Genomic DNA, 72,089 nt, shown 5'->3' with positions numbered 1-72,089 from the left:
GCTCCTAATTCACTTATGTGCTTTTGCAAGATTCACCATATGTGACCCGTTTCCTTCTGAAAGAGCTGATCGACCCTGTATAGGCAGAAACTTTGACAGACTGGGTTATGCTTGAAAGATATGACAGACTCCCTCCTTCTGGTACTTAAATTACCATCTCTTGTGGAATGAGAAAGAGTGTGGGATTTGCACCTGACTTCACTTTTGCCCAGCTGCCTACAAAAGGAATCCACAGAAAGCAATTTAAAAAGCAAAGTGGAAAAATATTCCCCACACAAAATAAAAAACATCCCCCAAATAACCTTCTCCTCCCCACAATGAGAGAGATTTTGTAATATAAATCCTCTTTTGTTGTGGAAAAAGCATATACGCACACACCACACACATGCAAATATATCCCACATACCGTATGATGCACCAATTCCCTTCTAAACATAGAGCATATTATCAGCGTGGCTGTACATATCAACAAATGAGTGACTGTTGAACACCATGTTTATCTAATGGACCATAATAGACAGAACGAAAGTGCACAACAGGAAACAGTGAACTGTAAAAGTATGTTTCAAGCTAGTACAATTCTTTTTTTTCCTTCTCCAAATGGAGAAAGGCGGGGGCGAGGGCATTACACAAGACTGATCACACGGCTGTCCAGCAACCACTGAACCATAGAACAAGGGCCTTGTTTAGATAAATAATGAATTCTTTGCTTTATTCTTAGAAGTGGAAATTGCCAGAGCTGAAACATAATGTCCCACAAATACTCGTAGCGTCTGTTTTTGAGAAAGTGGAGGAGGGCCGTTTTTAGGGCATCAGTTTTCATAGAATTCCACTGAGTTGAAAAGAGAATTCTTAGTTTCCTATCTATGGATCCCACCCTTTTACAAATGGAGCATTAAGACTGGGAACCAAGAGAGTTCTGGGTTCGAGCATGGGATTTGGGAAATTCACCACATGATCTTAAGCCTTGCCTACAATAGAAATGGTATGCCTGTAAGCCTATATCAGTATAGATCAATGGTCCCCAAACTTTTTAGGTCGTGTCCCCCCTTGTCCCTCTCTGTGCACTCCCTACCCCCATCAGCTAGGGCTGGGAGCGCAGCCACAGTCGGGATGGGGACTGCGTTTGAAAGCAGGGCCGCAGCAGCCAGAGGGTGAGTTGGGAACAGCACCTGGGGGCCAAAGCCAGGGACCAAGGTGAAGCCACAGCAGCTGGGGGTTCCAGCTGGTTGCCAAGGCTGCAGCCGGGTGCTGGGCGCCAGGCACCAGGGGCCTAGACTGTGGCAACCGAGGCTGGGAGCGGGGCCAGGAGCCAAGCCAGGGAACCATGGCTGGCAGCCAGGGCCAGAGCCACAGTTGGGGGGGCAGGACCAGAGCAGAGCTTGGGGCAGTGCTCCCTTCCTTTCCCCCCACCATGAGGACTGGCCCGGGCCCTGCCGCACCCCCCCCAATGTACCTCCATGTCCCACTAGGGGGCCTGCCCCACAGTATGAAGACCTCTGGTATACATATACTAGCAAACCATCCGAGTGGAGCCACAGTTTATACCAGCAAAATAATTCTTTTTCTGGTATAGCTTATACCAATTCTCCAAATGAAATAAGATATACTGGATGATCATGATGGTCCCTTCTGACTTTAGAGTCTATGAGTCTTGCATTTATAGTGGGGGGTAAGGAGAGATCCTTAAATTGATTGGATTTTTGCCTCTAAATGTTTACCTTATCAGTCCTATCTCAATGTTATGCCACCACAACACTGTAAACTTGAAACCAATCATTAAAAATATACTCTACTGGGCAATATTTATTATACCCAATTTTCAGAGAATTAAACTGAGACACAGACAAGCAAAAGTGATTTGCTTCATTTGTGGAAGTGGGTGATTGGCAGGAATGCCACAAAATGAAAGGATTTGGGAATAACAATTGAAGTCCTTTATAACCATGTAACAAAAGAAGTAAAAACGTTATAATGCTATTAATTGCTTTGGAGTGTGTCATGTCTATCGTGGTGTGTGATGAGCCAGCCCAAGTAGCAAATTGTTGCTCCAGGTAAGAAAACAAATCTAGTCAGCACTAAATGATGGATGGGTTAAAGATGAAACCAAAAGGATTTGAACTTCTAGCAGCTCACAATACATTAAGAGCCTCCATTAAGATATATATACACACTCAATCTGGCCTCCACTGTCTTCCAGGAACAGTCCCGTCCCTCTTCCTGCTGGGTGGATATCCCCACCTTCTGGGGACACGGTTTTCTACTAGTAATTACCCTTGATGAACCAGTAGGTATTTCCTCAGAAAAATGGCACACCTCCAGCTGACTGAGTGAGGATTTTAACTCCAAACATGCTGGGCTATCTGCGCTGTCTATTGACCTTGTTACAGGTGTTACAATGCATTTGTAGGAAAGAATTTCATGTAATTGGAAGATGTTCATGGGAGTGCCATGATGATAAGCTTTGTACCTCAAATCAATGTGACTTGTGCTACTAAGTCACCTACATGCTTTCAAAAAATCCAACCCTTAAACTTAAACTGAGATGGATTGAAAGCAGAACGTTCAGTCAATGCCAACCCTGAAAGTTGGTGGTTTGAATCCACCCCTGGCTTGGGGTTTGTAAAATTTTAAACTGACTGGTGAGATTTTGCAAACCCACATACACCCTTCTTCCATTTTGTCCAATTATAGATATAGGACAAAACCAGAACTTTTTAATGTAAATAACCTCCTCACACAAAGAAAAAATATTGGTGGTCGTGTGAATAAAATAAACCAGATTAATATCACCCTATGATTTTCAAAATTAAAACTTAGCTAATGATGGTCTCAAAACCAAGACATTGTACACTTGGCTTTCTTTGCCCAGTGCTACTTAATAGTAGCATAGAGTAAATTATTTAACAAAAGACAGGGATAAACAGCATTTTATTGGCTTCTGCTTATTGTTGTACATAAGAACACAAAAATGGCCATTCTGGGTCAGACCAATGGTCTATATAACCCAGTATCCTGTCTTCCGACAGCGGCCAGTGCCAGATGCTTCAGATGAATAAACAGAATAGGGCAATCATCGAGTGATCCATCCTGTCATCCACTCCCAGCTTCTGGCAGTCAGAAATTTAGGGACATATAGAGCATAGAGTTGCATTCCTGACTATCTTGGTTAATAGACATTTATGGACCTATCCTTATCTCATTATTTTTGAATCCAGATATACTTTCTACCTCCACAACATCTTCTGGAAATGAGTTCCACAGGTTGACTGCATGTTGTGTGAAGAAGTACTTCCGTAGATTTGTTTTAAACCTGCTGCCTTCCACTGGATCACCCTCAAGCATGTTCGTCGATACCCTTAGAATTTTAACAGTTTAGTGAGGCATGATTTCCCTTTACAAAAGCCATGTTAATTCTTCCCCAGCATACCATGTTCACATATGTGTCTGATAATCCTGTAAATCTACTTTAGTCTCCAGCTTCTTAGCTGCTGGCTCTGTTTACTTAAAAGTGTTTCAGAATGCTCTGCTAGAGACAAGGATTCCAATGCCATTACCAAATTAAAAATGTGTATAGCTTATTTTTTCCTTTAACATTGCAGACTCTGCACAAGAGCAGCATGTTTAGGATCCCAATTTGTAATTCCTCTGCATTCTCTCTTTTCCACAGGTTTTAATACTTTGCAGAACCTGTTCAATATGTTGTTTTGGATTAAATGTACTAGGAAACCTATACCGGTGTCTTGTAACTTTAGTGTTGAATTGTGTATTTACTAGTTCTCTAACAGTGCCCCAAATATGGATTAAAAGGTGAATTGGATGATATCCGCAGTGTCACAAAGGAGGCCTTATGGACCTTCAATTGCATCTATAGAATGTTGCTCTGCAGATGCCGTATGCAAGAGATTAGTAAAAGAGACACGGACACACATCAGAATGTCCAAATATTTGCTCCAAAGGTGTCTACAGAAGCAAAGTCTACCACTTTCAGAAAATGAGTCAAATATAATGATGGCTCATTTGATTAAATACAAATCTCATTATTAAACACTTAATCTCTTCACTGGGCTGCGCACAGGTAAAATGTGCATGCACACACACATGCATATGCATACACTCTGACTGCACATTAACATCTGAGGTGCTACAATCTGTTTTGATTTTCGTTATAAATTGGAGTTGTGAGAGGACTGCACATGCCAGCAAAACTTCACAGAACAGAGATGCTGAGGCTATCTAAGAATACATCTTGGATCTACCCGTTTCTGCAGAACGGGTAGACAGGGCTGCAGGGTCATTATCTTGGGGAGTTTCTGTACTAAACATTTTTATTATAATTAATTTTTACATAAGAACATAAGAATGGACATATTGGGTCAGACCAATGGTCGATCTAGCCTAGTATCCTGGCTTCCAACAGTGGCCAATGGCAGGTGCTTCAGAGGGAATGAACAGAACAGGCAATCATCGAGTGATCCATCCTGTCATCCACTCCCAGCTTCTGGCAAACAGAGACTAAAGATACTCAGAGCATGGTGTTGCATCCCCGCCAGTCCTGGCTAATAGCCATTGATGGACCTATCCTCCATTAATTTATCTAGTTCTTTTTTGAACCTGGTTATAGTTTTGGCCTTCACAATATCCTCTGGCAAAGTGTTTCATAGGTTGACTGTGCATTGTGTGAAGAAATACTTCCTTTTGTTTGTTTTAAATCTGTTGCCTATTAATTTCATTAAGTGACCCCTAGTTCTTGTGTTATGTGAAAGAATAAATAACATTTCCTTATTCACTTTCTCCACCCCATTCATGATTTTATAGATCTCTATCACATCCCCTATTAGTTGTCTCTTTTCCAAGCTGAAAGATCCCAGTCTTTTTAATCTCTCCTGATATGGAATCTGTTCCATACCCCTAATCATTTTAGTTGCTCTTCTCTGTACCTTTTCCAATTCCAATATATCTTTTTTGAGATGGGACTACCAGACTGCACACAGTATTCAAGATGTGGGTGTACCATGGATGTATATAGTAAAAGTGGAGGAGCTTGGTTTGCCAGACCAATCAGCAAAGCCAATGCTGACAACCTACGTGAAAAGGCTTCAAAATACCAAGCATCTAGACTGTATCAACATCAACAAAGCCAATTTTAGAAGGCTGTTAAGAATGTTGGAGACACCAAACAGTTCATGCAAACAAACATGGCTGTCACATCATACTTTCTGTTTAAGTAAGAGGTACCACACACTAGAAACTAGAGGCCAATGTTAAGTGCATTGTCTCTTATTAATTCTGAAGTTGAACACTGGTTCCAAACACAATGGGCAAATGCTCACTATCTTTCTGCAAGAAACTCAACTGACTGGTTAGAAGCATGCAGTGCAACAATGAAAGAATCAGCAATTGAAAAAGTGAAGAACTCTCTCACCACAGTCAAAAAATGTGCATACATGGTTGTTGAATGCACCGATGCTAATGGCCATCAAGTACTAAGTTACTGTGTACATTATCTTGATGTCAGTAGTAGACCAATAGATGCATTTCTAGATGTTCAGATTATAGAAGACACATTGGCTGCATCTGTGACAACCCACATTTTAGAAAGTTAAATGCTTATAAATTGAACCTCAAAGAGATGGCCACTTGTGCAAACTTCTCTTGAAGACATAATGGAGTACAAGTTTTGCTCCGAGAAAAATGTAACCCTAATCTCTCCTATACACTCTGCGGAGACCATCTACTCCACCTAGTACTAGTACAAACTGCAGAATCTTCAAAAGACATTTAAAAAGCCATAAATATAATGTCTTCATTGTATTCTTTTTTCGACAGGACTCCAAAAGGACTGATATCTTGGAAAAAATAGAAGATACACAGAGACTGAAGTTCAAATTAATCCAAACTGGGAAAACCTGCTGGCTTTCTCATAAGTGATCCTTGGCTGTTGTCTTAAAATTACTGCAACTGTTATTACTTGCTTTGGAAAGCATCTGCCGAGATGGGACAGATCTAAATAGTGAGGCTGGTGAACTACTTTTGCTACTAACTTCAGAGAAAATTATCGCCATTCTTCCTCTTGTAAGTCTACTGTTGAAACTACTTGGGTCATTAAACAATGCCATCCAGGCATCTGCTACAACATTAGTAGATCTTTGTCCAGCAATAGAAGCTACATTTGGATCAATCAGAGATACCCATTGAAAATCTACTGGAGGAAGCAAAGACTTCAGTCCAGAAGTTGACTAATGAAGGCACTTATATTGAATCCTTAAGTAGAGGACAAGAAATGTTTGTTAAGCCAGCTGAAAAAGTACACAGACTTGATTCTTACAAATCTACAACAGCACCTTCTGGATTCTTCTCAACCTCTACACAGCTTTTACAGATGCCCATCTTATAAACACTGACAGTTGAGTGGAATGAGGCACTACAAGCAATGAGGCTGCTATGTGATCAGGACAAAATAGAGAATTTGAACACAGAGTGGCATGTTATACGATGAATGAAGGAAGAGTTGATTTCCACTTCTTTATCATCACTCGTGGCTCGACCCATTCTTTATGATATGTTTCCTGGTATGAAAGAAGTATGAACTTTTCATCTCTTACTACTCCCAGTCACGACAGCTACAGCAGAGCATTCTTTTTCCTCATGGAAGAGAATTTTGTATTCTGAAAGAAGTCGCCTTCTGCCTGATCATGAGCATATCATGAAAGACTGGAAGTACCAGACGCACGAGAAGCCACCAAAGATGATCGGACTGCATTTGAGAAAGTTCATTAACAGAGTTGTGCAAAATTACTACAAGAAACCATGAAGGATGTAGATGTAGTGCTTCGTAGTAGGCTTGAGTAGCCAACATTAATTTGTGTGATGATTTTAAAACATGAGTTAAATCTAATAAAATGATTGTGAAACATGTTTCAGTTTTTACCACAGTGCAATACAGCCCACCTTTGCCTTCACAGTCTCACCCTTCATCAATCCTCACCACCCCTGTAAATTCGAACATCCCTCTTAATTTCACTGGAGAAAACATAGTGAGACAAGGTTTTGGGATGCACACGGAACTTATCTGATTCACTTAACATAAAATCTGTACGGGATCTTTGTGTTACTCCCAGCCTCCTGTTCGGAAACAGAGCCCAGCTGCTTTTTCCTTCCAACTCTAGCAATCATTTCACATCAGTTTCCAAGACTAATTTTGCAAGGAAAAGGGCTGGACATTTTAAGGAAAAAGAATAAGAGTTGAGTTCCTCTATACTTTTCTACCACAGATGAGATTCTCTGTACTTTTCTACCTCCTGCGTTAAACTTCCTGATCTTAAGTGTTGATAGAACTCAGATCCTCATCTCCAAAAAGGACAAGTCACAGTCACTTGTGCTAAAGAAAAATCTCCCTCAAATGTAGCAGTATTAGGGCTTGTGACACTCTGGAGCTGATCCAATGCCATCCAATAGAAAACTGGCTGTAGCACATATGTAGTATACACTACCCGATATACTACAGATTCTTCAGCAACTAAATCTGACCTTAAAGGAACCTCTTGCATAGAACTCAGCAGAAACATGGGGTATGCTTTTCTACAAAGGGCACCCAATAGGAAGGAACTTCATAACCAAGGAAAGAGCAGCTGAGGTCGATCTCCTTAAAGAAGCAACCACGGCACTCCATGTGTTATTCTAGCACTTCCTTTGGTCACTACCTATTTAAGTTCAACTAGAAATAAAGAAATCTGATGAAAGATGGTAAAGTCAAAAGAAAGAGGATTAGATAGAAATGAGCCTCAGGAGACAGAAGGAAAGAGGCTTTGAAATACATTTACATATATATACATGCATGATATAAAGACCTAGGCAGCAAACAAAATAACTACAAATTCTATAACTTGGTGCAGGACTAATACTACCAGTAAGAATTAAATGTCAGGTTGCCTAGGACAAACAGAGATGGGCACAGAAGGGAAGACTGACTAACAGTCATATACGGTTAGGAAAACATTAAACTCAGTGGTATTCACAACAGAAGTGGGTGGAATAGTCATTTATTACTGTAGCTGAGGAAAAATATCATGGTCTGTTCTGTTGTAGAGACTGGATTGGCTAGATCATGGAAGAGGAAAAGGGAAAATTATTTTGAAAATGGGAGCAATGTAAGAAAAGTGCTGTAATACAATTATTTTTTTTTAAAGAAAATGAAAAATTATAGAAATGTAAAATGTAGTTATTTACTCAAGAGTCAGGAAACACCAAAGTTAAGGTTCCATATGCAGCTTCAGCTCTGTTCCCTAGTATGTGCATTGCAATACAGTTATAAAATATAATTGCAACCTCTTCCCCCAACCTATGTCTCTTTTGTCTGTTTAGATTGTAAACTCTTCAGGGTAGGCACCATCTACTACTTTGTACAGTGCCTATGGGACCTGTGATGGTATATACAAATCTCACACTGAGGTGGAAGGGGTTAAAGGACTATATCTGGTCCAGCTAGCCCTGCCCCTCCAACCCTGTAGAGCATGCTCCAACTGCAGACAGGGTTAAAAAGGGAACAACCCAGCTCAGAAAGGGGAGGCTGGGGAGGAGTGCAAACCTACCCTGAAGGCTCCTGCCAAAATGGGCTGTAGAAGCCTCCCTGAAGGAACAGGACGATGTGGGGAGCCCAGCTGGGGTTGGCAGTTTTGTTTTTCTTTTCCCCTTATTGGGGAGCAGAAGCTAGGGGAAAGAAGCAATGGTAGGAAGCAACCCAGGGAAGGTAGCTCAGAGCTAGGGTGACTAGATGGCAAGCGTGAAAAATCAGGACAAGGGGTGGTGGATAATAGGTGGCTATATAAGACAAAGCCCCAAATATCAGGACTATCCCTATAAAATTGGGACATCTGGTCACCCTACTCAGAGGGCCCTGCCCAGAAGCCAAACATTGTTGACTTTCCTAGGGCCCTGGGTTGGAGCCCAGTGGAGTGGGCAGGCTGGGCTCCCCTAGTAGTGCCCCATGACTGAGTGGGTGCTAACTGCTAGGCTTCACAGCTCACCATAGACCCCATTACCTCATTCCCCATTGGCCTTTAGGCACTACTGCAATAAACCTAAATAATAATTTTAATTACTGGATCATGTACAATTTCTCAAAAACCATACTATAATATTATGCAGTTTATTTTTTCCTCTCCATCAAAGTTTTGACCCCCCTCCTCAGTGAAGGCTATTTTCATGCCAAACTTCCATTTAATCAGTTTTTTTTTTTTTAAAGACCCAAGGTTTTTTGTTTTTTTTTTAAGATAACGGGAAACATTTTCCCTCACTTGCTCAAAAATTGCTGATGTGTTGTTGTTGTCATTTAAACTTTAAATTAACAATAATATCACATTGGGGCAAAGACTAAACCAGTAGAATATAAGCCCAAATAGTTCTTATTTTAGACATTTTAAAACATCTGAAAGTAAACGGGTAATAATGAAAATTGCTTTACAGCCTTAACTGGTTGTTAGCAGGTGCCCTGCCTGCTATAATAAAAAGGATTTTAACTCTACACATAGATTGAAATGCACTAAGAGGAAGCAGCTGCTTGTAGATATGATAAAGGGTAATAACTTCCTGATACGCATGGGAGAAAAGGGACTAGTGGAGAAGCAATGCTCAATTTAACTGGCTTTAAATGGAGGATGAATCCCGCAGGGTGATTTCAACTCATCCAACTCACACTTATTGTGGGAAATCTCACCAGGTTCTCCCCATCTCCAGAATAGTACAAGTAGTATAATAGTCCCAGCTAGTTCACAGTTAAAACTTTCAGCCTGCTTCTGCGGCTGCCTGTGAGGAGTAACTTCCTGATTATTTAGAACAGTTGGTTCCTTCCCAACCCCCATATGATTCTGATGTGATGAAGTAACTTTGAGCTCTTGTGTGAATAACTTATTTTCTTCTGCAGGGAAAACATGAGTTGCTCATGGGGAAATCTTTTTCCTTCTTTTTTTAACTCACTACTTTTTTTGCTAGCTGGCATTAAAGGGAAACAAGACAGAGTTCATATCCCCATAGTCGGCCACACTCTCTCTCTCTTTCTTGCAAACCAGGTCGGTATTTGAATGATTGCTGCAGCATAAAATTAAATTGATTAAGATGGAAACTAAGTTTTAAGAAAATATAAGAAGTGTAAGAAAGCTAATGCAGATACAGGAGAATTATTAACCAAAAGGAGGATTGATAGGTGGCCAGAGCAAGCACTTTTAGCAGTATATTATCCTTAGTTTGGGCACCTTACAAATATTGGCAGGTAAGTTCATCTGAGAATTTCAAGAACCCATTACCTCTTTCCATAACATCCCCTAATCCACAAAATGAATTCAGAATTCAAGAGAGACACATTGGAGAATTCCAAGCAGAAATTAGTTATTCTGCTAGTGCACCAGACTGCAGGAAGTGTTTAATTACCAAGGACATGTTTATGAAGTCATGTTGCACCATGCATTATCCAGTCACCCCATCTTTATATGCAAGATCTTGATAAGTAGTGAGTGAAGACTTTTTTCTTGCAATTGAATATTTTTCATCTTTTAAATAATTAAATTCATTCTTCCATCATTTTCCTATACCTCTATCCTCTTTTTTTCCTGAATCTGACCTCCAATGTAAAAATTCTTTAAGATCTTCTAATGACAAGTGATATATAAAAGCTAGGTATTGTTATTATTCCTCTATCAATTTTCTTTGCTCTTTCCCCATCTAAACTTCCATTTCCTATTTTTGTTTTCTAGTCATCTTTCCTTTTCTTTTTAAATTTGGTCCTCCTTCCACTCCCTGTGACATCTACCAGCCCTTAAACTGTAGTTACAAACTGTGGCATTGAGCACTGATCTAGCTGGAAACCACAATTCTCAGTATAAATTCGGACAGTATTATTTTCACTGAGCATCAGTAAGCAGGTGAGAGTTCAGTGCCATAGTAATAAGCAAACCATTTCAGATAAAACAACTATGTATACAAAGTTTCTTTGCAACACTGAATTGAACCTGACCCAAACTTTTATGGTTCAAAATTTGAACGTAGTTATTTCTCGTTTTTCATGTGTGTATGTCTGCACTTCAAGTTCTGAGAGGGGCCAGAAGCAAATGTTCCAAAATACCTAAAGACAGACTGTTCTCAAAATACTCCAGTTCAGACAGATACGGAAAGTATCAGAAATCTCGAAAGCCTGTTCACATGAGATTTCCAGCCCGATATTTGCAAACCAAGATGTTTGGAAATAGTTCAGTTAAGCACACAAATCTTTTAGAAGATAATGAAATTGTCATGCAAAATTGTTTTGGATTCACCCAGGCACCAGCCAGAACCCTCCTTTATATTCACCTATTACTGATTATTGAGGATCAGGCATCAATAGGATACCTCATAGAGCACTCTAGCAATTTTACACCCAAGATATTAAATGAGATAGAATTGCAATGTCATTCTATCACAAATAAACTTGAGAAGCACGTATAATCTAAAATTCCTAACACAAAGGAATTTAGGAAAATGTTTACTTTCAACTATCCCCCTGGACTAAACCATGATATAAACCAACATAGGAGATTATATACTGTGTTTTATATTTTTATTTATAGAGTTCTGAAATAAAAGAATTTGTGGGTAGAGATAATTCCCCTTTGGTTCCCCTTTGGTAACTAATTTAATTGTTAATTTAATTTTATTGTTTAAATGCAATTGTGATCACAGACAATAACATAGATGCTCAAAGGTATTTAAATATCTAACTCCATTGATTTCAATAAGAGGTAGATGCCTAAATACCTTTGAAGATCTGGGCCAATATGTCTATAGCTTGTTAAGAAAGAAAAATATTATATGTAAATATGTTGCTTTATCACGAGTGCTGATCTCCTCCCTTCCCTTCATATCTGCAATAAAAGTATTCCGTGACTGCTGAAAATTCAAATAAATGTACAGAAAAACAATGGCTGCAATGCCAATCTTTTTATTTGTAAGGGTAGAGGTGGAGTAGGGATTGTATATTGATCTTTTAATGTCAGGGCAGCATGCAAATTAAACAGGTAACCTCTAAGCTCAATATTTTCTACAGTTTATGAAATCAAGCTTTGGAAATAAAGTGAAGGAATTTCCATCTGATATCCCTGGCCAAAACAACAAAAGAGAATTAAAGATTTAAAAACAAACAAAAGTTGCATATGGGTTTTTTGTCCAGTTATATACTAAAGCATAAATAGCATGGGAGGAGGGTATGCATACATATATGTATCTGTCAATGATAGCTTTCAGTCAAGGAAGTAGTAAACTTGCCCTTTTGTTTCTGTCCAGTCCCTCGCTGTTAATTAGTTTCTTTTATTATTCAAATTCTAGAGAGTGCTAAAAGCTCCCATTGAAGGACTTTGTTGGAAGAATTACCAAAACAGGTCCTTTTTCATCAATGTTTCTTTCAAGAACTTGTGAAATTCCCCACATCATTCCCTGTGGAGTTGGTTGTGAGGGAAGAGGATTCTACCAATTAATCAGTTGCTTTAGAACCACAAAAACATTTGACTATGGAAACCTTAAGATTGCAATCTATTATTTTATTGACATGATGGTCCCCCATAAGAATTTGCCCATGGTATCTTGCAGTTATGAAGCTATTTTCACTGATTCCTTGGACTTGTTTGATTTTCTTTTTAAGATGGGATCGTTCTTGTGTGAGTTTTTCTCTCGCCTGCATTTAAACTTCCTCCACCCACAAAGCACCAACTCCAAATGTAACATTCCCTCTTTCTGAGAAGTGTCACTCCTTTTAAAGCAAGCAGAGACTGGCTGATGAGGCAGCAGTCTCTCACTATGCAGAGATCATGTGTATCCAAGTCCAAAATAAACAAGATTTCTGTATGAAATTCAGAATGCTCTGTGGAAATCAGGAAGTCTGCTCTGTGGGAAGATGACCAGAGGAACACAAAATATTTTGTTTTGAGACCCACTGGATCAGCGGCCATTATTTGATTTTTAAATTTCCTGGTAAATTGAGTAACAAATTAAATCCATTTCAGTCAGTGGAAGCCCCACATGAACATTTAGGTACAAGACCTGTCTGTAAATAGATTAAATCAAAACCTAGACATTTAAGATAAACTACATTAAGTATATTTTTTAGTTCAGAATTGAAGAGAACTTTCATGAAAAACACAAAAGGAGATAAAATTTACACAAATATTAAAAATTTAGTATAATGTTCTTTATTTAGGTCAACTCTTCTGAGTGCCTGTTAGCCCCTTAATGATTTGTTAATATCTGTAGTTTTCCTTAAGGCTAAACAAATAAAGAAGCCATCTTGTTTTCTACATCAGTGGACCTAGCATGCTATAGCAAATTGCCATGGCAACAGGAGCTAGTATGCCTGGTGTGAAGACAACAGTGTAGGCCTCATTTCCTAAAAGCATGTTTCTACTAAAGTTGAATAACCAGTTAAAAGACTCTTTTCTCTCCTCAAGGGCTTCAGAGATGCAAATAGAGTTGTGAAGCCTGCCTGGTCAGCTGTTGTATCTAGTAACTCTTACTGATTGTCTAAAAATAGACTTGAATAGAGTAACTTTCAGTAAACAAGGAAAAGATGTTTCTAGAATTTCACTGAGTGCTGGATTAATCCGTAAAAATAAAAGGGTTGTTTGAAAGAGTGGACTGAGACAATTTTTGTTGTGACTTGTGATTATTGGGTAAGCAGTTTAAACAAGAGGGTGTTCTATATGTCTTGAAGAGTCTTACAGTGAAACTTCTATGATATCAACAATACCATGTTTTGTCATCATTCCTCTGTTAGCGTGTATGAGTCACACACATTTAGTGCAAGCGAGGATTAATTATAGATCTAATAAAAAATAGAAATGGAATTGTGGGATGACTGTAGCTTTTAGGCATCATTCATCCTTTTATAAATGCACCATTATTACATATTTCTCTTTCTATTTTAAAATAAGTAAAGATAAAATAAGATGCTTCCAAGCTGCCTTTATTAAAGCAGAATTAATCTAAATTATAACCAGGAAGCTAAGTTTTTAAAAGGTGCCAGCAATTAATTGATTATATTACCAAGAAATCATTTTGCCTAGCACACAATCATGGAGATGCTTAGTTCAAGCTAAAAATGGCCTGCAAGAACTATCACTCTATTTCAGTTATATCTTAAAATAAGTGAAGAGATGCTACAGAAAATTAACGTAGAAATCGTTTTTGTAGGACAATGAATATTAATGAGTTAAATTTTGCCCTCAGTTAAATTATTTGACTTGGTGAGTGGTCACTGCCCAAGTTTGTATCAAGCCTTGTACCAAACAGAAAGAGTTACTTATTGTGCATGAGGTATCAGATCTGTCCTGGCACAAGATTGCAGAAACTATTGTTGTGTACAGAGATATAGTGGATCTCTTTCATAAATCTCCAGAAGTGTTTGAACTGCTTGACAAAGTGGCTAGTACTGTCATCAATGCCAGAAAACAGATTTTTGCCTTCCATGCCATTCGTCCCCAAATAATCAGTGATCATATATTGTTTGCCAGCCATGAGTTCATGAATAAAGATAAGACTTAAAACTATCATGCAGGATTTTTTTTATCCACAGAGTGATGCTGAATCCAACAATAACTTTACCAGTACACCTATAGTTACCGTGAAGGGAGTAACTCCTGTTATGTGTAAGCCTCCCACTGAAATCAGTGTGGGATCCAGGGTAAATCTAACGTAATATATGAGCCTAACTTTTTTCCTGCTATGTCGGTTATGCGCAAAAGGGGCAGGTTTCTCATTGCAAAGCACTTTTACTAACTAAATCAGCACTGATAGTCCAAGCCCACTCAGGCTACTGGAAACGTCTAGATTTTTCAAGGTATTTAGATTTCTAAAAATGCAGATAAGCCCCTTGTGGGATTTTCAAAGGTTTAGGCCAGGTCTACACCTAAAAGTTAGGTCAAAAAATTCACACCTCAGAGATGTACTTACGTCAACCTAACCCCCAGTATAGCCCCTACTAAGTTGATGGAAAAGTTCTGTTGCTGTAGTGAGTGAGTATGCTGCAATAGCACTTGTAGACATCTCCTTAGGCACCTAACTCCCATTGAATTTAATGGAAGTTAGGAGTTTAGGCGCTTTTGAAAACTGTCAGTAGGGGGCTACATTTTTAGATGACTACGTGCCTTTACAAATCTGGCCCCCTAGTTCACAATAAGGGCTTATCTACACTTAAAATACTACAATGGCACAGCTGCACCACTGCAGCTGCACTGCTGTAGCACTTCAGTGTAGGCACCTCCCCAGGAGGCGGTAGCTAGGTTGATGGAAGAATTCTTCCATCGACCTAGCGCTGTTTATGGTTTACTGACATAAGTGGTAGTGTATACAAGCCCTCAGTGTGTTAAATTTATCTCTTAGGAACCAATAATTAGAGTTTATTCTGCATACTATTTGTCATAATATGAACATTCAGTGCAGGACATGTACGTGACTGTCTCTGTATCAGAATGGAAGGGTAAAATTTCAGAACAAAACAAGCAATTGGTTTAGTTTTACATTTATCACTTCCATTCTATTTTAAAAAACAAAACAAAAATATCTTTGACCCTTAAGGATACTTTCATCAGAGGATTTCTGCAAAAATTTCAAGAAGTTTATTTTAAAAAATAAAGTTGGCAACCATTATTTTTTCTCCCCACTAATCTCTGATTTCATCCCACCAAACTGGCCAAACCAGGTGATTTGTGAGACGCTGCACTGGGAGAAATCATTGATGTTTTCTATGGCATTGAGTTCACAATGTCTTGCTAATGCACCACACCTGATACAATCAGCCTGCTCTTTGCTCATGATAAGCCAAGCCTGAACTGTGAAATAACATCCTATAAAGCTGCAGGTATTCCATCAGAATTGCACTTCAGTGAGCATTTGCACTAATTTTTTGCTGAATTTGAGAATATTTATATGTTTTTCCTCTATAGAACAATTTCCGCACATTAGTCACAATAGAAAATGGAAGTGATAATTATGCAAAACTTGTAAACTGGGGCTTGATCACTCACTTTTGTAACTATCATTAGCAGGATACCACACCTGCTGGAAAAAATAAATAAAGAAGTGTTACCACAAGCAAGTGGCCAATGATGAGTTTTTACCAGAAACACTCAACCACCTGAAAATGGTATAAAAAGCAAAGGGTTTCCTGGGGATTTTATTAAGACTCTTAACAGATCCACAAAGGTTCTTAAACACCTAATTTAGATGCAGTTTTTGGCTCCACTGCCATCCAAAAAATTCCTGCTCATCTGCCACCTCTACCCTATACGTAGGCATGGATTGCTGTTTGCCAGAAGCAAATGGGATGGATCACTTGATGATGATCTGTTCTATTCATTTTCTCTGAAGCGCCTGGCATTGGCCACTGTTGGAAGACAGGATCCTGGGCTAGATGGACCAATGGTCTGACCCAGAATGGCCGTTCTTATGTTTTGCAGCTCCCTAGAACCGCTGAAGTTTCTACCTCTGACCATGAGCATGGCTGTCTCATTCTAGGCTCCCACATACCTATCTGCCACGTAAGTCCCAGAACAGGCCACAAGCCTGGGGAAGATAGGCCTGTGGCCACCTAACTCATGGGTGGAGCCCAATCCAGTAGGCGTGCTCCAAGGCCACCCAGCAGACTGGGGGGCTTGTCTATACTTGAAACGCTACTGTGGCACAGATGCAGCGCTGTAGCGCTTCAGTGTAGACACTACCTACATCAATGGGAGGGGTTCTCTTGCCTGCATAGGCAATCCACCTCTCTCAGAGATGGTAGCTAGTATTCTTCTATCGACCTAGCACTGTCTGCACTGGGGGTTAGGTTGGTATAGCTATGTCTGATTTTTCACACCCCAACAGATATAACTATGCTGATCTAAGTTCCCAGTGTAGACCAGGCCTAGATCCCATTCAAAATCTGCTGCTGGAGGAGGTAGTATCACCCCACTTGCAACCTTTAGCCCAATGGGTAAGGCAGTCATATGACAGACCCAAGTTCAATTCCTCACTCTGCCTGTGGAGAAGAAAGAATTTGGGTGGGAGTTTCTCATACCTCTCAAGAGAGTGCTCTAAACTATGGGATATCCTGTTGATAGTGAAGCCTCCCTCAGTCTCTCCTGTTGAAGTTGTTCCTCTCTGGCTAAATAATTAATGAGCCATTGGAGAAGGGGAACTATTCACTGGGTCTCCCATCTCCAAGGGAATGCCCTAACCACTTGACTACAGAATCGTTCTCTCTCGCTGACCCAATGATTCAATATTTATAAAGAGTGAAGCCGCTTCATCAAGAGAGACTGAGAGAACCTGACAACAGAATATCCCAGAGCTCATTGGTTAGAGCAGCCTGCTAAGAAGTGGGAGATCCCTGTTCAAATTCTCTCCCCTCCTGAGGTAGAGAGGAAATTGAACCTGGGTCTCCCATATCACAGGCAATTGATTTACCCAATGGGCTAAAAGTTATAAGGTCACTGTCTCCTCCTCTGGCTATCACAAGAAACAACCTAGGCACCTAAATTCCCTGAGCAGGGATCCTGGTTGTGGATTGCAAGAGGATAAGAGCCTATCTCTGTGAGAGGGGTGGGAGCTAAGACATATCCCTCTCATTATCAGCATCTCCCATTGCTTAGCTTAGGTGGCTCAATGCAGAGCATGTTAGCTTTTGTGGATGGCATTTTAAGGTGCCTCTCTCTCCCCAGTCATTGTATAGGGCAGCGGTTCTCAACCGGTGGTACGCGGAAGATGGCTCGGTGGTACGCGAGGCGTACCCTGCTGCCGATTCTATCGCTGAATCCCCCCCCTCGCCGCCGCCGCGGAAGCTCCCCACCGCCGAATCCTTCTCCCTGCCGCCGCCGAATCCCCCCCCCCGCTGCCACCAAAAAGCTCACGGCCGCCGAAAACGGTCAAACGGCGTCAGGGTTTCGGTGGCGGGCATTGATCCCTCCACGCAACCCCGCCGCCGCCGAAAGTGTTCCCCCCGCTTATTTACCAAGTTCCATTCAGGCCAGGTACAGTCAGGTCAAGCGGTACTTGACCTGACTGTACCTGACCTGAGTGGTACTCGGGAAAAAAAGGTTGAGAACCGCTGGTATAGGGAACCTAGGGACCTAACTCGGGCTTTGTGGTTCACACAGTTGTTCCAGTCATTTTCTATGTGCCTAAAAGCTAGGCATTGTGACACTCATAGTCACACTTCTGATGTCCCTTTGTGACTCCAGGCCTAGTGTCTGTCTGCCATTTGTGCCTTTAAAAATCTCCCCCACCTACTACAAAGCTCCATAAATGCAACCCTCCCCCTCTGAAGGGATACCCCTAATTTCAGTGCTGCTTCTCATTTTTGTACTCTTCCTTTCCTTTACACCCCCATTCTTTGGGGAAAAATCCTTCAGTTCTGATTCATTTAAAAAGATCTCTGATGAGCTTTCCCAGCCTCCATTAACTGTTCTTTGAAGGGGTGTGTGGACGTGCCCCTGGAACCGGGGAGCAGCGTCCGGGTCTGGCTCCCTCTCTGGGTCCTCCTCAGAGGGGGACCAGCCCTCCCGGCTACCTCTCACTGGGAGCCGTCTTGCGCCTTTCTTAAGGTACGCAGTCTAGTGGCCAGGCCCTCAGGCAGGGCTGGCGAGGCAAGCAGTCTAGTGGCCAGGCCCTCAGGCAGGGCTGGCAAGTGAGCAAGCCGCTCCTGGGAACGGCACGGCGGGGGAGGCTTCCTCACGGAGGATAGGGAAGGGGGAGGGGGACGCAGGCCCGCCCGTCTCCACTGCGTCCCAGCCCAGGGCCCTGGCAGTGGCAACAGTGTTTGCCACCGGGTCGGCGGGGATCCGGCCACAACACGCCGCCCGGGTTGCCTCTGACTCAGCCACCAACGTGCGGCTATCCCTGGGCTTCTTCCTCCCCGAAACCCCCGGTACCTGCCTCCTCTGGGTCGCTGGGGTTCAGTAGACCGGCTAGGCCCTCCTCGTCCACCAGCGGCAGCTTGGGCAGCTCCATGGGCTCATCCTCGAAGGGTAGCTCCTCCAGGTCCTGCGGTCCCCAGGCCTCAGGCAGGGCCGGTAGGTCCTCGGGGTCCCAGGCTCGGCACGGCTCGGGCAGATCTGCCTCCAGCTCCCAGGCTCCGGGTGTTTCCGGGGGTGCTCTTCAGGCACGTAGTCCTCAGGGAGCCCTGACGGGCCCTCTTCTGGTTCCCAGACCGTGGGGGTCTCCGATGGTCCCTCCGACTCCCAGGCTGTAGGGTACCTGGGGAAGGCCTCGGTCGATCCCCGGGCTGGGTTTAAGGCCGGCCACTCCCTCTCAGCCTGGCTCCCCGGCCCGGCCTTGGCTAGGAGCTTCGGAGGAGGCACATCCTTCCCCTTCAGCCGCCTCCCACTAACTGAGCTCCCCAGCCTGGTTCTTAAAGGCCTAGCTCCACCCCCCTGCTTCCGGTCAGGTGGGGCCACTGGGGCCTTTAAAGGCCCGGACCCGCCCCCTTGCTTCCGATCAGGTGCTTCCCTGGGGCAGGCCTCTGTCAGCCAGGGTGGGTCTGGCACCCTCTCTGGGTCCTCCTCAGAGGGGGACCAGCCCTCCCGGCTACAGGGTGGGCTCTCAGAACTTTAGTAATTAGAGTCAAACCTAGTGTGCTGATTAGAAAGTTTTAGCAATATTCTGGAATCATTTATGCAAGTGGAATCAGTTTATATGAACTTATTTCACTTTACAAGGGAAAAACTGGCAGCTCCACACACCACTGATAAATACCACAGTGGTTACATATTTCAATTTGATTTTCTTATATGCTGTTGAGGTCTTTATTTAGAATTATTAAATATCTTAAATGTTGATTCTAGAGTTACTTACTATCTATTCTTAATTCAACTTTCAACTAACCTGAATCTTAACTCAGTATGGTGCCTCTTCCCTTTCCACTCTTCCCTTCTCACTTAGCTACTGGAGCCCTTTTCCATGTAATTTCCCAGCTCAGGTAAACATATGCGCACTAGCTTTGGCTGAGTGAAGACACCAAAATAGGAGTGTAGTCATGGTAGTATGGGCGGTGAGACAGGCTAGCTGCCCCAAGTACAATTCCACCTGGGACCCAGATAGCAGTTTGGTAGCCTACATGAAGTGAGTTGGTAGGCTTATTCCAGTTGTCTACCTCTTAACTCCCTTCCCTTACAGTTGTCGCTAATAGGTACCAACATCATCAGTACTCATCAGGCCATGTAGTAAATGGGCCTGAAGACTGAGGTAACCTTTACTCACAGGTCCCACCTACACAACCTCTTTTGATTCAGGGAACCATGTTACAGTGTGATCCTGACCCAATTACAACACAATTGAAAACTGTAATTAAATGGGATCTGACCATGTCCTCTCAACCAATCCTAAATCTTTGATTGTCCAGGGTTTTATTCCATTGTAGGGTATACTCTTAGGCCATATCTACATACATTTCCTCTTTGAATTGTATTTTAATCAGGTTAGGAGACAACCATGTAATAATTTAGGTACCATGGCTTGATTATAGTTGTAGTATAGACAGGGCCTCATAAACACTTCCTCTTGGTTCACATGTAGGGGAAGCATGCATTGCTTATTCCTACATTGTTCCTCTTTTGGACATAGGTAGACAACTTTAATCCCCAGGACTGTCCACCACATTTATTTTTTTTAAAAAAAAGGAAAGAATCCAGGAGTAAAATCTCATTTGGAGATTACAAAGAGTAATAATACAGTAGATGTTCCTCTGTAAAGAAGTTTTATTCATATACTGCTGAACATCTATTTTTAAACATGATTGGTGTTGAATTTTATGGGAGCATTATAACTAAATAAAGCTGCCTGGTCTTAGAACTGAGTTTCTCTGAGACAAGGACAACAATAATTAGTAATCAGGGCAGGAGACTGAGCGTGACAATTTCTACCCCAGAGCAAAATCATTAGTAACAATGTAAGACAGCAATAATTTAAAATATTTTAAATACTGTACAATTATAATGTTATACTACAGGCAAGATAATTTCCACGATGTGTCTCCTACACCCTCTTTTTTTTTTTTTAAACCCCACTTGAAGATTGTGATTTGAATATTTTCCAAAGGAAAAAATTCTTTTGAGGTTCTATTTGTGGTCAAAATGCTCATGCTGACATTCTAAGTCTAGCTTGAAGGGAACAGAGTTTGAGTAACAGGCATTAACTCAAGCTTTATCTACACTAGGATTTAAAAAGCTATGTTGCTAGAACGTGTTTACTAAAACAATCTAATGCCTAATCTACACCCAAAACTTAGATCAACCTAACTACATTGCTCAAGGGTGTGAAAAACTCTGACTCCTGAGAGATGTAGGTAAGCCGATCTAAGCCACAATAGAGAGTCTACTAGGTCAACAGAAAAATTCTTCTGTTAACCTAGCTACCACCTCTTGATCAGGTGGATTGACTATAGCAATGGAAAAACCCTTGTCATCGCTGCAGCAAGTGTCTATACAACAAGTGCTACAGTGGCATAGCTGCAGCACTGCAGATGTACCACGGTAACACTAGGAGGTTAGATATTGCCTAACTAACATGTTGTAAAAGTCTAGAGCTTGGTCTACATTAGCAACTTATGTTGGAAAATCCACACCCTCTGAGACACGCAGTTATACCGACCTAACTCCCAATGCTGACATCACTGTCAATTGGAGGGCTTCTCCAGTCAACACAGCGGCCACCTCTTGAGGAGGTGGATTACCTACACAGATTGGAGATGCCCTCACATCAGCAAGGGTAGAGTCTTCACTGAAGCACTACAGTGGCGCCACTGCAGACTTCTAAGTGTAGACAAGCCAACATATACTTTAACTCAACCAAATTAGTACATATTAGGTATGTCTACACTGCACTTCAAAAGCCATGGTTGGCCCGGTCTCCTGGGGCTCACCTAAGGGGTTATTTAGTTGCAGCATAGATGTTTGGCTTGGGCTGGAACCTGGGCTCTAGGAATCTCTGAGATGAGAGGGTTCCAGAGCTTGGGCTTCAGCCCAAACCCAAATATCTACACCGCAATTAAACAGCCCCTTAGCCGGAGCCTGACTCAGCTGGCACAGCCAGTCTAATTGTAGCGTAGACATCCCTGTTAAGGCCTAAGCAGAACCCAGGCATTAACTAAACCAACTTAGCTTGTGCTAAAGAACAACTTGCCTTGTCTTGATTAGAATTTCAGAAGGTGTCAGTTAGATCAAGTTAGTTAGCATGACCTAACATTATACCTTTAAATCGCAGTCAAGACAAGGCCTCGGCTTCTCTAAAAGTCAATCTGATTGACAAAAGCAAAGGATGACTCAGAAAAAGGAGAAAATTGCAGACATATTCTATTGATTATTGGACCAGCAATTGAGCAGCAATGGTTCAGCAGAAGAGTAGGACAATAGGACAGGTAGTTTTGAAGGAAAGAAGTCTCCAGGAGAGGGAACAAAGAGAGAAACGGCACTTTGCTCACTGAATTTCTTCTGATAATTTATTTGTCTCCACAGAACAGTCAGTGTTGTTACTTCACACAAATGAAGGAAAAGTAGCAGCAAACAGAAAGGAAAAGACAGGAAGTAGAAAAGGTTGTGCTATCTCATATTCGCAGTTTAAAGACGGCAAGTTGGGGTTGAATTCTAGGGCCTGGCAGAGTTTAACAGTGGGCAAAAGTCACCTCATTTTTGTTTTTATCTAAATTAAAATTATTACATTAGTTTTTAAATAGAAGGAAAAGCAATGATTTGAACAAAAGCAGTAGAGTTGCTTTTATATTTTGTATGCACAGACCTGATAAGGTGATTAAGGTGGGTGAGGTAATAAATTTTATTGGACCAACTTCTGTTGGTGAAACAGACAAGCTTATGATAGACAAACTACAGCACAAAAGCTTATCTCTCTCATCTACAGAATTTGGTCCAATAAAAGATATTACCTCATCCACTTTATCTCTCTAATATCCTGGGACCAACACATCTACAACAACATTGCAAACACAGGTGATTATGTGGCATCTTAAATTAATGAACAAAAAAAAAAAAGAGTGTGTGAACAGCAAACTCAGGTTTGCAAAGCTATACACAGCAGTAGAAACAACAAAAATATCATAGATAGACCAACAAAGAACTAGAAAAGACCTACTGGACAATCCAATCTGGGTATCTAGTTGTGAGATGCATTTAAAATATTCTTCACCTTATCTTTGTTAGTGTATATTCTCATCCATTTTTGGTAGCAGTGAGGAAGACTACTTTCTTTATAAAAGTGAATCTTTATAAAACTTATATTGAAATTTGTCTCAGTCTGAAATTTAACACTGCCTAAATCACAGCAGTTCTTTGCACCTGTCAGTTTGCTTCCTACATTTGAGAACATTTCCTCAAGATGCTGGGTGTTCCTGGAGGTAGCAGTTTGAAAAATGGAAATAAATTTCCATATCTAGAGAACATTAGATAAAACATTCTCTGCTCATCTTGAAAACTCAACATCACTTTTCAGTCAATTGCATCATTGGCAGTGAAGGAGCATGGGAGTGATGGATTTTTCACTGAGGTTATCCACATTTAACCAAGTTTTCCACAGCAGTAGAGTGGCTAGAGAATGGAACTATGGCAATAGTATTAAATATTTCTTAAAATGGTGATTACGAGTCTCCCAAATAGTCATTAGCCACTCAGCAAAATATCATGTATGTGGAGGGAATTTCTAGAATGGTATGCAAAGGCCATGGCTAAAGCAAAATGTTCCATCTGTCCTTTCATAATACTACAGAACTGTCAGTTAGCTTCATCTGTCCCTTTTTATTCCAGGTCATAACCATAACACACAGTTTGGATTAGAGGAAGAGATATATGTTCACACAGTGTCCTTAACACTAATTCAACTCTCCCTCTACTACATACTCAGGGTGAAATCTGCTATGGTGCAGAGTCAGCCTATGCACCACTTGAGGTCTGACTACATTGGAACGTTGCACAACTTTATCTGTACTGGTATAGTTAAAGTGGTACTACTTGTGTGTGTAGACAATGCTGAGATTATGAAACAAAACACTTTCCAAAGGCAGTAACAGAGACCCTATTACTTGAGACCTTTAAGACTCATCTGGATAAAGTTTTACAAAATAAACTGTATAGAACAATTCTGCAGCAACAGTGGGATAGATTAAATAACCCAATGGGTGTTTTATTATTAAATATTATTTGTAATAACAGTAGTGAAAAAAGGTGTAGGTAAGATTGGACTTCCTTTGCTTCTTTAGGTCTTGTCTACACAGGGAAATTTTTCACTATAATTATACAGGTATAACTCCACATATGGACACTCCTATTCCAGAATAAAAACATCCACACAGGGAGTTATATTGGTATAACTATAATGGTATAAAGATATGAATATGCTGGCAAACTTCCCCAGGTAGAGAAGCTCTACTCCTAACTATGTCCCCTTGATTCACCAAAAATAATACTTCTTCCTTCAGTAAGGTTTACAGCCCTCTCAACACTTGTAGACACGTGTGTGCACTCCCAATCCAAAGAGTAGTTGTTTATCCAAGCTAAACTTATTTAATTATTCTGATCTGAAAACAGTCCCTTCAGCCCTGTAGCTCTTTGTGACTTTCTAAGAATGGTAACATTTGCTCTGCCTCTCTTGGCTTTGAACATAGGGCTTCAAAGCAGGTCAGGCGTGCCAAAAACCTGTTAAATAGTTGTAAATTTGATCAACCAGCTAGTGGGGACAAGATGAAGAATTTCTTCCTAGTCATTGACCATTCCTGTTTGGGGGTGGGGGAGAAGGGGGAGAATCAGCTTTGTTCATGCAAAAATGGAACAGGATTTCTTCTGCACTTTCTCAAATATCTCATCATCATCTTCCATTTGATTTACAGTATGGTTTTGCCAAAGTTTGTGGAGTAGGAAGAAGCAATACACAAGACCACTTGCAATAAAGCATTTTTTTTCCACCCTAAAGTCTGCAACAGAGAATGAAAACATCCTCAGTTCACATTAGCATTGTCATCCCCATTAGCAACCATCTGTTTCAGCTGCAGAGCATGATCTGTCAGTTTTGTTGTCATTTGTGGTGCAATGGCACAGTCTTGTCAGCCCTGTCTTCTGAGAGATCTAACAGGCAGTTAACCATGCCAGGCTTTGGTGTTAAATAGGTCATCAGTCCACCATTTAGGGAATATTTCTGTATTGTCTTGTTCGGAAGTGTCACTTAAAAGTGAAAAACAGTTCATTGCTTCTCAGTTTTCTCTAAAGAGCTAGCCCATTATTTACTACACAAGATCTTCATTGCCCTTTTAATTCAAAACCATAGCATTAAAAGCATTAATAATATAGATATTATGCCTGGCATTAACAACAACAAAGTATTCTTTATCAAGTCTTTTATCCAAGGATTTCAAAGCATTCTACCAACAGTAATTCAGATTCATAACATCCCTGTTATATAGGGAATATATAAGGAAAACCAGACACCACTAGGGTAGAATTTTGGAGCTTTTTAACAGTGCACGTCTATGTCACACAATGTGTTAAGGCAGGAAGCGAAGACAAATCCTCTATCCAGTGGCTAGTGCAGTGGGAATTTTATCATTTGGCCAGGAAATTAGAGTTAATACCCTTATTCTGAATGACTGCAAGTAATAAGAACTAAACTGTGTGAATTATTAAACTTGAATCAAAGATGCTTTGAAGCTTCAGGTTTGAGTTCAGCCTGACAAAGAGACAGTGGGGGTAGAGCTGGTTAGGAGTTTTCCATTCCAATGGAAAACACATCTGTGGGGAAATTTCAATTTTGCAATTTTTTTTAAATCTATTTTTTGTTGGGAAAAATCCAAATGACAGTTCCCCAGTTACCCATCTTGTAGGCTCTTGTCAAATTCAATTTCTGCCTAGGGTAAGAAAATGAAATTACAAGAGTCTTGAAGACGTGCATCTGGCAGACTGAAAAATTCAGTCTCTGTTCTCCAGAAACAATGTTTCTGGAAATCCCTTCCTGTGAAAAATGTGTGTCAAGATGGAAATAAATTTTTTCTTTCGGATTACAGTGAACATTGTAAAGCTGCTCTTTGCTGATGCATTTAGAATTTGAACGGTGTTAGTTAGGAAAGATCATCCTAGAGCAAATCACATGGGATTTGTGCTGTGTCTCTACTTACATGAGCAACCCCAAGTAATGTGAAAGGTCCTCAGAAGCCATATTCTCTCAGTTTCTCAGAAAGAGAGGGGATGTGTTCATCTAAGATCTCTGAACTACATTGAAAAAACAGAGAAGGGAAAATTTTTTTATCCCTTTTGATAGTTTATCACACACAGAAGAATGACTGTTTGTATAAAGAGGGAGGGAGTGGTTTTGTTTCTCTTTTGGCAAATTTTCCATGACACTCTCAGTCAAAGTGGAAAAGATTTATTTTAATTTGTAGGACACAGACCTCATACCAAAACACTAGAGCACCAGAAGGCTCAGCCTATTAATAATTCTACTAGTTACTGTTAACCTTATTCTAACTTTTGCTGGTAGCAAAGACTACAGTTAAGAAGTGTATTGAGACATCTGTTCCCCATTCATTCACATGCTTAATATTTCTGAAAGTTCTCCCTTACAATATTTCTGAAAGTTCTCTCCATACAATACGGAAAAGAAGATCCTGTCCCAAGGATAAACTAAATTGACAGACAACACATCATACTCAAAGGGCACAGCATGATGGGTGGTTCTTTCTTACAGCATCTCAGATGAGAGTCAGAGGAGCCACAGAAGATAGAAGATAATCAGAACATGGAAAGTATTTTAGCCAGAGGGACACAAGAAAGGCTGGATTTTTTTTCATTGTAAAAGAACTAAAGAGAACTAGTATATTTTAATGGAACAAGCTTGAAGATTTTTATGTGCCAGAACATAGTTAATAAAGTCACTGAGACCTATTCTGTAAATCTGTTCCTTTCACAAGTATCTTTCTCAAGTTTAGGAGGAGGAGCTGGGGAGGTTGGCAACAAAATCGTGCATTAACAAGTGTCTATGCGTCTGAGGTCACTAGGAACTTTACTTGTAATTGTATTTTGTAAAGAAGCTTTATTCAATTGTCCTCATAGAGCCTACTAATAGAAAAAAATGATAGTGTCATTAGGTAAACTACATTTGGGTAAAACTGGTTGTGAAACTCTTTTCTAAATTAAACTGTACTGGGAAAACCAAGATAATAGATGTTCTTGAAGGTAAAATTTGCAAGGACAATTTGAAGCCATTTAATACTTTCAATAAATCAGGATTTTTAAAAAAGCCATATGAGACAATGCTAAATATCTGAAATAGAGGGGAAATAATTATTCATACTGGGCATTAAAGGGATAACATTGAAAATTATGCATTTAACTTATAATACATAAAATACCAAAGATGATGCAGGCTACACTGCTCTCTGAAAATGATACATTTCATTTAGTCATTAAGAACAATATTTTGGTACTAAGATCAGATATGGTAACAGTTTGCACAGGGAGGTAGTTATACTACAGTCTGTAAAAGTGATCAAGGAAAGATTAAAAACAGATTTATGGGAAAGGTAGTGCTTTATGCAGAGAGTTAGATTACTGATCCAAAAAGATCTTCCAACACTATCAGGTCTGAATATGTGAAAATAAAAGATATATTAAGGGAAGGGGAGGCTATATTGGCATCAATCATTGAGAGGTAAAACTGAGCAGAATGATGACTTCAGTTGAAGTCAATATTAAAATTTATTGATCTGGGAGATAAATATTGACCAAGGTGAAGCCAAAGTCAATATTAACTTCAGAAACAGTAAATCTTGATCGTGATTGTAAAGAGCAGCCAGCATCATCTATGTCTGAAATATATTCTATTATATTTTATAAGGGACTAGAAGCTTTTAAATGAAAGGCAGTTTCTCTGACTCAGATAGCACCTTGCCTTGCTGGCCAATCCAGACGGTATGAACTTTATTTTCCAAAGATCATATAATGGTTGGGATGGTCTAGAAATGGAGAGAGCCAATCCAGGCATGTAAAAGCTACCCATTTAACTAAAAAACATTTGTGAGTATCTTTTGCAGATTTATGTTAATTATGAAATGCTGCAGCATATTGGAAGTTGAAGCTATTTAACAGTTTATTGGAAAATCAATGATAAAGTATTAAGGTATCTCCACAATTTTCCACCTTTTTTTTCCCCTTAGTTTTCCACTGATCCACCTCAACACATCAATTGGACCCATAAAAATGTTCATGTACATAACAGTTCCTATTATATGTACAAGTTATTTTGATATATAAACTACCATATATTGATGCCCATAATTTTTTGTTGGTGGTGTTATTAAAATTCCTATCATTTTTGCTGCCAGGGTATGTGATATGTTTTCTAACCTACTGTCTAAAGTTTTACAAATGTTAAATAGAAAGATCTCTCTCTTTCTTTTTCTCTTTCCCTTTTTCCATCTCTTTGCTAGTATTAATGATGAGATGGAGCTGATTGTCACAACTAAGATAAATACAAATTAATAAATACAAATAGTTAAGCAAAAACCCACAGCAGTTAACAGTCTCGAGGCAGCTCTAACAAACAAGTGTTCCCCATAACATTCAGGGGGGGTTATGTTATTATATTAGAAAACCATTTGGTTTTAAAACCTGCTTTATATTTATATTTATTTTTCTAAAATACAAACAACACATTTACAATAAAAGATTATGTGGACAGCCCTTGAGGATACCAATGTTCCTACGGCTAGATTGTAGAACATAAGCACAAGGAATGATGTACCACAGCTGTATGCAATAAGGCTTTAATTCTATCAGAAGGGGTTTTATGACATTAAGAATCATGACAGTGAACCTCAAACGGTTTATTCATATCACCACAATGCAAAGATTAAATTAGTTCTGATGTACTGATGCTTAGGATCATGGAATTAGAGATGGAAAACCATCCTAAATGCCTATCTGCCAGCAAATCCCATACATTTTCTAATACACAGTCCAGTCTAGTTTTAAATGTCCTAATCTACTAAGACACAATGGCTGACTTTTCCACAAAAGTATCTGCTAATTTTGGGTAATTTTAGACACTGGTTTTAGGGTCTTATTTTCAGAAACTATGAACACCAAAAACTCCATCTGAAGTCAATGTGTTCAGCACTTCTCAAAAACGAGGCCTATACGGGTGTCTCAAGTTGGGTACCCAAAATTAGTGGACAATTGACAATTTTGAATGCAGTGTTATAGCCGTGTTGGTCCCAGGATATTAGAGAGATGAGGTGAGTGAGGTAATATCTTTCGTTAGGCTAATTTCTGCTGGTGAGAGAAACAAGCTTTCAAGCTTACACAGAGCTCTTCTTCAAGTCAGTTTTGGCATTTGTATCTAAATTGTTCCCTTTATCCATTAATTTTGTATTTCTATCTATAAAAAAGGGGCAATCAAATTTGTCTGGCAATATATTGTTTTAATATTCTTACAACATATTCTCATGGCTCTCAGCCTTCTGAACTGTAGATGGTAAGTGATTTTTTTAAATAATATTTGTTCTGTTGTTTTAAAAGAGGATATGGATGGAAGCTGGGCCATTATTTTGTATAAACCAAAATTTCATACATTTTTCCTGCTTGTAATGAGTTAAGCACTGACACTGTGAGATTGAGTACTTCCTAATACTTTGCTTGGAAAAAAAATCAAACTTTATTATAAGAGCATCCAGTAAGTCAAGTATTTTGCTCATGTCCAGCATCTGCAGTAATAAACAAAGGTGATAACACTGGGGATTTATGCACTTGAGAGGGAAAGAGAAGAGACAAGGTCCATTAGTAATCATAAAAAGGGCATTTTAACAGAATCACATTAAAAGGGTTTGTGCTGTTACTCCAATCTGGCTTTTGAAATGCTTACTAACCACTAATATATATTAAAAAAAAAAGTTGAACTTGCAATATTTCTGGAGACAGATAGTTAATACACACTTTGAAAATAACCTCTCAATAGTTTGTCTGTTTCTCAAACACAAAAAAGGATTCCATTACGTGTGGCCATCATCAAGCATTTGGTTGGATTGTGAAGATTCAGTCTCTTTGTTTCCCTCATACAGGATGAAGTCTTTACACAGTACAGTCTGAATGTTTGCTCAGTTAATCTCCTAGCAATGTGTGATGAACAATCTGCCTATTGACTGTCTCAGCAATTGCTAGGCCCTCCACCCTCACCCCATGTTGAGACTCATCTACTCTCTGCTGGCTGCTCATTTTCCTTTAAAAAGAAGTGCTCTGTCTCTCTTCCCCTCCCCCACTTCCCTCTGCTATCCCCTATCCTTTTCTTCTCCCTCAGTCAGTCCCTCTGGAATCTGGAAAATGCTGCCTACATCATAGTCTGTCCTTGGGTAATTACTCTGTTCCAGTCACCTTGAGCTCTCCTAGCACAAAGTGATCTCTCTGCTGAGTTTCATATCTTCATTTTCATACCAAGGAAAACAAATTTAGGATGAACAAGCAAGTTTTGGCAACAGCTGTCATCACATTCTCCACAGAGTGCTAGTAATGAATAGTTTATGGGGGGTGGAGGGGAGGGATGTAGGGACACTATACATCATGACTAAAACACAAGAACTGACCTAAGAGCAGGGTAGTTCTCTTACAGCTTCCTTCATCACCAACTCAGAAGAAAAACAGAGCAAGGACCAAATAAAAATCAGAAAAGCTACACACTGAAGTTTTGAACTGGCTTGAAATCAAAACCTAGATCTCAATCCTGCAATCAACTCCACTTGGTTCAGGGGGGATCTGCTTGTGCTGAGCCAATTGCAGGATAGGAATCCCCTAGATCCCTATCTTGCAAATGGCCCCTACGTTAGTATAGGAAAAACCAAAAGTACAATTCAAAATTCCCTTGAGCTTGGCGTTTCAAATCCAGACCCCAAGCAAGTTTTCAAAAGCACCAACATGATTGAGGCACCAAAGTCACATTCTCAAAAGTGACTTAGGCACTATGACATTTTACTTTGAAACTAGAAAGCACAGTGCAACAAGCCAAATCATTGACAGCAAAATATTGCACACTTTAAAGGATACACAATGCACTCTTTTTAAACATGGGTTTGAAAAAATAATTAGTCTTTCCCTCAAACAACAGTTTCATACCCAGTGGTTTAAACACATATTTCTTTGTGAATACGTACTATAAGTGTACTGTCACACTTATTACAAAGTTTCCCTGGTAAATTTGCAAATTTCCTTAGACCAAGCTTCATCTCCATGAGCTCATTTTTAAAAACTTCAGATGTATTTCCTTAATTCTTAATGTAACATGGGTTCAAAATTCAGGCCACACTCAGAATGTCTCCCTTTTGGTTTTAAGACAAGCTTATTTCTCCCATAGAAGAATTAAAATAAAAAATAAAACTTTATCTTGACCACTTTTGGTTTATCCATTGCACTATTCCACAAATACATAATTAACCACTCAGTGCATGTGTAAGGGGGTATGAGGCAGAGCTTCTTCTCCTTTTCCATGGATCTCTGATAGTTTTTCAACTTAGGTTTAGCACCAAGTAAATCCAATGTTTTATTCTTTGCCATGGCTTATGTTCTAAAGTTCCATAAAACCTTGAACTACAGATATCACAAATCTTGTTTTCAAAAGAATTCCTGATGCATAAATAATGCCTTTTAAAGGAATACATTCTAGCTCTGCTGATTCTGCCTTGTGAAGGTTCAGAAAAGGAAGAAAGAAACTTGTTAAAATAAATGAAAATGCTGTATATAGTACCTGTCACTAAAGAAACTGTGCTAATAGAATGAGTGTGTGTAGTATACCAAGGTTGTACGTCTCCCGCATCTTGTTTTCACCTCAGCCTCTCAAGTCTTAAGAGAAGGATTAATCAAAAGCAGGGTATTAACTAACATGCCTTTAATTAACTTGATCTCCAAAATTTCCCCCAGTCCAGAAGAACAGGAAAGTTGCATGTTTTTATGCCATTCTCTTTTCAAAGTACATGGAGTAACTCATCCAGTTCTCCAAGGTCTTTCCTACTCCCTATATCTCCCTCTCCAGTCTAGCTTTCACCCTGCTGCCTCTTCAAACACACACCTCTCCAAGTCACCTACATCCTCATTTGCCAATTAAACTCCATTATCCTTGTGCTTAACCCAGCTAGCACAATTCTTCCCTGCCCTCAAATCCTCCCAAAACCCCTTTCCCTTTCCTCCAACCCCCTCCTCCTTCGTAGAAACACCCACCCATACACCTGTGCCCCCATGCAGACAACCCCATCACTGCCAATCCAGTATAGCTGATCACAACATTTTTACCAAAATGTGCTGTTCTGTCAAAACATATTTGTTTCCAGAAAGCTTTCGTTGGGAGGCTTTTTGGTTGAACAGGGGGAAAAAGAGACTAAGACTGTGTCAGCAAAATTTATGTCAGTCACTGGCTTGTTGGCCACTGTCGGAAAACACGATACTGGGGTAGATGGACCATTGGTCTGACCCAGTATGGTTGTTCTTATGTTCAAAGATGTAAATATTCCACTTCCCTGAACGAAATAAATTATGCATCAACATAAGTGTTCATGTGCACAGCACTATGTCAGCAGGAGAGCTTCTCCGCCGACATAGCTTCTGCCACTCGCAGAGGTGGGTTTTTTTATGCTGATGGGAGAACTCTCTCTCATCGGCATTGAGCTTCTTCACCAGATGCACTATGGCAACGGAGTTGAATCAGTACAGCTGCACCACTGCAGCATTGTACATACAGACATGGCCTAAGTTGGTGGTTTGTGTACCAGCATGGGATTTAGGGAACCCAGGTTCAAGTGCTACTCTGCCTGAGACAGAGCAGGTTTTTCATCCCAGAACATTCTGAATGAAGCAGAGCAAGGACTCGAACTGGGTTTGCCAGACCCCAACTGCCAGGACACACATCATCCTCAGAACCCTTCTCAGTCTTACCTGACACCCACCACCACCAGGCTCAGAGCCCCTCTTCTTTTCCTCAGCCAAGAACCTCTCCCCACCTAGCTCCTTACTGGAACTTAGGAAGAAGAGGAAGAGTGGTGACTGGTGGCTCCAGAGAGCCTTATGCAGTCTGTTTGTGGGGCCGAAGAGAATCCGCCCCATAGAAATATTTTCCCTACTCTGTTATTCCTCCCTCTGCTGCCTACAGTCTGTGGGCTTTACTGGACTAAGTTAACTCTCAGTTTACTTGAGGTACTTACCACATTTGATCCAGGTAACTAATATTTGTTCTTTATTTTAGGCATCAGCCCCACTGAAAGCCCATTAGAGACAGCAAGTGGCCCTGCACCCTGCAACGCATCACTTACATCATACAGTGCAACTGACAGGTGGGCCATTTTGGGTGGGTCTTAGCCCCATTAACCCCACCAGACCAGCCACCCCTACTGTAGCTGCCCCAGAACACTCATGGCACAGAGGAGTGAAGAAGTCTACATTCACATGGCCAGATCCTAAATTGCATTAGCCTCACGCTGAACTTCTCCACCAGTGCAAAGGTGCCCTAAAGACAACCTACCTAGCCATCAGAAGATTCTGCTAGTCTAAAGGAATCGGCAGGTGGCAGAGGGCCACTGTAGCAGTTCCTACCCTTCAGTGATAGGTCATGGAGATAAAGTGGCAATCACTGGGAACACGAGAAAGTGACTGAGATACTCAAACACCCTTCTGATTCCCCAGCTGCCATAATGGCCCCTGGGGTCCATAGGCAGCGATCTTCAGTTAGAACAGCCCCACTATGGGGATAGCACAAAGGCGGTTCAGAATTCCTTTTGCATCTCCCTCTGATCCTCGGCAGCACCAAGCACCCGTAGGCTGTACCTGAGTATCTGGCATTTTAATTTCTATTGCTTTCCCTGAAAAGCCTGACTGCCTCTCCTGCTCTGACCCCACTGCCTGTTCCAGCTCTGCGGAGTCAGAACTCTATAAATTCTCTGCCAAGGATCTTCCCCAGGGTTGAGGGAAAAGAGGGCTGGCATTCACAGCTGGCCTCTTCTCCCTCCACCCCCTTCATGACCCTCCATGCAGCAGGTGAACATGGGCCCTGAATTTGCTTTAATAGTATCACCATGGTAGCCTATTCGGTCACATTTATCACCTGTACTAATCTAAGGTTTGCTGTCCACAATTAATCAACCTTAGGCAAAAAAAATAATTGAGCATTTTTCATCTTCAAAGTGCTTTTCAAATACTAGCTAACTAAAGATCAGGAACAATTATTTCTAAGTTACTTTACAGACATTACTTAAAAATGAAATAAGGACATTTTGGAGCATGTGTAGGGCTTTTGGTTTATTTTTTTTTTTTTTTTTTTTTGGTGTGTGTGTGTGTGTTTTTTTTAAATCTAAATAACTCTACCAGCAACTTGCTAACATACTGATAACATGGAGATTTCCATACAGACCAAATATAGCAGATGAAGTAAGCACATACAGGCAGTTAGTTCTCATCAAGCAAATATAAAAACTAGTAACACTGCTTAATTTTTTCAAAATCCATTTCACACACTTTTTTTAGCTCATAGTGGCCACATACTTGTTAAAACTTTGCATACTGAGAACAAGGTAGGGAGAGGAAGAATTGGTTTATTTTATGTGGATTGACACATGGCAATAGCCTTGGTGCTTAAATAGCAAGTTCTCATTTTTGACAGTGTCGCTCTCTGTAATGAAAATAAAGTTAACGGTATAAATACACTAATAATAATCCTAAAATACACCAGACCTTCCAGATAGAAAACATATCTCAAGAGCTGTAAGCTCTATATAAAAATTAAACATAAAACATTTTGTGCTAAAGTAACATGAAGTCTTTAGCAGACCCACAGAGACAAAGAAATTCTGAATTAAAACAAATTCTTCTACACATTATCCTTGACTCATCTTCTTATGCTGTAATCTCTAACCACACATAGGCTCTTTAAAAATACCGTTAAAGAATTTAGTGTAATTTAACAGCATAGTATCTGCCCACACTATGCAAATGTTAAAAAAGTCTTCTATAACCAAATAAAAAAAAAAAAAAAAAGACTCCCATTGATTTCATTGAGCTTTGGATGAGGTCCTTGGTCTCTGTGTCTCAGCTCCTCAGCTGTAAAAAGGGAACAGCCATTCACAGAGGGATGTTGTGGGGGATAAATTCATTACTATTTATGAAACACTCAGCTACTGCAGTGATGGGAAGGAGGAATATATCCAGCTATATAGATTTATCAGCTTTGTGTTATATAAGCCATTCAGGGCAGAAACAACGCTCACTGATTCTCCCTCTGCTTGCATTAGTGAAAATTAGGATTAATTCTACTGGACCACTTGAACCACTTCTACACATGAAACTAAAATCAGGCCCCATCTCTTTCCATGCATGTTTTTAGGCAGAGTAAAAATAATAAATGGGTTTTGTTTGCACCCTGCTGAGAGACCAGTTACGATTATGTCAAAGGACGCAAGTACAACTTTGTTTTCATTTTTGTAGTTCAGATAGGACCTTAACTATTTTTCACATGCATTCAAAGGCCTTGGCCTTGTTGATTTGTTTAGCACAGTAACCCTGCCTTGAACAGAGCAGCATTGTGGAGGTTTTTACCCAGTTTTGAAAATAATCCCATTAACTAATTTCTGAAATTGTTTTAAAAGCCCATCTAGCATTAAGGGGAGCAAAAGACACGGCAGCACGTATTCTAGCTTTTGCAGTGCTGTGAGACTCAGCAATGCAAAACAAAGCTCCGGGTGGAAGCATTAACTGAGTTCTTCTGCTTTGTAGATTGTTTTTATTTAAAAGGAGAAATCAAAAATGAAAAGAGATGATGAATTTTAACTTTTCATCATGCAATGCCTGAAGTTCTCAGTGCACTTTTAAGAAAAGCGAATTCTCATGAATATGTATGTGGACAGACGTGACAGACTGAGATGACCCACTTGAACCTGTCACAACCTACTGCCTAAAAGTGTGTGGGTAGGCCACAGGCAAGAATCCTCCTCTCATGTGCAGATGTCAGAGCTCAGTGTCCAGATTCAGTAGCCAGAGGTTAGACTCTGCATTTAGGGAGGCTAGGCATTGTAAACTGCCCTACAGATGTTGAATTGGGCACTCTTCCACTCCATGAGTGATTGTCTGCAACGCTACCCCACAGTCACAGCATGAGAGGAAGCCAGGCCAGTCTGGTATATACTTTCAGTAGCTCTGGATGAGCCAGAGAATAATTCCTGTTGAGCCTGGTCCAGGATCTAGGATCAAGAGGACAAGCGCACTGATGTACTCCTGAATTTACTGAGGAAGTTAGACTCTCTTTTCCACCAGTGTTTCCACTCTATAAGAATGTTATTATCAGCTACCTGGTGGCACTGAGCATCCATGAGCGGTAAAGGACCAATAGTGATTTTGTCCGGTAGCTGCTGTAGCAAAGTGGTGTTGAGAAATCAGATATGGTGTTACACCCCAGTCCACAGGAGTGGGATTCTTCCCCTGCATACAATCAGACCTTCGCGTTGGAGCTGCAGACCTTCGAGTTGTTTCCAGTCTAAAAATGGGGCAGTCAGTCAGCTGGAGATGTAAGAAATTGGTATCATCTGTCACAGCTCTCCAGGCAGACTTAACAGTAATGACATCTCATCAAAGGTCTGGCAGAGCTAAGTGCACTAGCAGATATAACCTGGAGGCTGGTGTATAATTCAAACCACCACTAATAATGCGAGTAACTGAATTCAGCTCCATGTCAACAAGCTGAGTGCAGAGGCTGCACTCCCAGACATCAGAACAACATTCAGCTGGAGCAAACACCAGGGCCAATACAGATGTACAAAGGACCGATGGGTCTGCTCTCCGGGGAGTTCCCAATAGTTTTTGCATCAAGGCAGTACAGGAAGAGAGATTTATTTTCAGGGGTTCCAAGTGAGGCTAGTATGTCAAGCCACTGTCCCAGTTATATGACAGTTGATTGAAATGGCAGTAACCATCCTGTACATGGATCAATATGGGCTGATTGGCAAGATGATTGTTTAGTTGGAAAGTAGTTGCCACTGCCTTGGTTTTGTTAAGCATTAGTCTCCATTGCTGGCAGTAGGTGGTCCAAATGTCCATGTCTTGGCTGAGATTCCCTTCAGTCCCATGGAAATAATTTTCAGAGTCAGCAGTACAGGGATGTCATCAGCATACACGTACTTCTTGGCCTCCGTTTCAAGAAGATTGTATGTGCAAGTATTGAACAAAAGGGGAGCCAAAACTGACCCTTGTGAAAGACCATTGCAGAGAAGTTCAAAGTGACTGATTTGCTTCCCAACTTGCAAGCTTTAGTTATTTAATCATTTCTTGGATGAAACACACTGTACAGGTGAGAACACTAGGCTACAATTTCAGGTCACACTGAACATGCCTCTACTCAGTACAGGATGACACCGCCTTAAATGCTGTCTTCATTGCTACTGGGTGATTCTGCTAGGTAGTAATGGTTGCAGTTGAGTGGTATTGCTGGAGGTTATAGCTGCTAGAAACATAAGAACAAGGGGACATTCAATAAAATTAAAAAGTGGCCTATTCAAAACTGATAAAAGGAAATAGCTTTTCATGCTGACATGTAATTAAATTGTGACGTCATTGCCTCAGAAAGTCGCTAAGGCCAAGCATTTAGAAAGAGATGATATTTACATGGATAACAAGAGTATCTAGAATTGATACAATTAACAACAAAAATTTGGAAGGGATATTGATCCTTGTGCTTTAAGGTTTAAGACAATCTCTATTAGAGACCAGAATGAGATCTAATTTGGGGCAGGGATGTGGACAGATTATCTCACATCTGTCTTACTCCTTCTTCTGAAGCATTTGGTATTGGCCACTATCAGAAACAGGATATGGGATCAGATGGACCTTCAGTTTGATTAGCATGGCAATTCTTATGCATATGTTGGGTAGGTGGTGGTTCTAAGTCTGGTAGAACAGGCTTAATTCAATAAATTAGATGACCCCTGAGCTCTAAAATCAGGTACCCTCACTATGTTATTTTTCCCCACTCTCCCTTGAGTCCCAGCATGATTTTAGTAGCCACTATTGTCACAAACCAGACAATCAGACATTAACATTTTATATCATTTGAGGGCTGAAATGAGAAAGTTTCAGATAGTGTGCTGTGCAACACTGTCTCTAGCTCTAATAGCTCAGGTGATAATAGTCACTAAAATCAGCTCAGAACTGAAGGAGGTAGGAACCTGCACAGGCAAATGGTTATAAGAATGGTGTAATTAAAAATTAGATCTCACTCAAACCACCAGGAATATAAAATATTGCCAGGTATCACTGGAAAACTAGAATTCCCAAGCTTTCCCAGGGAGTGTAATGTTAGTTTGTATCTCTGATGATTCCCAAGACATCATACCATAAATGGTCACTGGTTGCTCAGAAAACCAAAAATACAGTGCCACTTATCAGATAGGCTAGGATGCTTTCAACATCCCAAGCATCTGGACCGGTCAAGCACTTCCATAACAGCTCTTTAGTTAAATGTCAGTTACTCTACATCATATTTTGTCACTATGCACTTTGAGACATACTGATTTAAAAACTTAGCAAAAAAATATTATGCAAAAAATACCAGAAGGAGCCTAACTATATAATTAATTAATGGTTTAAAACATTCCAAAACATTTACAATATAAATCTAACACCTATTGGAATGCCAAAAACAGGCATTATATGAATGCAAACAGCATATATGAATCCAAAGGCAAAAATAGCCAAGCATATTATATATAACAATTACCTGGTGTATGTGTGTGTGTGTTTTTCCAAATTCCAGGTCAAACTGTCAAGAAATAAGAGGAAAATAACTATTTACAAATTCTTCCATTAATGTTTACTAATAAGCAGCCTGCTTTCCAAATTCACTTAATCTTTTTCAAGCTTCAGCTGTGAGGGGACTCCTATAGCTCAATTATCAACCTCTGAAAAAATCAGATATATAAACTCAAAACACCCTTAACTAACAGAGGTTGCTGCAACATGGCATGAAAAGACTTATAAGGCCTCTAGAACCAGTGCCTGGGATTACTTTAGAGGGTTAAGAATTCTATGTACTTTGTTTAAAATCTCTATTAAATCTTTTTCTTTGTTATGTTAAAAAAATTTAAAAAACAGCAAGAAATATCCCAATTGGGGGTGAAACCTTAAGGAACTTGGATAAAGCCATTTGGTTTAACTGTACTACAATTAGGGTGGCCAGTTGTTCTGATTTTATAGGGACAGTCCCAATATTTGGGGCTTTTTCTTATATAGGTGCCTATTACCCCACATCTCCTGTCCCAATTTTTTACACTTGCTATCTGGTCATCCTAACTACAACCAGTAGTTAGACCAACAAAAGTGTGGAAAAGGAACAAAATATTGTGTTGACAACACATTAAAAACCGGGAAGGAACAGCCTTTCAGTGTAAGAAATCTGTTAGTGGCTTCAGGACATTATAGTCCCAGAAGTACTTTAAATCACAGACAGAAATTGGCTAGCTATAGTTTATGCAATAAAAATATATATATTAATCTCCCAAAAAGGCTGTGATTTCATATTTCAGATACCAGCAAAAGAGCTATATACATTTGCTTCCCAGATGTAGACAGAAAATAATGGAAATAGTTCCTTGAAATAACAAAAGAAAAGCAGCCTTACCATTTAGACCAAGGTCCTGTGTTTTCTTTAAATAAAGAGATGATTTTGTCTATTATATACTTTAATTTTCAACAATTAAGTTGTACCATTAATATTCCTATTTCTCAGGAGGGGTCCCATGTATCCTCTGATAACATTAAAATTAACATCCTTGTGGCAACAGTATAATATCTAGTGACCGGCACTCGCCCCCGCTCGCCCCCTCCCGCTTGGCAATTACAGTAGACCTGACCTTATCGGGACCTTTACTGACACACCTAAGATAGCACGTCTGAAATGGCAAACAATGGGACGTTGCATAAAGCCCGGGGCAGCCATCGGCTGTTACGAATACTGCACACCTCTCACGAACAGGGGCAGCCATCAGCTGTTACGAATATTGCACACACCACACGTACCAAGCATAGCCCGAGTGCATAATAACCGCTGCATTTCGGCGGGCCTGGCAGAAGAGCTGTCAGCCCGCCAGACTGATCCCCTGGAGCTGCTACCTCTTCCCACCCCCGAGTCCTCTGCTGGGCGAGAGTCGAGTCGAGTGTAACCGGTCCAAGTTTTGAACCCGAGCTTTTCTCGTGTCCCCCATTGGTCAGGCGTCATGACCCTGTTCCCCGTGGTGGTAAGATTTTAAATAGTATTCTTGTTATAGTTTTCAGGTATTAGTAGCATTAATTTGATTCTACTTTTGAAACTCATATAATCGTTATCTAGTGTACTCTGTGTCTTGTTCTCCTTCTAATCTGCTTAAATCCCCCTGTTAAGGAAAGTAGATAGTCCTGTTATATGTATTGTTCCTTTTTCCCTTGTAAAACCCCATATCCCCTTTGCCCCAAATAAACTTGTAAATAGTTAAGAAACTGTTTTCTCAGCATGGTGCTTGGTAATCAGGGGATTCCTTTACCTGTCTGCAACAATCCTATCTGTTCTTTGACGATATTAAGGGTCCTAGTCCATAATTCTTAAAGGTAAGGCTTTCCCCAGTGTCCTTAGCCAAAGTTTCCTCTCTTCTGCTCTTACCGTGTCTTCCATGCACCAGCTGGTGACTGCATTTCTGTAGTACTATGGAAATATCCCCTTTGAGGAAGTGCCTAGTGGGGCACTTCAAGGATTGATGTTAAGTCTGATCTTATAGGACTAGATCCGCAAAAGAACTTGAATGGCAAAGTCTGACATTTCGGCACCACCCAGGTCCTCAAAACCCCCGTTTAGCTGTTGCCTCACCTGGTAGACACCTATAATTTCCACACCTCTCAGGAGAGTGCCCTAACCATTGGACTGTGGGATATTCTGATGTGGGTCTCCCTCAGTCTTTCTTGTTGAAACTGTATAAACTGACTATTCATTGGATCACAGGGACTGGGTCTCCTTCCTCTCGAGTAAGTGCCCAAGCCGCTGGGATGCAGAGACATTCTTACATTCTTTCTGCCCAATGACCCAGCTCCCAGTAGTTAACCCAGAGAAGCAGAGAGCCGGGGCACTCAACCTTCCCCCTCGAGCTCCAGAGCCAGAAAGTCAGACAGCTAGGGTGCTTGGATGCCTGGGCACTCTGCTTCTCTGATACTGGAACTAGACGGGAGATAGGGAGGCGCACAGCCTCAGCAACTCGCCTGGAAAGCTTTTCTCAATTTCACAGGCAGAAAGTGAAATCGACAAGAGCCATCCGGGAGAGCAGTCAGGGAACTGTCATTTTGATTTTCCCAACAGAAAATTGAAAAATTTTCCAGCAAAACTAAAATTTTTCCCATGGAAAACTATGGCTTTGTGACAAAAACAATTCAGCCAGCTCTAACTGTAACCCTTCCGTACCGCACATGCACTAAGTGCAGTATTCTGCAGTGGCTGCCAGGATCATCACGGAGGTTTGGCTGCCCTCTCTGAAGTTCTGTTACTCTGGAAGGCCCTAAGGTAATATATAAGACAGTTTGGGGCAATGAAGCAGCTGCTTCTGCACCATCCTTTTATCCAGAGGACTGGAAGAATTGCATTGGTAAATTAATAGCTGTGAATAGCTTTTGGAATTGGGGTGAAAGTAAAATACTGATTTCACTTTTCATTTTCCTTGTTGGGGAAGCACCCTATGGGAGAAGCACCTCTGGGAGAAATTTTAGAAAGCTCTAATACAATTAAGAATTGGGGAATGTGATGGAAGATGTAATTCAGTATCGGTAAGTACAGTGCAATGGACATTGCAGGAACAATTTAGGCTACTTGTACACACTGATGGCTTCTGAATTACTGTAGTTAACCTCTCAGATCTGGCATCATCATGGACAACTCGGTCAGGAGGTCTGCTCTGTGTGCAAGAGTAGTCAAAAGAGCAAATAAAATAAAATGTTCAGCTGAATTAAAAAAGGGACATGGAATCATGCAGAAAATGGACAATAGGGAAGTACTGAAAGACTAGAGAAAAAGTAATATAAATGTTCAAAAAATAAGAGGAAAAAAGAATGATCATTGCAATTACCATCCCATAACTTCTATTCCTAATAAGAGACAAGAAGTCTGGAGAACAGACCCATCAGCAATAAGTGGCATGGGTTTCTAAAAATATATACCTTGCCACATTTGATAAGGGATTCTTTTTACAGAGGGACAGAATTGCAGAATTAGTAGATGAAGGGAATGCAGTGGATGTAATACTTGAATTTCACTAGTGTCTGACACTACCTTATGAAAGCTGTAATCATGGCATGCCAATGCCATGTGCTTAAAAAGACTGTAAACAAAGCAGGATGATAAATGGCCACATATCACATCTAAGGCAGAACACTGCAAGAATTAATGTTTAACAAAAATATTCAGTGAGGCCAGATTTAACAAGCTGAAAAGTTCTGTGTCTGTTTACCTAAGAGTTGACCACTTCTTCTGTGTGGACCATTATCACTTGTGAACCTCAGAGGCATTAAAGCCAGTAGCCACCTCCATGGTCTGGTATAAACTATAGATAAGCTAGAGTCCATAGCTCTGGAATTCTTTTTTTTTTTTTTGCTTTGATGTGCCCAGTTCACTTGTAATAACCTTTAGGGCACTGCAAGTGACACCAGTTTCTCAGGCTTTTCCTGAGGAGGAAGAGGATTTGTGTATCTGAGCTAGGGGGAGTGGAGTAAGATAGAGACTATGTAGCAGTCAATAATAGAAGCTAGACTATATGAGGGATCTATGCCATGGCTAGCAAGGCTTTCCAGGAGCTTTGCTTTTGAAGATATGTCTGTTGCATATTGCTAAATGTTGTGCTTTTACCATGGTATAATTCTTTTGAATATTGTGCTGAGGCAATACAAGTTTTAAGTAATTAAGTTATTTACTCCCTCTTCCCAATCATTAAACAAGTACATTAATTAACTTCTCAGATAATATTAAATTGGGAGCAGTTGCTAATAGTGAGCGTAGAGAAATAAGAACTAAAACAATTCAAAACCTATCTAAAATGTAATACATCTGAAACACAGATTGACAAGTGGAGGAAAATGCTTTGAAAGCAGCAATACCAAAAGAGACCTAGGGGCAATAGGATACAGTGAATTAGATATCAGTTTACAAAGCAATGTGGCACCAAAAAAGGCCAGTGCAATTTTTAGGTTTCAGATGTTGAAGGCATTAAAGCCTAAATCTAACAAAGCTAATCTGACTGCTCATATGCTTAAAGCTAAACAAATGTTTTCCTGGATCAGGACCCAAGTCATGGAACAAGGAGGTCAAACTCTTTATAGTTGTGTTGTAATCTCAACATAAATATTGTGTTCAGTTCTATGCATCATAACTGTGGCGCTGGCAGGCCAGGTGCCAACTCATGCCAAGGTCCCCATGTCTAAAGTGGACACAGACAGGTACGTAGCTGGAATCTGGCTGGCTCACTTGTAAGTTAATATTGATAAAACATGTATTTGAATGATAAGAAAGTGTTTAGTGTTCAGAGTCTATTGAATGCTTGAGAGTTGCTGCATGCATTAATCTTACTTGTAACATCTGTGTTCCATGTGGTAATGTAACATTTGAGTGGTTGTATTGTGAGCCATACAGGAGAGGGACATTAATTAGCATGAAGAGCTGCTCTTTACAGAAATTGTTATGCCCTTCCCATAAAGAGGAGACCCATCGATACCAGATGGGCTCTCGGTGGATTTTACAACTAAAACTCCCCTATATTAAAGACTCTTATTATTGTTCTGTTCTCCTCCCTGGGAAGATGAGTCATGTAAGTGGTCAGCCAACAGGGTGCTACTACATCCCTTGGGAAACTATTCCATCCATTAGACAATTCCCCCTCATATTCAATCTGTATTTTCCACTGCTTAATTTCATCCCATCATTCATAGTTATAACTCCCTGAAAATCCTAAATAATTTCTGTCTCTCCTTGATGTACAGGCTTCCAGTATTTATCCATGGTGATCTGAGATCTGATGTAATTCAGGCAAGCAGTATACATTTGGTTATTTTAGTCATCCCTCATAAATCAGTCCTTCCAGCCTCTTCATAATATTTTCAGCTCTTCAGTGAATATTCCCCAGTTTCTTGACATCACTGAGGTGCCCAGAATTGAATGCATCACTATGTGTGATCTCACTAGTGCCAAACATGATATAAAATCTCCCTGAATGGAGTCAAAAATCACAATGGATTATCTTGTCTTTATGAAGAGGGTATCAATTCCTCATTTAGGCCATATAAACAATGATACATTACCTTTACACTGTGAGAAATGTGACCACCATCACTAATGCAAGAATCAAAGTAACCACTGGCACAACAGGAATCAGAAGGTCAACTTCTCCCCTTATTTCCAAGGTGTAAAACTGGAGTAACTCCAGTGTAGTCAGTGAAGTTACTCCAGATTTACATCAGCATAACTGAGGATAAAATTTGTCCCAGAGTGTCATAGTGTCATGGATTGGTCCTCATATACATTACCACGTCAGGCATGATAGGAATGTTTCTCAAATACTGCAACCATTACGAAAGGGTAGGTTTGCTACTGTGTAATGCAGAGATTTTCAAGTGCACAAAAGTCAGGTGCCTAACTTACTCTCAGTGTAAGCTGGGGGCCTATCTCCCTCCGAATTACTAGTTCAGCAAAGCACTTCAGCACCTGCTTCACATTAAGCATGTGAGTAGTCCCACTGACTCCAATGGAAGAATCCACATGCTTCAAGTGAAGCATTTTTAAGTGCTTTGCTAAATCAAGGCCTAAGTAAGAGGGAGCCAGTTCAGAAAATATATGAACTGTAGAGAACTATTGCCCATAACTTAAAGTGAACCCAAATCTATGAACTTGGTTATTTATCTTAATTTTCACACATCTCTGTAATTTCTGGTTTCAGCTATGAGAAAAAGTACTGCAAAGTGATCATATGCAAGGTAGTTCTCTGGGACCTCTCTGCACATCTGGAATGAAGAAAGAATTGAAAATCTCACAAAACAATCTGATCTTGAAAGATTGTTTAGCCTGATATCCGGACCAAAGAATTCTCTGTGGTTTTGGATCAGCTTCAGAACTTTGAATACTTCTCCCAAAATTAACCCTCCTTCTGAGGTTTACCAACCACTGCTAATGCAATGATCAGGGTTTCAGTTTTAGGGACTTACAAAAAAGAAAAAGAAAAGCTTCCTCAGGGACAAAAAACAAAACAAAACAAACACAACCCACGCACTTCACAGATTAACCAGCATATGTTAATTAATACCAAAAAAACTTGAATATTTTTCGTGCTGCCCTTAGCTCAGCCACAGCTGTCATTTTCATACCACTTCTTGTCAGTTTCACACTGAGGCAGCAATATGGGGCTGACTGGGGACATGCACACTGGGCAAACATCCCTGAAAAACACTTGGCAAATCTGGCTTTTCTGCTTTGCATTTACTTGCCAAAAACACCCTCATCCCCACTCCACCCTGCGCCATGCCTAATTTAATTTTCTAAAAGTCAGAAGACCTAACAGTGAAAATGCTGCAAAATGCTGCCTACATCTGTCTATGAATGTGAGCGCAAACCTTATAGTTATGTTTTCCTATAGGTGCAGGAGAAACTACTCAGTCTTTCAGTTGCTCTCGTCCACAAATGCTAATACAATTACAAATTATGTCTCCAAAGAGCTACTGAATATTTTTGGGAGTACTTTTCCCCCCACACAAAAATAAATACCAACATGTTCCTGTTTCCCACCCCAACCCAGCCTTGACAGGGAGTCATGAGGCTTGTCCTACATGTTAGTGTATCTGATTTGTATAACTATTCCCCATTTCAATGCAGTAAAAAGTTGCACAGCTCTCTAGTGAGTTCCAGGCAAATTATTTTCAACAATCTGCCATTTCTATAACTGTTATTTTATCTTTCAAAGGGGACCTGTACAGTAGTTGTGAATATTGAGTTTAAAATAAAAATACATCACTCATATTCTCAAAGACATTCTCTGTGTGGCTTCCTTTCCTTCACATCTTCAGGACATTTTTGACAAATGTGTTATGTATGTGCACACATGTAGGTATAATACACTCACACACACACACACACACACACACACACACACACACACGTCTATGGGGGAATGAGTAGACATGAATATCATGAATTTTAATCAGTTTTGAAATGTCTGGGGGAAGTGGACAATCCTCTTCAAACATTGCAATTTTATGCACTTTATTTTACAGATGAAGAATTCTTGCTTAAAGTGAGATTTAAGGATTTGCCAATAGCCTACAGTAAATACTTTATTCTTTTCTTTTTGCACTACTGCGACTGGCCTTCTTTCCCCTTCAGTAATCATTGTCTAAAAAAAGAAAACCTCTAGGAGCACTTCACTTCTGTCCCTTCCCCCTGGCAGAATGCCCAGCCTCAGTATGATGCTTTTAAACCCTTCCCCCAACAGATACAAGGTTTTCACAACATTAACATCCTGCACAGTACAACAGGGCTGTGGGATATGATACCATTCATGCAGTGATACACTGAGACACGCACACACACACAGTTTTAGCATAATATACTTTATAGTGGCATTGATTAAGAAGAATCTGCCGGAAGGAAAACACAATGAATACACACAGAGACCACGCTGCTAGCCTGTCTTGTGTGTGTGTGCGTGCGTGCGCGCATGTTGGTTTTACTGAAGTTCAGCAGTAATTTTGGTAAGTGAGAAAACAGCGGATATGGAAGCAGAACAGTAAACAGTTTCCCTATACTCTTGTCCAATGGAATAGTTACCAAATAAACATTGTGGGCCTGATACTGCATTCCTTGCACAATGAAGTCAATGGGAATAGTAGTGCACAAAGAATGTAGGATCAAATCCTGCATTTTCTATAAGGGCACTGTGAGAAGGAGAACAGAAAATGAAGGCTGCACTATTAAGGGCATTAAGTTGAGAAAATTAACCTGGACCATAAAGCTATTGCACTGCAAAGATTGTATCAATCAGCCAGAGAATCCATATGTTTTTCCAATCATTTCTCTTACTGGTGCCATATAATAAAGATCTTTTGTACTGTTTGGGGGGGGTTTTAAACAAAAATCTTCTTCACCATGGACAATCTCCATAGGTAATTCAAAGCCAAGAATCCTGCCTGCTACCCAACCCTGATTTAATTGACACTAGCTCAAAAAGACTTACCACAAGAGCTAAAGGAAATGGTGTTTTCTTGGAGCTGGTGATAGCCACAGCATAAAACAAATACAAGGTTGGGGACTCTTTTGTACATTTGTTTAAATCCAAATTTAGTAGAGACCAAAAGAAAAAAAAAAAGAAAAGACAAAAGCATCTAAAACAGAACTAAAAGACTCTTTGAAGCTCCACTGGATGAGCAAATTCACTTGTTATGTTTATTGAGAGAGGAAAAAAACCCACTTAAAATGCTATTTATTGGGTCACAAAAACAAAATGGGTTATATATATTAGCTGCTTAGTTATTTGTGATTTGAGGGAGTTTTTAAATGAACATTTTACTGCTCCATTGGTTCCTCTCATGATCTTTCGTGATGTGGGCAGAGGGTTTACAGGCCTTGTCTTTCAGCCTTTTACACAAACTTCCTATTGAATTCAACAGTGAATAATATTAAGGAATAATCAATAAGGCAACTAGGGCATGAGCTGTAAAACACCTGAGGTACTGCTCAACACATCAGGAAGGAAGTGTTCCTCAAACCATCCAGCAGGCCCCTGCCACAGAGCTGAGAATCATTTATAACCATGCACACACCAGTGATTATTTTGTGTGCTGTGAGGAATTAATTGTTGACTCTGCATGCAGCCAATAAAATCTCACAGTAACCTGCTTTTAATAGGAATGATGCCTTGGGCAAGACCTAGTCAACACAGATTTAAAGTATGTGGCAATACCCTAATCCTGTTTATCTGCTACCCTTCCCAGAGAAAAGCAAACCCCCTCAGTGGATTCTTATAACCCTCCTCCTGTTGGTGGGAATTACATTCATCCAATCAGAGAACAGAGACAGAGACAATGGTCACTTCTGAGATTAGCTGCAATCAGCATTGAGTTTTGAATATCAAACATTTGCAGTAAACTGTTTGCAATAGAATAAAAAAAAACTGCAAAAAATTGTCAAATAAATTTAATAATGAACAGATATGAAGAAATCTGATTTCTGAGAACAGAGAAAGAGGCTGAAATCACTATGTAAGGAATCTGCTTTGCTCAGCTCTATTAATGAACTGTGTGAGGTTTAATGTTGGTTAGAGATCCCAGATCCTCCTTAGCAGATGCAAGACACGGCAAGTTTACGATCGCAGGGATTCAAGTGTCCATAGAAATAAGTGTTTTTCTAGACACTAATAATCTCCATTATCTTCACTATAAACCTAATATCCATTCAAACATGAGGGTATTAATTATTATAATTATTATGATAGATTCTAATCCTCCTTGTGGGAACATCATTCATTTGGCTGGGAAAGGAGGAAGTATGAAACAAACAAACAAAAAGCAGCAACAAAACAAGCAACGTTACACCAAATGTGAGACTTAAGACTGAGCCCTGTTCAAAGAGAATGCCATCAAGAATGTGAAGCCAACCCTCTCCCACACCTGTAGTAAAAATTTCTCAGTCGTAGCCCGCCTGCTGTTAAGTACCCAGACAGTGCTGATGAAAGAGTTCTAAGCACATTAGAATACATGTCCTTCTGTGAGTGTGTATACAGGTTTAAAAGGCCTGCAGGCAAAGGGTGGAAGCTGGGAATGAGCAGGATGGGAAATTCAAGTCAGTTTATTTTAGTACAAAATCTTCAGCATTGTCCCCTTTCCTCTCAATAAATAGTGGCTGTAGCTACTCAAAATCCAAAAGTAAAATTTCCATTTTTCCATGTTCTTCTTATTTCAGGACTCATAAAGGGCCAGCAAAAATGTAACATTAGCCTGTTTTAGATTGTGTAAAGTATGTTTACTAAGGCAGGAAAGAATTTAGTAAATACTCCCTCCCCCAGGATCTGTGGAGCCTGAGACAGACTGAACCAAGCAGGGAAGGGACAGGGGAATAAAGAACGAAAGAAAGAAAGAAAGAAAACAACTTGAGAGACTGTCTTATTTTGATTTTTAATGCTGTTGGGCTAAAGCATTCAAGACCAATTAAAAGTACACTCAAATTAGATTAGTCCCCACAAATAGATTTTTGTTTTAAAAGTAGTTTTTACAAAAGCCAACAAGAATGGAATAGATTTAACAAATCATTAGTTAATGATATTTGCTTTTTTTTCTCCCCTTAGGATTTGAAATGAAATATACACACCAGCCAGCCAGCCAAGTTCAGCTATTTAAGTGAAGTTAAATGCAAAAAGTAAACAGAGTACCTGTTGGAAATGACTATTTGTTGGTTGTGGGTTTTTTGTTTACAAAATATTTGAGTTTTAATAATCTAAGGATCTTGGTAAAACAGATATTTTAGTTATACATGATGGAACTAATTATGCAAGGTGTCAAGTATCTTTAGCTTTTATTGAAGCAAATGGGACGTTCAGGTACTCAGCACCTCAGAAAGTGCTCAGTACCTTGCTGAACGAAACCACATATTTATTTATTATCCTGACATTGAAAAAAGACGCAAGTTTTACAGCTGCATCTTGGTTCATTTTTGGCCTAGTGTGACTTTAGTCCATGCACACTGAAACTTGCTTGGATCTTGGAAGTTATTTCACTGCAGGTTAGAATGACCTGTTTCATGCCATAACTGTCTTATGCCAGGTGTCCACAAAGCACTTTACAATGTAATGGAAATTAGGCCCCGATCTTACATCAGAGCAGCATGGGCAGATTCCTGGGTCCATGCAGAGCCTCACTGACTTCAATGGGGCTTCACATATGCACAGAGGTCTGACCAATGGTTCTCAATACATAATTGGGCCTGCTGACATCCAGGGTGAAATTCTGGTCTTATTTCCTCCAGTTCCACATAATCACAGTCAAACATATAACTCATACTTTTTCATGTACAAATAAAATACTATAGACTTTAATAGATTTTACAGCTATTGGTATGTTGATAAACAATGTGTCTTGATCTAGCCTGGTTGGAATTTAGATTGCTCATTTGAGTGTGACTGTGATGAACTGGACAAGTGTGTTGTACCTGGTTGCATACGTTGCACCTAAAAGGGAATTTGTTAAGGAGCTAAGTAGTCAGAGTGTTTCGCTATAATGGTGTTCAAGTGGAAAGATGTGAATTTTGTTTGGCCTATGTGGTAGTGTTCTTTAATTGGTCATTTTTGTGTTTGTGTTGAAAGAAAATATATTTGTACAACTTTAATTCTATGTCAACCTAGACTTTTATGGAGGATTATTATAAACACCACCACCAATCCATCTTCATTTATAAGATGCTCATGACTGCCATTAGCTCCACAATGAACTCTCAATAGCTCCCCTGGTGAAACTTCACCATCAGAAGAGTAGAGGCAAAACAGCACTTCCTTGCCTTCATTACTGCACTACATCTGCACCCAAACTTAAATGGAGACCTGTCATCCTCAAACTAAGATCTGCTCCATCTGCTCACCAACTTCTTTACCAGCAGTTTCACTTCACTGGAGATCAGACATTAGTGATTATCACAGATTTAAGGGTAGAAGAGAGGATAGGACAAAAAGCCTTTTGGTGAACATTTTTCAACAAATTTGGTTAAGGCCACATTCATCCCACTTCTTTTTGTTCACTTTGTTAACATCCCTGGAATGCTCATGGAAAGCAACATTTTAATCTTCCACATTTAAAGCAAATTTTGAATTTTCTTGCCTGTAACAGTCACACACATAGCACTAGAAACAGTGACACTACCATGTGATTTACAATATTTGACCAATTACACCACAGTGCCAAAGCATACATTTAAGAAACCAGAGTTTAATATTCAAACAATATTGCTGAATAATTTCAAGCAAATAAATCTGCGAAGGTGTGTTTGTCCAGCACATACCACAAAGGGCCCATAATCTTGCTTCAGGTCCCTCCATGTTATTTCAGTATGAAAAATAAAATAATTTAAATAACAATAGCAGTAAATATTAGACTTTGTTCATAGACATTCCACCACCAGAAACTAAGGCAAAATTACAGGAACAAGTTATTGTTATTACTTATTCGCTCAACTGTATTTATAATGCAACACTCCATTCCAGCCCTCCCAAAAAAATCTTTTTAGAAAATAAAATAGCTTAATTTCTTTCATGTCCGTGACTGTTCACCAGTTCACATTTCAATCTGAAATCCTTTTTGCAACCAACATGGATTAAATGTGTAAAAAACGAAACAGGGGCTTTTTTACATGGCTTCTAGAACAGATAGAAACGCCAATTGTAGGAGGTTGCCACATCAGTAATAATTGTGTGCAACCCTTTGTTGAGTTAATAACAGTAAAGCATGCAAAATCTGTCAAAAGGAGCTGAAGGTCTCTTCTCAGAGACACTCTGAGGTCTTAGAGATTCGTATTCTTTCTGCTTCAATGTGACATGCATTGTCTCTTTTTGGCATCATGATTATCTTTGCCTTGTTGTTAGCCTCAGGAGAAGATATCATTTACTGTGCCACCTTTGTGACTCTTTTGGTATCAGATAACCCACTTAACACTCACTATCCAGATGTTGAGAAATCTAGACTTTACAACCACACTACATACAAGACACTGATTCCTGGGTCAAAAAGGCTTTTTTCCTCCTCCAAACCTACTGTGGGTAAGCATTACTGAAAAACATGCCAGAAAGACAATAGCCAGACAAAAATAGCACTACTGCTGTGTCTGCTTTTGTGCTCTTTTTCTCTCCCTGTTTGTGCTCTTTTTCTCTCCCTGTCTCCAGAGATCCCCTGCCTTAATTTTTCTCCATAATTGCACTAGATTTATTGCTCCAGTAAATTTCTGCAAAAGGAAAAAAAGAGAAGGTACGTGAGGACTCTGGGGATTGCCAGCATAAGGTCACCTGACTACTCAGTGCTTGCTTCACAACAAAAACATTCCTTAGGATTCAATTGTTTTGCCAGTATTAATCCAGAGCTGGAGATGAGCACAGGAAAAAAAAGCTGTGTGTGTTTGGAAGAGTAAGGGGGAAGCAGCATTTGGAGGGAAAGTGGGGAGGAGGCAGAGGGCTATCTCTTGGTCCGTAAGGAATAGGGAGGAGCCATGAATGGGTTTGCAGCTCAGCCTTTTGGAAATGTGCCAAGCAGAGCCTAGTTTATCTTCTGAAAATGGAATTGTGTTATATCATTCACTACATGATTTTTGTTTTATTCTTAAATCTGAATGATTCTCTTTCTTTCAAGGTGCTACTTATTTGCTATTCAGTTTAGTTTGGCTGCATGATGTACAATACCCATAGCACAGTGTGTGATTATTTTAAATCTTTCACCACATTAGGGAAGAAGAGAGAAAAGATCATGAGATGGCCAAAGGAAATTTCACCCATTGCTTGAAACTTTACACAGCACCATTGTGATGCATTTAAAACCTGACAATCCCATTCTCACATTGTGCTTCATTTAAATCTGACATTCTAGTTACCTGGAGCAACTGTCTTGATGAAGAGAAACCTAGAGGGTAATCCACCAGGACACATTAAACTGTTACAAGTCATAAAACATCTGCACCCAATGGCAAGCTATAAAGCTGAATGGATAAAGCTATTAAAGGCATAGTATTGCTCTTCTCCCTGTGAGCAGACTCAACTTGTTCACACACAAAAACTTTTTCTATTATTATATCAAGTGAAGCTCATACAATTATTTCAGAGACTGAAGTTGCTGGTAAGAGTTTGGTTATATAGTTAGACAGAGTTCACACAGTTCTTGTGAACACAAAACAGAGACTGTTGCATAAGATTCTCCTGTATTTTACTGAGCATGTAACAAAAGATAGTTTTCCCCCATGACTTCTTCTCTCATCCTTGTTTCACAATTTTATAAAAAATGATTAAAGTACCAAAGAGAAGATAAAATAAAATAATACAAAGGCTGAGGCAATAAAAAACCCACCAATGCAAGAAAATGCTACGTTTAGCGTACCACAGTAAATGCTAGCCCTGATTTTCTGTTATGCTATTCTTACACACAGCACAGGAACAAGAAAGCTATGGCAGGTAGTGTGGGCAAGGTGGCTTACAGCAGCAGGTTTGCTCTACACTTTTGGGGGGCAGTTGGGCACCACCCCAGGTCTCAGTAAAAGCTAAACTATTACTCCTGTAAGAGACATAAGTAGCAAAGACTAGACAGAATATAGCACACTGTGGCCATGTCCTCTCCCTCCCCATTATTCTTTCAACGCTGGTTAAGTGCAAGGGGGGGTTGGCATAGATTCCTTCTACCAGTGGTACACCACCAGGGAGCCCCTTATTTGGGGGATGTTCCTTGGGAACCATTACCTAGCTCTTATGAAGAGGCATAAAGTGGCTTTAGTAGAGGAGATCATCAGAGTCAATGTATCTGTGTGCTTCCCCTGCTTTCCCTTCTCTCTCCACACAGGATCTTGCTGATTTCTTCCAGAAGAAACTGACAAAATGTAACCTTCCCTCTCCTCTCAGCTCACCTTCTTTTTCTCCTTCTTCTCCCGTCTCCTTCCCTATCCCCTCCACTTGCCCCATCCCCTGATCCCCTTTGCACCCACTCTCATCCCCCTTATTCTAAACTTCTCCCTCTCCTCTGTCTCTTCCCATCACAATACAAGCACGCTCTCCCATCTTTAAAATAAACCACCCTTGACCCCACTTTCCCCTTCAACTACCGCTCCATCTCCCTCTCATCTCTAAGATCATTGAACGAACTGTTTACAATCACTGTCTCAAGTTTCTCTCCTCCAATTCCATTATAGACTCTCTCTAATCTGGCTTTTACCTCTTGCACTCCACTGAGAATGCTCTCACCAAAGTCTGTAATGACTTATTTCTAGCTAAAGCTCAGAAGCTCTTCGCCACCTTCATCCTCCTTGACCTGTCAGCCGTGTTCAATATCTTCAACTATACTCTTCTTGAAATCTTGTCCTCCTCCGACTTCTCTGATTGTCCTCTCCTAGTTCTCAGATTTTGATAATCACTCCTTGAGTGTGTCCTTCACAGACTCCTCCTTACCTACCCCTCTAGCTTTCTGCAGAGCTCCACAGAGCACTCTCTTCTCCCCGCCCCCCTTCTCCTTGTGCTAACAATGGGCAGGAACCGAATTTTCCATTTCTTGGGAAATTCCATCATTTTGAATCGTTCCCATTCTGAAATGGAATGAAGACAAAAAATTTCAAATTTGCCTCAAACAAAATTCTGGAGGGAAGATGATGGGGGAGGGGTGGAAATCATTTCAGGCTGAGCAAAGTGTTTGTTTCAATAAAATCAAAATGTTTTGTTCCAATTTCAAAAATGTATATAATATAATTTTCTTTTTTTTAAATCAAAGCTATTTGGAAATGGAAAAATTAAAACATTCTTTTTTGAAAGAGGCAAAATGAAATGTTTAACCTTATCAGAATTCTCCATTTTTTTTTTAACTGTCAAAATTGACACATTTCTGCAAAAACATTTCGCTTTTGACAAAATGGCATTTTCTGACAGAAAAATAATTCTGCTGGAAATTTCTGATCAGCTTTACCCTCTACACCTTATCTCTGGGCAATCTCATCTGCAAACACAAATTCAACTACCATTTCTATTCTGATGATTCACTGTTCTCTTTCTTTAGTCCAGACTTGTCTATTTCTGCCCAAACTAAAATCTTGGCCTGTATCTCTGACAGCTGCTCATGGAGGTCAAGCCACCAGCCCAAGCAACCCATAGCTCAAACAGAACTCTTAATCTTGCACTTCCCCAAAGACTTCCCAAATACCTCCTTTCTTGAGCAATGTGGACATCTCCACCATCCTTCCTGGTTTTCAAACATGCAACCTTTGACTCAGACCCCTCTACAGGTCCTCACGTGCAGGCTATATCTAAAACTTGCAGATTTTTTTTACACAACGTATCTAAGAGATAGACTTTCCTATCCATCTACACAACTCAAACTCTCACCCAAGGCTATCATCTCAATTCCTGCAGCATTCTTGTCTCTGGTCTTGACAAATGCCATTTTGCCTTGCTCATATCCAGTCAGAAAACTATACAAAGGTTATTTTTCTAGCCTGTCACTTTGACCATGTCATCCCTCTCTTTGATCCTTTCACTGGCTCCCCCTTTTCTGTTGAATGAAACATGAAAATAAAGACAAGTTTAAGGCCCTTCATGGCCTACCCTCAGGTCCACTGACAGCAATTCTGGATCCCAGGGCAGAACAGTCAATGGCTCCCTAGAAAGGGATGGCTGAGTCCAAGTGGGCTTCTGCCAGAAGTTTTTGCTTATTTATTATGCATTATGCAGGTTCCCAGGTGGCTGAGGAGGGGTATCTGCCACTCAGCTTCCCAGGTCCCTTGGACTCTCCATAGAGATGACTGATGAACCTGGGAAGCTGAGTATCAGATACCACCACCTCAATCACCCAGAAACCTGCATGGCACATAATAAATAAACTCAGCTCAGGGGAGGGGCGGAGAGTGCGAGTGCCTTGGGGGAAGGAGTCCTGTGGAGGAGAGGAAGATACATATCTATCCTCCTATCCGCCCAGGCCCTTTAAATTGTCTGGCCCCTAGGCAATTGCCCCCCTTGCTTCCTCCTGTCGACAGGCTGCCTACCCTTACCCCACCTATCATCTCTCATTCACTATTAAAATGTCAGCTTCTGCCACCAATTGGCCCATGATGCCAGCCTCTATCACATGCATGTTAAATTTTTAAACAAGCACCTTTGTGCTTTCTCCCATGCTCCCTGTCCTGCCTGGGAGGATATCCCTCTGCAAGCTACCTCATTAGCCTCCTTCAAAACCCTCATTAAAATGCTCCTTTGCCACGATGCCTACAAAATACTTGACAATGGTTAGGTTGCTGGAGTGCTGAGACCATGGCCTATAACGAGCAGTAATGTCTCACTGTTTCCTTGTACTCCCCCCGCAGTCTGTGTCCATCTGTTGTCTCTTGTCTTATGCTTAGATTGTATATTCTTTGGAGCAGGGACCACCTTTTTGTTCTGTTTGTACAGCGCCTAGCACGGTGCAGTCTTGTTCCACGACTTGGGTCCTAGATGCTATGAATATTACTAGTACTGATTGATATAGTGGCCTTGACGAAAGTTAGAATCAGAGCCATTGCATCTATGTGCTGCAGCATACAGCATCCCTCCTTTCATAAAGTCCCATGATCCTGGGCAACGTTACATACCCTTTTATGGTTCTTTATAAATACAATGAAAAGTTTGTAGTTTGAGCAGTGCACAAAATAGCCATTCACATATAAAGCCTATCTACATTAAAGGTATTTTGCAGCAGTATACATAACATCATTTACTGTTGATCCTCAAAGGAAGGAATGCACAGTATGTGCGGCAATGAGACGTGCTTTAACACACACTGTGTGCTGCAGGAGGAAAGTGCTTCAGATTAAATTATCTTGAACATTCACCCAAAACTTGAACTAAAACTTTTCTTGTTTCAGGTTTTAGAAGGGTGTGTACATTTTCTGACTTCTGGTGAGATTGGAGGTGGAAATACAAAAATATCATGAGGAAAGCCCTTCTTTCTCTCACTAGACTATGACCAAAGACTGAAATATGGCAATTGCTGTGCTGCAACCTGATATTGCAAGCTGTCCAACAGAATTTTTGGACCAGTTTGGTTTTGCTGTGTTAATAAGATTTAATTGATCATCCAACCCCAAACTGCAATCTTATGAATCTATTTCTCAACTGTAATATTGTTTTAATATGGTTCTGAGGGCAGAGCACATCTGTGTCCACCAGCCAAAGAGCTGGCACTTTACATTTAATTTTGTTTCACTTGTTCATTTAGTGGCAGCAAAGCTGGCACTAGCACTCTTATTGTATCTTGAATAGCATCAACTGTCTCAGTAAACTTGAACTACATTTTGTTCTTCATTGTCAGATGACAGCATCTTACACACAGATTTGTTAATGGCAGCATTTCACTTGTGCAGTATAAAACAGGCTTTGTAAAGCTTTGGGAACAACTTTCAAATTGTAATATCTTTTAAGACTTTGCATTGAAATGATTTTAGTGAATTTGGGTTCACTGATTTTAACCAAAGGCCCTCAAAATGCTAACTGCAGAGGGCATAGGAATACATAGGAGTATAGGGATGCACTGTGTTCACCAAAAGAATGTCATGTAAGGTCTCTAACGAAAGCCTGCGTTCATCGTAATCATTATGGTCATCGTAATCATTATGAGATGTATGTATGGAAAATGTGAGGAGTTATGTATACATGCTGAAAATTATGTTCTCTAGGCCTTATAGATAAAGGCAGGTTATTCAAAAGGTAGTGTGCCTTGAGACGAACTTCTTCAGACAGGAAATGAGAGACATTTTCTCCCAGGTGGACCATTCTGTATTGTTTATCTCACAATAGAAGTCTATTACCATACTGGGTCAAATACTAATGAAGAGCTTGCAGAGACTTCAGAAAGAAATTAACAGGAAGAGGTAAAGAGCTGGGCAGGGTGGAAAGAAAACTCTGTTTTCAAGTGAAGATCATGGTCTGGTATATATAGGGGTGTAGAGAGATGCTCTGGCATCCGTCACTATGTGAAGACAAGCTGCCAGTGAGTTTGATCTTATGAAAGTTGGATATCAGCCATCCTGACTGAAAATGCTGAGAAAAAGACTTGGGATACGCTATGCTGTAGGAGATTGGGTAAAGTCTTGAGAGTTAAAATTAGGCTCAAAAAAGAGCGTTATGATTTTGTTTTATATGTAACCATTTTTTCCAATATTGTTATCATTTGAATCACTGCTCTTTGCTCATGTATTTATTCTTGTTTTCACTATAACTACATCTAAGTGCTGTGTGTTAGGCGAAGTGATGATCCTGAGTTAAAGCTGGCAAGAGTTGTGAAAGAGGAGAGGGGAACAGGGTCTGGGGATGCCAGAGGGATGATTGAAGGAATCAGGAATTGGAGCGTATCTATCACTAACCTGTAGAGAGAGAGAGAGATAGTGAGGCCTGTGGAGGCCTAGAGGCCAGTGCTTGTATTGCCGGAAGCTGGTGGAGTCAGGGAGCTGACCCACAGAAGGTACAGACAAGGTTTCCTCATGCTAAGAGCTGGTGGTAGTGAGATGCCTCACAACCCTGGGTAGCGGCAAACTAGTAAGCCTGGGAGACAGCATGATCTAGTCTTTAGAGGAGAGAGCAGGGAGGTGAGGAGTCAGCACTCCTGTGTTCTATGATTGACATAATGCTGTCTTTGGCAAGTCACTTACCTCTCTTTGCCTTGGTCACCCTGCTGTAAAATGGGGATAATGCTTCCTTACTTATCTTCCTGTGGCTGTGGAGAGCTTAAATCCTGTATATTTTCAGATTTGACTTATGTCAGTGCCCAAAATTATTTTATAAATGGCCTGCTCTCAAGAGATGCTGAGTGCCCATCTCTCTTATCTAAGTTGGAGTTGTGGGTCCTCATCTCCCCTAAGAATCAGGCCACTTAATTTAGGAGTCTAATTTTATGTACCTCTTACTGAAAGTTTTGGCATAAGTGAGTTGCTGGTGAGACTGTGTGGCCTCGTGGGTTAGCATGGGCCAGGTAATGAAGAAACCTGGGTTCTAATCCTCATTCTAACGCAGACTTACTATGTGATATCGGGAAAGACACTTAGGCCAACACTTTCAATTCTGGGCGCCTAAAGTTAAGTACCTAAATCCATATTGATCTATCTAAACAAATGCCTTTTTGTCCGTTGGCATGTGCGTGGGTGTGATCTTTTGTGTGCCATCCCAGCTCTGCACAAATAGCTGGTTCAGCAGACCTCGATAGTATTACCCAGAGAGACCACAGACTTGGTTTGTTGGCGAAGGCACTCAGCTAGGTTAATTGTTAATGAAGCACAGTCCTAGCACCCCATAGATTCTAAAGATATATTAACATATGTATGCCCATCACAGCAGACCTGTTCAAACAGCAGCAGGACGTTTTGCTCCCCCATCAGCTGGATAAAGGTGCCCCACCTATGATTTCTCTTTTATACATGGGTATAAAACAAGTTACATACAACACTCCTGACGTAGTTACCAACTCTATACCTAGTACCTCTTGGTTCGACCAAAACATCTCCATCCATCTTCCTGTCCTCACATCCTTGTTTTACTTGGGGTCAGTGTGTTCTTGAACCATCTCCCAGGATTGTTTTTATGCCATGATTATATTGGAGTATACCTCTACTTGCCTTCTGGAATGTGTTTACATGAATACCCAGTATCCAGGACTTCTTAGGAGTGCCTGTGTTTTAGCAGCGTTAACCATGCTTTTGCCAAGTTCATGTACCGGACGGTAAAATTGTAAGAAAGCATCTGTCTTATGACAGGGCCTGACTTTTGCTTGTAGCATCACTTCTGCTGACTTTGGTTCAAGCCTTGCACCAGGCCCTGTGTTCCAGGCTCTCTCTCTCTCTCTACTACAGGCTTGATTTTCTAAAGATTCTGACACCCACAGCTCCCACTGAAGTCAATGGGAATCTGTCCTGTGCACCTGTTATAGGAGTGGTTGCTAAGAAGATTTAACATATATATCACTGAATCATAAAAATGATGTGAAAAGGAAATCATGGGCTTGATCCTCAGCATATCTGAGGATGGGATGGGGCAGGAGGAAAGGATGGAAGTAGCTTTAAACCACCATTCTGTTCTTGGATCCTGGGGCTATTGGAGCTGAAACAGACCCTGGCATAACTCAGAGTAGCCCTTAGACCTCTTAAATTATGCTAGCTGGAACTGTGCCAAAGGGGTCCCAGTCCCACACTCTCCCCATCACTGTCACACCTTCTCCCCACCTCCAACACACCCTCTACACCCAGAACAATGTTCTACTACCTGTTTGAAACAGCTAAAATACCATTTGTGCCATTAAAATAGCAGAAAGGGGAGTCAGACAGATCTGAAGCACATTTTCAAAATGTAAGTTTTAATCATCTAAGATATTAATGATGGCACAATTATATGGATTTCTTTAAAAAATATAGATGATCCTAACCTGATAGTGTCTATTTAACTCCTTCAAGTGATCCAGAATATGAAACAGTGCTAGCCAATTTTCTTTTCCAAAGTATTAAAAACGTCCTTAGTACACTTCAAGTTAAAGTATCTTCCCCCACCTCCAAGGAAAAGCATATTTTTGTAGTTAAGGTCGGCCAAACACAAACCTGAAACTAGGCCCAAAACATATTTTGGCAACTTGATTGCTATAAAAAAAAATCCATGCATTTGAGAGATATATAGTTAGAGACAGTAGACAGAATATAACAGCTTTCAGTCCAAAGGCTGAATGTTCACTTCCAGAAAAGTGGATAAATCCAAACACAAAATGGGGAATAACGGGGTAGGTGGTAAAGCTGCTGAAAAGAATCTGGGTGTCATAGTGGATCACAAACTGAATAAGATCCAGCCATGTGATGCAGCTGCAAAAAAGGCTAGTATTTTGGGATCCATTAACAGTAGTTGTCTTATGTAAGACTCTGGAGGTAATTGTCCCACTCTATTCAGTACTGGTGAAGCCTCAGCTGAAATAGTAAGTCCAGATCTGGGTGCCTCACTTTAGGAAAGAGACCCTGGAGCAGAACAACAAAAATGATAAAAGGTTTAAAAACACTTGATGTATGAGGAAAGGTTTAAAAAAACAGGCATATTTAGTCTTGGGAAATGAAGTCTGAGGGGGACGGGGAACTGATAACAGTCTTCAAATATGTTAAGCGCTGTTATAAAGAGAACGGCGATTAGTTGTTCTCTATGTCCACTAAGGTCAGGACAAGAATTGGCTTAATCTTTAGCAAGGGAGATTTAGGTTAGATATTAGGAAAAACTTTCTGATTATAAGGGTAATTAAGCGCTGGAACAAGTTTCCGAGGGAGGTTGTGGAATCACCATCATTGGAGGCTTTTAAAAACAGGTTACAAAAAAACACCTGTCATTGATGGTGTAGGTTTACTTGGTCTTGCCTCAGCACAAGGGGCTGGATGAGATGACCTCTCGAGGTTCTTTCCAACCCTATTGATTGTATAACAACCCCTAAATTAAAGTAAATAGGGCTCTATGGGAGTGTAGTGGGAGGGCCCACTTGAACATACTTGATTATACGGTATTCACACTGAAGGACATGATAAAATAGAAACTACCCAAATTAGTTTCTCTGTTTGTTGTATGTTTACTTGCTTGCTGTGTGCCTACCTGATTGAAATTTATAGTGTGCTCTGTTTTGGAGGCTGTGTTCTGAGCCAAGTAGCCTGCTAGGCTAGGATGAGAGGATACAAACAAAATTCTAGCCTGCTATTCCTTCAATTCCTAATCCCTTTGACAAGAGGGTGGGTCTAACTCAGGCAGAACATGGGTATAAAAAGCCAGCTCCTAAGCAACCAGAGGGGCTAGCAAACAGGGGAGTTTGCTAGGGAATTTAGAGAGAAAGCATGAGAGCTAAATATATCTAACAAACATACTCTAACCAATGACACTCCCTTTCCCCCTGAAAAGAAGAACAAAGAACAAAAACAAAAATCCTTGCAAGAGTAAAAATAATGCAGGCAGAGGTCCAACAGAGAGTGGGGGCTATCCAGTTTATTGAAGTAAAGGCAGTATGTACCTGGCTTGTGGGGAAAATGACCTATATGTGCATTCGGTGCAAGCAACTTGTGGTCCTTGGAGACCAAGGCTGGGTTCTTGAGATCAGAGTATCTGAACTGGAGGAGACAGGGAGACAGAGGTATATACACAAGAATGGACAGAAATTATCCCATAGTTGGGATCCTTCTTCCAGATGATGTCATGGTATCCTCTTGCACTGAGGATACTCCTCTGGGGAAGGGGACCCCAGTTATTAGGAAGGGACAGGCAATAGGGTCAGGTAATGGGTCATTCAATTATTAGAAATATAAATTATTGGGTTTGTGAGAACTGCATGATGAATTGCCTGCTGGGTGAAAAAGTTGCGTACTTCTTGAGACTCTAGATAGACTTATGTGCAGTCCTGGGCAGGAACTGGTGGTCATAATACATGTAGATACAAATTACTAGGGAGAAGTAGGAGAGATATCCTGGAGGCCAAATTTAGGCTGCTAAGTAAGAGATTAAAGTCCAGGACGTCCATGGTAGCATTCTCTGACATGCTTCCAGTTCCACGCACAGAGCCAGTTAGACAGGCAGAACTGCAGGGCCTCAAAGCATAGATGGGATGGTGCTGGGAAGGAGGGTTTTAGGTTTATTACGAACGGGGGAACCTTTTGGGAAAAGAGGAGCCTATACAGGAAAGATAGACCCTACCTAAACCAAAACAAAACCAGATTGCTGGTATGTAAAATTTAAAAGGTCATAGAGGAGTTTTTAAACTAAAGGCTGCGGGAAAGCCACCAGGTGTAGAGGAGCACACAATTTGGAGAGAGACATCCCTTAGGGGAGTATTTATTAAATAGGATACTCTATATCCTAGTAAAGAGGACACAATATCAGTTGATAAAGTACAGATAGGAACTGAAGAGAAGCAGTCAAATGAAAGAGTCCCATTCAATTCCATCACAAGATGGCAGACAACAAAATATTGACAAATTTTATAAGAGCTTGTATACAAGTGCTAGAAGACTAAATACTTAGAAGAGTGAACTTGAGTGCCTGGTAGTAAATGAGGATATTGATATAATAGCCATCACAGAAATTTGGTGAAACAATGATAATCAATGGGACACAGTAATACCATGGTGCAACATATACATAAATGACAAAATAGGTTGCACTGGTGGGAGAGTGGCACTATATGTGAAAGAAAGCAGTGAGTCAAATATAGTAATCTAGCCTTTATTTTAAATTGAATTAAATTAATGATTTTGTGTCGTCCTGCTCCTGCTCAGCCCCTGTTGGTACAGTTTCCAAATCAATAGGTTGAAAGTTACTCTTTATGATTCTCTTACATTGGAAGAGCACACAAAGAACAAATACAGTGACCACACACATAGTTACACGTTACACTCACATACCCCAGCTTGAGCAAGCCCATGCCATAGCCAACACTGTTTCATACACACATCTCCAAAGATATTCTAGAGTTTGGTAGATCTCTCAATGGGTGGTCATCAATAGAAGGGTAGTTCCTGCTGAGATCTTCCCCCTTTTACTTAACCAAGGAATTTCTTTTGTTCTATTGTTGTTCTGAACCTGTCTTAACATCTTATTCATATTCATAAGGGTTCCAACCTCTTTTTTCCTTAGCTGTATTTCCACACCTCATAAATGTTGGGGTTCCCCACTTTCCATAGGCTGTTCTCTTAGTTCCCTTTTCCTTATTAGCATCTTATTAACATTCAAGTCAACCTGTTTCCAGGGTAATCTGTGATGAGAACTTTCTGTGATGTTACAATCAGGTGTCTTGCAGTCTATTTTTCCGTAACATCGCCTATTTTACAGTAATTTTGTGGTCTTATTGACATAGGGTCAGTCTTAGGTCACCCATTTATGTCAAGTCTCTTTAAGCCTGAAGCCAAATGTGGCTAAGCTGAAATCTTACAGGTCTTAGCCTGTAAGCCTTCCATTAGAGCCTTCCCTTATTTATATTCTTAATACACTCTTGTCACTCCTAAATACTTGTCCACCTTCTACTCCTATAATCCTATCCTACTTATTTATTCATCACACCTTGATTACATATGAAATAAACACGAGTTAACTAAAACTATAGCACAATTAAATGATAAAATGAACTAATCGGCTACAGTAAAAATCTTAAATGAATCAAACTGTACCATAGACTCTATGAATACAAATTCCATGTCTGAACAACAAGAGTATAGCAATAGGAAAATAATACTGACCATCTGACCAGCATGGCAATTGTGAAATGTTCAGGGAGATTAGAGAGGCTAAAAAAAAAAACAAACAAACAAACCAGAAAACTCAGTAATAATGAAGGATTTCAACTACACTCATGTTGACTGGGTACATGGTCACCTCAGGACGGAATGCAGAGATCAAATTTCTGGACATCATTAATGACTACTCCTTGGAGCAGCTAATCCTGGAACCCACAAGGGGAGGTTCAATTCTTGATTTAGTCATAAGTCAAATACAGAATCTGGTCAAAAAGGTGTATATAGCTGAACCACTCAGTAACAGCAACCACAAAATAATTAAATTTTATATCCTTGTAGGGAGGGAAATACCAAAGAAACCCATCACAGTAGCATTTAACTTCAAAAGGGTAAACTACACAAAAATGAGGAAGCTAGTTAAATGGAAATTATAAGGAACAGTCAGAAGAAGAATGATATGTGGCATGGAAAATATTTAAAAAATACTATACTAACGGCTCAAATTGAATGTATATCCCAAATAAAAAAAATAGTAAAAGGACCCAAAAAATGCCACCATGGTTAAACAGAATAAAAGAAGCGGTTAAAGGCAAAAAGGTATTGAAAGAAAAAGCCTACTGAGGAAATACAAAGGCGCATAAACTCTGGCAAGTCAAGTGCAAAAGTATAAGGCAGATCAAAAAAGAATTTGAAGAGCAATTGGCAAAAAAGATTGCTGTTAGTTTTTATAAGTACCTCTGATGCCTGCCTAACAATCAGTGGGGCCACTGGATGACCAAGGTGCTAAAGAAACACTCAGTGAAGAAAGGGCTAAATTAATTCCTTGCATCAGTGTTCATTACAGAGGATGTGAAGGAAATTGCCACACCTGAGGCATTTTTTTAGGTGACAAATCTGAGGAACTGTCCCAGATTGAGGTGTCAATAGAAGACTCTTTGGAACAAATTGATAATTATAATTAGAGAGTAATAAGTCACCAGGACCAAATGGTATTCTCTCAAGAGTTTGAAAGGAACTCAAATATGAAATTGCAGAAGTACTACTTCTGATATGTAACCTATCACTTAAATCAGTCTCTGAATCAGATGACTGGAAGATAGCTAATTAATGCCAATTTCAAAAAAATAAAAAAACCCTAAAAAAATTACTTCAGAGGTAATCCAGCCAATTATAGGCCAGTAAGCCTAACTTTGGCAACAGGCAAACTGGTTGAAACGATAGTAAAAAGCAGAATCTCAGGCATATAAATGCACATGATATGTTGGGGAAGAGTCAATATGGCTTTGGTAAAGGGAAATCATGCCTCACTAATCTATTAGAATATATTAGAATTGTTTTGAGGGTGTCAACGAAGCATGTGGACAAGGACAAGGGTGATCTAGTTGATATAGTGTACATGGACTTTCAGAAAGCCTTTGACAAAGTCCCACACCTAAGGCTCTTAAGCAAAATAAGCAATCATTAGATAAGAGGGATGGTCTTCTCATGGATCAGTAACTGGTTAAAAGAAAGGAAACAAAGGATAGGAATAAATGGCCATTTTCATAATGGAGAGATGTAAATAGCAGTGTCCCCCAAGGATATCTACTTGGACCTGTACTGTTCAACATATTCATAAATGTTAGATGGAAAAGGAAGTAAACAGTAAGGTGGCAAAATTTGCAGCTGATACACATTAATTAAGATAGTTAAGTCCATAGCTGTGTAGAGTTACAAAGGGATCTCACAAAACTGTGTGACAAAATGGCAGATTAAATTAAATGATAAATGCAAAGTGATGCACATTGGAAAAAATAATCCCAACTGTACATACAAAATGATGGGGTTTAAATTAGCAGTTACCACTCAAGAAAGTGATCTTCGAGTCATCATGGATAATTCTCCAAAAATATCAGCTCAGTATGCAGCGGCTGTCAAAATAGCTAACAGAATGTTAGGAACCATTAGGACAAGGATAGATAATAAGACAGAAAATATAATGCCACTATATAAATCCATAGTATGCCCAGACCTTAAATATTGTGTACAGCTCTGGTTGCCCCATCTCAAAAAAAGATATACTAGAATAAGAAAAGGTACAGAGAAGGGCAACAAAAATAATTAGGGGTATGGACCAGAGTATAACTGGTTTCAAAGAGGAATTGGGTAAGTTCATGGAGTATAGGTCCATCAATGGCTATTAACCACAATGGTCAGGGACACAACCCCATGCTCTGGGTGCCCTAAATCTCAGACTGCCAGGAGCTGTGACTGGATGACGGGGGTGGATCACTCAGTAATTGCCCTTTTCTATTAATTCCTTCTGAAGCATCTGGCACTGAGCACTGTCAGAATACAGGACACTGGGCAATATGGACCATTGGTCTGAACCAGAATGGCTCTTCTTATTTCATGAGTGAGACACAGAATCATGTGTAATATCTTTGGGGAGGTTATTTAATTAAATGTTTTGCATCTAAAACCAGTCAGACACACTGAATAAACAATGTGAACATGTGATGTAGTGAACAAGACCACATAACCCAGTAATGTCCTGAATATAGTGCGGACAATGTTGTTAAATTCATTCTGTGTTGTGATATTTCAAGCTATTTCACATCTAATGTTCCATGAACCCTCTCCAGGTTTTAAAGTCACAAGCCACCTGTCTTCTACTACCACATCCCACAGAGAAATGAGGCCACTTGGGTATTCTTTTTTTCTCCTAATTCCCATCATCATTCAACTGTTGTCACACTCGATTTCCTTGGGAAGTGCTATGCTTTGTCATTTGTGGTGCAGAGATGTGTCACCTTTTCCCTTCATCTAACATCAAAGGATAACACAATTTAGGTCATGGCTACCAAAAAAACCCCACACCATTTACCACCAATTCAATTAAACTGGTGGGAGCCCTAGGATAGAGAAAAGTCAGTGGCTTCCACCATATTAGTTAAGCTTGCTGGAAACCTGAAAGTATTTGTAACTAACATTTAGATAAAAAGAGGCCGTGGGATCTAATTTTAGTTATGGCTTCCATAGTGCAAACACTTCATGAGCACACCAAAACTATATCACATAGTGCTTATATAAAAGGCTTTTATACTGGATTAATATTTTGCACAGGCCAAAATATGAAACCCTCAGTAAGCATGCAAGACTTTTCTGCATCAAATTCAAGCTTCTCATCCTTACCTTCAAGGCCCTGCTCAGTGCTATTGAACACACCCAGACTCTCTTTGCAAAATGCCTTTTAATACAGTCAAATGCAAACTAGGAACAAGGAATGCAGACTATATGTACACAGTGGGGGACTGTATCCTAGAAAGCATCTTTGAAGAGGATTTAGGAGTCATAATGAACAAGCAACTCAACATGAGTTCCCAATGTGAAGCAGTGGCAAAAAAAGGGCTAATGCAATGCTTGGATGTATAAACAGGGGAGCAGTGAGTAGGAGTGAGGAAGTAATTTTACTTTGTATAGGAATACTGCATCAAGTTCTGATCCACATTTTAACAAGGATGTAGAAAAATGAGAGGGTGCAGAAGGTGCTGCAAAGATTATTTGAGGACTGGAGAACAAGCCTTAGAATAAGAGACAAAGAGCTTGTTTAATTTATCAAAAAAAGATTTAGAGGCGACTTGATTACACGGGAAGAAGATACCAGGTACTAAAGGACTCTTTAATCTAGAGGAGACAGGCATGACAAGAACCAATAGGTGGAAGCAGAATCCAAATTAGACTTTAATTATATATTTTTATGAACAGTCACCACTAGGACAAATGGCCGTAAGTGGGGGATTCTCCATTTCTTGAGGTCTTCAGTCAAGGCCGGATGCTTTTCTGGAGAATATGCTTTAGTCAAACACAAGTTATAGGGCTCAGTAAAGGAGTAACTGGGTGGAATTTAATGGCCTTTCCGAAAATGGACTAAATGATCCTATAGTCCCTTCTGGCCTAAAACTCTGAATCTATGAACTCTAACCTTTGTTGATAATTCCTTCATGTACAAGTATGATTAATTTGAATTCGTGGCTCCATTTACAATGTTCTACAGACGATGTTGCTGAGACTTAACATTGAAAGCATCTTAAAAGTAGTTGCAGGATGTTCACCCAAGCAATACTATATGACAAAATGTCTCCAGAGTTAATTACTTGTTCCTTCTCCTGTAGATAGGTATAATAATTACCAAGACTACTTTATTATGGCTCTTTATTTTTATTGCTGCTTTGGTATCTCTGGATACTTGTTCTCTATCTTTGAGTGGGGATTTCTTTGTTTTCAAGACCCATGTTGATCTGTTACTAGGATGCCCAATGTTAACTAGATAGTTCCATTAGCCTAAGCAGATGCATTCAAAAGTCAATTAATAAAAGCAGTGTGCCTTTTCCACTGTCAAACCTGATTCTTGAGCCCTTTCTGAAAAAGAAAAATCATGAAGTTTAGCCATTCTGGAACATCAAAGATAACAATGATTCACATAGACACAGCTGGCTAATTTGCTTTTTTGTATGGTTTTTGCCTCTTATATTATTTGACAAATAGTTTTTCCACATATTTGACAAAATGTATAAAGTTGGCCAAAATAATATTTAATTGGCAAATGTATATCATTATTTTACTAGCTCTGTGTGCAATTTAGAGCTCTTAAGTTGCAACTAGCAATGAGTGAATCTTGAAAGGTTTCTCAGGTATATGTGAACCGTCTGAAACTTTCCCATCTGCAACGTTGGATAGGAAAATTTACAAGAACAGGCTTTCTCCTGTGATTTCCAGCACTTCTGCTTCTGGTCACAGCTGGATAGAACATAAGATGTTTGTTTATTTATTTATTTTTCAGTATCTAAGGCATTTCTGGTTCAGTTCCCAGAATTGAAACTATCCTCTTCAAATGTTTCTGAATCTGAAAGTGCAGTCCAGATCTGAGAAATAACTCTAAAATGGCATTGTGGCTTCCGTTTTTATGGTCTCTTAAATGACTTTCAAGTCACTTTTGTTGAATTTAATGTAATAAGATGCATTTTTCAACAGCCAGTTCTGCAAACTTAATCTGGGTTCTGACAGTCAAGCTGTGTCTTTTGGGACTCATACTCCATAAAAAACATTCTGCAGGCCAAATTTTACTTCAGTTACACCTGTGCAAGATCTTTGTCTTCAGTGCACACACATAATAGAGCATAAATTTGTGTTTAGTTATTCCATTCACGTGTGTGTGTGTGTTAGAATAGGTCCCTCACCCATAGCTGTATTGACTCTGCATGGTTAACATGAGCCAACAGAAATACAAACTTATGTCATTAAGGTGAGCAAATATGATGGACTACATTAAGACTCCGCTCTGTTAAATAAAAAGATACCATTTCTATACAATCATTGTTCAGAGTAAAACTGCACTTAGGTTCCTGTGTTTGTACAGTGCCATGTGCTTCTACATTTCTCTAATATGTAGTAATGGTAGTAAAGGGCCACGCCTGTTATCCTTAATCAAAACAGTCTTCAAGCTGCTGGGAATTTTGCTAGTAAAAGGATTGTATGACAGGGACCAATAGTTGTGTTACTAAGTCGTGCTATCAGATTTTCAGTAGGGTTTTCTTTGAAAACTTTAATGAAGTATCAGATTGTTGGTAAATCATTTAAATCTGTGGTTATTAACACATGAAGGCTGGGCAGAGCAGTCAGTTATTTCAGATATGTTTTAGACTCATTCATATTACTGTGGCAGTAGCCCTTTGTTATCTGCATTATCTCACTCTTTTTTGTGAGACGTTTCATGCCGCTCACATCTTGCACAATCTGAAACACATCATAGTCCTTTACAGCTTCTAAAAGCCAAAGTGTACTTCAATATCAAAATAAATCTTATTATCCTGGCTTATCAGATGGTTTGATCTGAGAGTACTGGAAGCCTTAATTAGAGCTATGCAGAGAATGGACATTCCATTTTTTGGAGGATTTTGAAGTTGGCTTCTGTTCAGATCAGGACAGAAATCTGAAAATTTACAAATTCGCCATAAAAAGAAAATTCCAACAAAAATTTCTAAATGAAAAGTCATTTTCAAATGAAAAACTGAAATGTTTTGTTCCGAAAAATGTTGAAATAAAACATTTCAACATTGTCAGAACTCTCTTTACCCTACCCCTAGTTTTCTTCTCCAAAACAAAATTTTGGTGAAATCGACATGATTTCATAAAGTGTTTTAATTTCTACAAAACTGTATGATCAGGTGGAAAATGGTGCCATCTAAATTATTCTGATCAGCTCTAGTTAACATATAGTGACATGCCTTGGCATCCTGTATGTAATTGTGTTATAACAAGCAGGAATACACTATTAGTAGAAACAAATACCCCTAAGTCTAACATTACATTGATTCAGAGACTAATTGAAAGGTCATGAAGTTCTCTCTTAGGGCCTGTATAAATGGAGAGATGTACATCTTGAGGCATAGTTTTGGCCTAGTTTGCATAAAAGTGTTATAGAGCAGCTGCTGATGTCTGGAAAACATTTTAAAAAGGTGAGTCTGGAGCTCAATGTGCTGTTCCACTCTGAGAACACACTGAATAAAAATGGTATCTTCCCAACCAATAGACCTGAACCTCATTTGTAGTTGTTATTTATTTGTGCTCCGTAGCATATAGGGCCATGAACTGAGATCAGGATTCTAATGTGCTAAACATGTACAAACACATAGCAAGAGATAATCTTTGCCTCAAATAGTTTACAATCTAACTAGACAAGACAAAGGAAGTATTGTTAAGAGTGTCCTGATTTTACAGGTGGGGAACTGAGGCAGACACAGATTAAGTGCCTTGCCAAAGGTCACTGCAGTAGAGCCAGGAATTTCTCAGACTCAGTTTAATGCCTTGATTACAGTACCATCTTTCCTCTCTTTCAGTCATATCTGCTTTCTTTACTGACAAAATGTTTTCCTACTTTTTTACTCATATCAGCCTTACAAATCAAATTGAGCTCTAGCAAAATGAGCTGGACTCTATCCTGGCTTATGCATCATCAGTGTTTTTTTCTGGTTTGTTTTAAATCCTTTTAGAACTTTTATTTAGAAGAAGTCTTTGGCCAAGTCACCTTGCTTTCCTGTAATGTTCGTATTTAATAGGTCTGGATTCATAGAGCCATGTTGCTTGTGAAGAACTGGTACATCAAAATATGTTCCAACTATTGTTCTAGAGTATCCATATATTATATTTAGGAACTACAGTTACACACTGTTCAATGTGAGGTTAGCTAAATCAAAGACAATGGCAGAGGACTTTTTTCTTTTTTTTTTTTATTATGCTGGCAAAACCACAAGAAGCAGGATTATTCATCACTGTTTCATTTTCTCTTTCAAATTTAGTGCATTTTAATGCTCATGAAAGGTGCCAGAATTATAGCCCTTGGAGACCAACTACAATGTTTGACGTTTCCCCAGGTGATAGCACAAGATTTTATTGGCTAAATAACTTAGTCCCTTACCCAGGATATAACAGTTTTGTAACTGTACCATTTATAATGTAATTAGACCCTATCTAAAATGGCCAGGGAAACCATTTGAGTGGCATCTTTCTGATAAGAAATGTATATGAAGAATTTTTGTAGCACAAAACAAGTATCAAAGGCTGAGAAAACAGAAGAGATCCAATCCCCATTTAAAGTTATTCTCCATTTCCACCCAAGTGTATTGAAATTTACATGTGGAAGACACAAGATCACTGACTCTGGATAAATCACTGGTGGACAGATTTGAGTGCTTTTACTATCTTGATAAAAAAACAATTTTTAGACGTGGTCTTACAAGAAAAGTACTAATACCATGCCCCTGGCCAGATAGATCTTCCATCTACACTTCATTTTGGGAATGAAGATATGTCTCTTTGCCACATTAGCTTTAATATATTTGTGTAGAAAAAGGCTTAAGTAGGGTTTGGTGCATTTCTAACGGTTTATTATTCCTTGTTAATACCATCAATCACATTCAAGCTGACAAGACAGTGACCAAGAAGTAGTAAGATTTTAGAGATACTTTCACCACATTCATCACCCTACCAAATGACAGTGCAAAGTTTTCTTATCAGAATTTTGATCAAATACTTACTAAGAATGC

Source organism: Emydura macquarii, unplaced genomic scaffold (assembly GCF_026122565.2).
Source record: "Emydura macquarii macquarii isolate MOO-44397 ecotype Brisbane River unplaced genomic scaffold, CSIRO-AGI_Emac_v2 contig_705, whole genome shotgun sequence".
Lineage (NCBI taxonomy): Eukaryota > Metazoa > Chordata > Testudines > Chelidae > Emydura > Emydura macquarii.
The sequence above is the reverse complement of the archived record's forward strand: the minus strand, read 5'-3'. Positions refer to the sequence as shown.